Source organism: Juglans microcarpa x Juglans regia, chromosome 1S (assembly GCF_004785595.1).
Source record: "Juglans microcarpa x Juglans regia isolate MS1-56 chromosome 1S, Jm3101_v1.0, whole genome shotgun sequence".
Lineage (NCBI taxonomy): Eukaryota > Viridiplantae > Streptophyta > Magnoliopsida > Fagales > Juglandaceae > Juglans > Juglans microcarpa x Juglans regia.
The window spans coordinates 6,473,464-6,545,552 of NC_054595.1; the positions used below are offsets into that span (position 1 = coordinate 6,473,464).

Below are 72,089 nucleotides of genomic sequence, written 5' to 3' on the forward strand. Positions count from 1 at the left end.
ATAAGGATTTACGAGATTTTTAGTGAGCTTAGTTTCACCACCAGCAGATGGAGTTAGAGTTGAGGATATAGAAGTGGTTAGAGAGTTTGGAGATGCATTTCTAGAGGACCTTCTAGGGCTACCTCTAGATAGGGAAGTGGAGCTCTTGCTAGATCTCACCTTTGGAACTACGCCTATATACAAGGCACCTTACCGCATGGCTCCAATTGAGTTAGATGAGCTCAAGGATCAGTTACATGAGTTATTGGAGAAGGGTTTCATACGCCCAATCCCTTGGGGGGCTCTAGTACTCTTTGAGAAGAAGGATGGGTTCATACAATTACGCATCGATTACAGAGAGTTGAATAAGGTAACCATTAAGAACAGGTGCCCTCTACCACTGATAGATGACATATTTGATCAACTACAGGGAGCGCTGGTCTTTTCCAAGCTACATTGCAAGCGGGGTATCATCAGTTGAAGGTCAAGGAGGTAGATATTCAAGATACCTTTTTTTGGACATGGTACGGGCATTATGAGTTCCTTGTTATGCCATTCGGTTTAACTAATGCCCCTGTCACTTTCATGGACCTTATGAATCTAGGTGATGAGCTACGAAGTGAGGTTTTAGAATTAACGTTGTGAGATAAGTAGCTTGATCATAAAATTAAGATTAACACACTTTAGCTAGTTTAGATAGATTAGTTATTAAAGTCAATTCTTTGAAAGCTAACTTTTATGTACCATGCATTTGAGTTGACCGAAGTTTAATTGTTAGTATCTTTGTAACAAGTGTTAAGCATTTGAGATGATCGAAGTTTTTTCAACTCCTTTGAGCTAAGAGGTCCGTGATTTTGGATATGGTTTTTTAATCCAAGTGATATGCCAACTTGATGGAGAACACTCTTTCGTTAACAAGAATCCAGTTCCAACTCTCGTGTTAAAGTTCTTACTTTCTGTGAAAGCTCACCACAGATTTTTTTAACATGGTATCAAGGAATTCACTAAGATTTTTTAACAGTAACGTGGCATTCATTCTATAATAGGCAAGAGATGAGATACCTGTTTGGATGAGTGAGAGCTTCTTCTTTTTGACTTACCAATAAAAATATGAAGACCCATATACTTCACTTTGTTGGGAGTCATTTTCAAGTTTGGGTGGTTAATGGTGCTGGGAGGATTGAGAGGAGGAGATTATTCCGTCTCAACCCCAATGATGGAACGGGAGCGGCCACCCAGTGAACCCTTGCGAGAATCACAGTGCCATTTTTGGAGTAGGTGATCCGTCCCCCTTCCCCCTTTTCATGACTCTGATGGTTGGGTTGCAGGTTTAATTAATTAATTAATATATTCACTATAAAAAAATTTATTTATTTATAATCAATTATTTCATATCAAAATAATTATTTCTGTTGAGTCTGGTTCATCACAAATAATCATTATCATTATAAATAATCTGTCATAAGCAATGTTTTGAATATTGTACCAGACGTCGTACCGGTCAAGGCACTGGAACAAAATATTTCGATACCGATACTATTTCGTGTACCATTTCAAAATAGTCGATATATGAATAAATTATATTCTAAAATAATTATCTATATATGAATAAATTATATATAAATTATAAATAGTCTAGTCTGAATTAAAGGTAAAAAAATAAGCTTGTAGTTTAAAAAAATTAAAAAAAATTAAAAAGCCAAAATATCGGCCAATACAGACAAAAATACAGGCCGGTATTTGGGCTGGTACAAAATATATGTAATACCTATACCAGACCAATGACCGGTACGACATATTTGACCGAACCGATCAGTATGGTACGGTATTTAAAACAGTAGTCACAAATGCTCATTTTTCTATAAATTCCCCTCCCTCCAATCATTCCCCTTTCCCTCTTTTTTTTTATTTTTTATTTTCACTTATTTCTTTCATTTATTGAAATTAAGTTGGTTTTTTGTTTCATTAAATTTGTGTTCTTAAGGTTTTTTTTTGTGTTTCGTTATTTATTTAGTATTTCACTGCCTTAAAGTTCTATCTTTTTAAACTATTCTTATTTTATTTTAGTTTTCCTATTTAAGATTTTCGGGTGATTTTAATTTTTTCTTTGGATTTTTTTCTTTTTTCTTTTTAGTACTTAGCTTTTATAATAATTTTTGACTTTTTACGCCATTTGGTTTTAATTTTTATAAATGTTGTATTCTATAACATGTTATATGAAAAATGGAATGACTGCATTTGATTAAAACTAAAATTAAAATTGAAGTAAAAGGATAAATGTATTTATGAAAACACATAAATTATTTTGATATTTATCTTTTAAAAATTTTCAAACTTCAAGGGGTAAATTGAAACAGTTCATTACCGAAATTGAAACAAGTGAAGCTAAATTAGAAAAGAGACTTGCTAGGTACAGCGGAGAGAAAGAGATGGAGAGATGCCTCTGGTGTTGAGCACTTTGCGAGGATTGGCGGCAATGATGATGACCCTCCAGACCCAAGTGTACCAACTGCCACCCACCACCCACCATGTCTCAACCTTCAAACCCAAGGGATTTGGACCTCTCAACCGCTTCTCAACATGTACCTTCACCTTCACCTTCACCTTCCCCTTTTCATTCCCACTTCTTGTTGTTGTAGCCGCTTCTGCTAACTTAAGATCTCAAACCAACATTGTCAGTTCTCTGAATGGCAAGTTTGAGATCTTGGGTTCCGAAAAGAAACTTTCTTGCTAGCTTTTGTGTTTCGATTCTTGTCTTGGACCTGAACGTTCCTGCATTAACCGATGACAGTGATAACGTTGGGGGTGATGAAGTATCGCAGCTTTGTGGGACACATATGAGCTTCCTTCCTCCGCCGTACGGAAATTTATCGAATTTGGTCTGCAAGCCTATTTGGAATACCTTTATCTTGAGGGTAAGTTTGATTGTCTAAATGAATATCACCGACACCAAGTCAGTGTATGTTCATCAGCATAGTTAGGGTTTTGATGAAGTAATTAAGATACGAGTAATGCTGCAGTCGTGGAATGTACAAGTATCGTAAAGTTGTTTTGAAAATTAATGAGGTTTACTATTAAAAAAATATTATTTTTTTACGTAGATTTCATATTTATTTATTTTTTTTAAAAGTGATTACGCGGCGTTTGCATACTCACGACTGTAGCTATCATTTTTTTTTAAGATATTTACTTCTGTTTGTTGATCTTATGCATGATGCTTGCAATTTATAGTGTGAAGTTAACATAACAAATGCTTCGAGTGAACATTTCTTTCTCTTTTTCTTTTTCTTTTTCTTTTTCTTTTTCTTTTTCGGTGCCTAGTTTTGATAAAGAATTCATGATTCTGACTCTTGAATATTTGTTTATTCCGTGTGGATGAGGGGGAAAATCTCTGCCTTCTGTTCTGTTGATGAGTATGTCCCTTGTCATGCTAATATATTGACATGTTTTGTTGCAGTACTCCCAGAGTGAAGATCATGTTCTGAACATTATATTATCAGCTGTATACACCACTGGGTGGGTGGGAATGGGATTTTCCAAAGATGGAATGATGGTTGGTTCCAGTGCCATGGTTGGATGGATTAATACAAAGGGTCATGCAAGAATCAAGCAATACTATTTGCAAGGTTCCAAGCAAGGGCAAGTCATACCAGATAAAGGTGAATTGCCACTCACTGGTGTTCCTGCTTCTGTGGGGCTCAATGGGGAAATGATTTACTTGGCATTTCAGTTGAAATTTCAAACTCAACTTGCTCGCCAGCCCACTGTCTTGGCTTTTGGAAGCTCATATCCAAAGAACTCCCACCTATCCGAGCATGAGGATAAAACAACCATCATGGTTGACTTCTCGGCAGGTTGTTGTTCATTGTCATTTGGCTCTTTTTTATATCAAATGTTCCCTTTTGCTTTTTCACTTGGTAAACTCATATCTATAGAATTGTAGTGTTTCCATCATTCCTCCATTTGCAATCACTCTAAAAACAGGCAGTATGATGCAATGTCGAATGCCATAAAATGATAAATGTCTAGAGTATGTCTTTCTAATCCTAATTAATAGATTAGCAACTCACGGTTCGACAACATATATAATTGCTCCAGTCAAAGTGGCTCATTGTTCTTGACTTTCAAGTTCCTTTTGGCGCAACCAGTGACACCTACTGATTACTTATGTATTGCAGGGCACAGTCTGATATTGCTCTTTCACTTTCACAGGTTCAGTGTCCATTGCATCCACTGATACTGGCCAGATGAAGAAGAATCATGGGATATTGGGTATAATCGGATGGGGTCTGATCCTTCCTATTGGGGCACTTGTCCCCAGATACTTGAAGCATAAGGACCCTCTATGGTACTACCTTCATTCTGTTTTTCAATTTGTGGGGTTTTGCATTGGCCTTGCCGGCGTGGTACTTGGACAACGACTTTATAACATAATACAAGCCGATTTTCCAAAGCACAGAGGCATCGGAATCTTTGTTCTTGTACTCAGTATTCTTCAGGTTCATCATAGACTCTATTGTGTAATCGAGAAGTATATATTTGTAAATCTATTTATTGAGACATTGATATAGCACTGATGTGGAAGCCTTCCACTTATAAATGTGGTAGTTTTGTTCAACACCTCATGCTTGCAAATAATTCTTTGGGGCCACACCCCCTGGTGAAAAGTCAGGAATTTAACCAGTTCCGTATAGAAAAACTTTCAAATGTGCGGTGCACGGAACCAGGATTTACTTTGTAGGGATAGGTCCGAAGGGCCCTATCTTGGAGAGGTTCCCGACATAAAAAAAAATATATAGTAGTTTTGTTTAGTGTTATACCTGTACATATATCAACAATTTGCATATATACAACTTTCCCCCAATTTTTGTTTACCTGTGAAATAGAAGACGATATTCATTGAGAATTATTCTTCGATGTTCAGATTCTGGCATTCTTTCTACGGCCAAACAAGGAGGCCAAGATCCGCAAGTCATGGAATGTGTACCACCATTGGGTTGGGAGGATTGCCCTCTTCTTTGGAGCTTTGAACATTGTGTTGGGAATCCAAATTGGAGGTGCAGGGAGAGATTGGAAAATAGGCTACGGATTTCTTCTGGGTGTTATTATTGTTGCAGTCATTGTTCTGGAATCAATGGCATGGATGAGAAGGTCAGAGAAGACAACTACCATGGATCCATCCTTCCAAATCAATCCAGTTGAATAAATTACATTCAACTACTTTTATTATTCAAAGCCCACTTTACTGAAACAGGTTAATGGAGGATCTGAAATTATATATAGCTTGTACTGATTTGCATTTTTGGAAAAGCGTCAAAGCTTTTTGAATCTCAGTCGACTTCAATTTTCACAGCATCTTGTTCCAACTTGGGTTTTGATTCTACCCTTCTAACAAGTCCAGTGCTGATGCTAGAGACTTGCTTAAAGGGCAGGATTAAATTGATAATCTCAATGCCATCTTCCCCCTCAAGCTAACTAACAGAGTGATGGACCTCCTCTTCCTTTAGTAATGCTATTTTTCATCTTTAAGTTTTATCCTTCATAATCGCATGCTGGTGTAATTATGTAGTAGTTGCCACATGAAAAACCAGATTCCTGCTGCGAGAGTTAACTGTAATAGGATATTAGTAATGATCTCCCACCCCTTATGTATATTGTAAACCATGTTTAAGATATATGAAACGTGCTTAGTAGAAGATGAAATTGTGTAAAAGATTGTCTATTATTACTTAAAAAAATTGTTTTATTGTTGACACTTGTAACACGTTGAATATGGATTGATATATGAATTGATGATAAGGAATGGATACAAGTGAAGAAATAGGTTGCCTGCTTCAAGGGTAGGCTCCTCCAGAAGATTAGAGAGAGAGGAGAGAAGATGAACAGTAGAGAGAAGGAATCTTGTAAATTCATGCATAACCAACCCCTTTTGGTGCTACAGTAATATAGCGTTCCACTACTAACGGAAAGGAAATGCTTGTAAATGAAAGACAATACCCCTAATGGGCTCGCAAGCCCATGAAATAAACTCATAATCCATTAACTCAACTAACAGATCATAAGCCCATAGACTACTAACAGATTACTTATAAAGAAGCCTTTATTCCTTCTTGGCCCAAGGCCCACTGACCAAACCTTTACCTTCTGACTCAACACTTTTTTCTGACTCAACACTTCTACTTGTCTTCTTCTCAACTACGCCTATATCTTGTCTCTTCAACTCAGAACGATGTGTGACAAAGCCTCCCACTTTAGATCACCTTGCCCACAAGGTGAGGGAAGGATATCTTGATAGCCTCGTAAGCTTCCCAAGTCGCATCGTCCTCGCCCATCCCGTGCCACTGAACCAATATCTTGGTCTGAGGACTATTCCTCACCTTGCGAACCCTTTGGTCCAGCACCTTAACAGGTTCAGGCTTGAGGGCTCCGTCAGAATCCACTGGTGGTATGGTGGGGATCGCCACGATCTGTGTTCCGAGCTTCTTCTTCAGCTGAGAAACGTGAAAAACAGAGTGGATGGCCGCGGTTTCGGGCAACTGTAACCTATACGCGACTTCTACAACGCGATGGGTGATCTGAAATGGGCCATAGAATTGTGGCGCCAACTTCAGATTGCGACGACGAGCTACCGATGACTGCCGATACGGCTAGAGACGTAAGTAGACCCACTCTCCCATTGTAAAAGCTTGTTCCTTCCGTTTCAAATTAGCATATTTCTTCATGTGGTTCTGTGATTTTTGTAGATTGTGCTTTAATAATTGTAGCATTTGATCCCTAGCCCTTAGGTTTTCCTCCACCATTTCTATTTTAGCTACTCCGAAGGTGTAGTCCAACAACCTAGGGGGACAATAGTCGTAGAGGGCTTCGAATGGAGTCACACGGGTTTATGCCTGTTGACTAGTGTTGTACCAATACTCTGCTAGGGGAATCCAAAGGACCCAATCTTTGGGTCGATCTCCAGTAAAACACCTCAGGTAGTTTTCCAAAGTTTTATTGACAGCCTCGGACTGCCCATCTGTTTGAGGATGATAGGCAGTACTAAAAGATAGCTCCACCCCCTGAATTCTAAACAATTCTTGCCAAAACAGACTAGTGAATGTGTTGTCCCTATCAGATACAATTGACTGGGGCATCCCATGCAGCTTCAATATGTTCCAAGTAAATAACTGGACCATTGTTTTAGCTGTAAATGGATGAGCTAGAGGTGTGAAATGTGAGTATTTAGTGAGTCTATCCACCACCTCCTAGACACAATTTTGTCCCTGTGAAGAAGGTAAGCCTTCTATGAAATCCATTGAGATCTGTGACCATGGCTGAGAAGGAATAGGTAGTGGCTGCAACAAGCCACTAGGTTTGGACTAATCTGCCTTCACACTTTGGCACGTGTCACAACCCCTAATCAGATTTTTAACATTAGATTTCATACCCAGCCAATAAAAGTCCCTCCTAACCCTGTGCAAGGTCTTATCATAGCCTGAATGACCCCCCATAGGGCTAGTATGCAGCAGGTGCAACAACCTTTGCCTGAATGTTGGATCCTCACCAATTACTAGTATGTTCTTGTAAAATAACAACCCACTTCTCACTGAATAAGTAGCAGGTAAATCACCCTTTTGACACCTCAACAATAGGCCTTGCACCCTTGAGTCACTACCATACCCGTGTCTAATCTCCTCTAGCCAATCCAAAGTTGGTAAAGAAATAGTAGAAAGGACCACTTCTTCCTTACAATTCTCCCCTTCCACCCTCCTGGACAGTGCATCAGCCACTATATTGTCCTTTCCACTTTTATACTCTACTAACACATCGTAGTCCATCAACTTGGACACTCATTTTTGTTGCATGGGAGTGCTCACCTTCTACTCTAGCAAATATTTAAGGCTTTGGTAATCAGTCTTCACTACAAAAGGCTGTCCCAACAGATAGAGCCTCCATTTCTGCACTGCCATCACAAGAGCATATAACTCTTTTTCATAGGTAGATAAGGCTAACACCCTCCCCTTCAAGGACTTACTGTAGAACACTATTGGTCTGGTTTTTTGCATAAGAACAGCGTCAATAGCACTTCCCGACGCATCACACTCTATTGTAAAGGATAGGGAAAAATCTAGAAGCATTAACACCGAGGGTTGAGTTACTGCCCTCTTCAAGTTTTGGAATGCCCCTTAGCTTCTTCACCCCACACAAACTGATCCTTTTTCAATAAGTTGGTAAGAGGTGCTGCAAGGCTGCTATAGCCTTTAATAAATCGCCTATAGTACCCGGTGAGGCCAAGGAACCCTCTTAGAGCCTCTAGTGAGGTAGGAAATGGTCAATCTTTCACTGCTTGTAGCTTCTCTGGGTCTACCTTCACCCTATCTGCCGAAATTACATGCCCCAAGTAAGCCACTTCCAAAGTGGCGAATCTACACTTTAACATTTTTTCCAACAACCCATGATGTCTCAACACCTCTAGAGTAAGCCTTAGATGCTCTATGTGCTCTTGCAATGAACTGCTATATACCAAAATATCATCAAAAAAAAATCAACAGAAACTTTCTCAAGTATAGTTTAAAAATGTCGTTCATTAAACTCTGAAAAGTAGATGGTGCATTTTTTAGCCCAAAAGGCATAACAAGGTACTCATAGTGCCCCTTATGAGTCCTAAAAGCGGTCTTGTGGATATCTTCATATTTGACCCGTATTTGATGGTACTTCGAATGTAGATCAAGTTTAGAGAAAAATTTAGATCTGCTGAGTTCATCCAGTAGTTCCTCCACTACTGGAATTGGGAATTTATCATTCACAGTCACATTATTTAAAGCTCGATAATCCACACATTCTCCATGAACCATCCGCTTTTCTCACAAGTAACACGGGAGAGGAATAGGGACTGGTACTAGGCCTTATCACCCCTGTACTTAGCAATTCTTTGACAATCTTCTCAATCTCATCTTTTTGGAAGTAAGGGTATTGGTAAGATCTTACTGACAAAGGTTTAGTGTTTGGATAAAGTGTAATAACATGGTCTTGAGCTCGGGTTGGGGGTAACCTCTTAGGTTCACCAAAAATTTCTTTATACTGGTCAAGTAGCTGCTGTACAGCTTCGGGCACACTCCCAATTAACTTCTCTTCCTTGGCTTCGATCAACTGTAACAACACCCCCCTTTTTTCCTGCTCATGGTTCTGATTTATATTCCCTTCTTCAATTACAATAGAAGGGAATAACCCTTGCAAACAAACAGCCTGCTCATTATACTGGAATTGCATGGACAGCTCCTTGAAATTCCATAATATGGGCCCTAATTCCCTCAACCATTGTACTCCCAACACCATATCACATACCGCCAATACTAACACATAATAATCGATAGTGAAGGTATGGCCCTGCATTTTAATTCTAACAATAGTACACTTCCCCTCACAACCTACTAAATCACCATTGGACACCCTAACTCTTATTTTCTCCCCATTATTCACATTCAACCCTCCCTTTTTAACTACAGAGGGATCAAGAAAATTGTGTGCTGCTGCCAGTGTCTATCAGCACCACAATTTCCTGATTTCTCAACCTTCCTTTGATTCTCATAGTCTTATGACTTAAAGACCCTATCAATGCATTAAGGGAAATTTCTGGTTGGATTGTATTGGTGGTCAGATCAAGTATTTCATCATCTTTTTCATTTTCTTCTACTGGACAGGTCATATCCACGGATTTCTCGGTTACCTCCTCAATCAAAAATATCTTAGGCTGTTGACACTTATGTCCTAAGTTCCACTTAGAGTCACAGTAATAACAGAGCCCTTTTTCATCCACTTTCATTTGTTGTGGTCTGATTTTCTATATAGGGACAATGGCTTTAGAACCAAACCTAACATTGTTATTTGTTGCTGCAAGGGGTAATTTTAGAATTCCAGTGTCACAGTTGTGGTGGATTTTTTTTATGGATGCCTACGTTCTCCTCTTGAATCTTTGCAAGGCTATAAGCTGTTAACAGATTGTTTGGGTGAAACATCCTCAATGTTAGCCTTATCTCATCCCTTAGCCCGCCAAAAAAAAAACTTAGTTTATACCCTTCAGACAGCCCTCTAAGCCTATTAGACAGTGACTCAAAGTTTGATTTGTACTCTTTGACAGATCCAATTTGCTTCAGCCTAGTTAAGGCCTTCATGGGGTCATCATATGAAGATGGCCCAAACCTCACCAATAAGGCCTTAGTAAAATCCCCCCCACTCTCTTAGAACCCTTGACTCTTCAAGATCTTGGAACCAAACTAGAGCTTGGCTCTCCATATAGAAGGAGGCTAACTTCAGTTTATGTTGGGGCAAGGTGTTATAATATGAGAAAAAATAGTTGGTTTTGTATATCCATCCGTTTGGGTCATCACCACTAAGAGTTAAAAAGTCAAGCCTTACCGGACGCGGAGGGGATTCACCCCTTGTTCTACATATACCAGCTGCTGATCCTGACCTCTTGAAGATGATTCACCGCGAGTCCAGCCACTGCCATTGTTCTTCTGTTGTAGCTCCACAGTTAAGGCAGCCAGTTGCTGCACTACCGCTTCAAATTGCTTCTTGAGGGCCAGCACCTCAGTCTCCAACGTTTAAATTATGACTCAGTGAACTGTGTGAATGATTTCAACCCTTCTTGTAGTTGATTAAGTCGAGTGTCTGTCATTTTTCTTTTACTGCTTGTAATCACAGGTTACTTGGGAACTTTGTCTCTAAATACCACTTGTAACACGTTGAATATAGATTGATATATGAATTGATGATAAGGAATGGATACAGGTGAAGAAATAGGTTGCCTGTTTTCTAGGGGATGCTCCTCTAAGAAGATTAGAGAGAAAGGAGAGAAGATGAACAGTAGAGAGAGAAAATGAATCTTGTAAATTCATGTATAACCAACCCCTTTTGGTGCTACAATAATATAGCATTCCACTATTAACAAAAAGGAAATAGAACTAAAGCAACTGACTATCACTAAACAGTAAATGAAAGACAATACCCCTACTGGGCTCACAGGCCCATGAAATAAACTCATAATCCATTAACTCAACTAACAGATCATAAGCCCATAGACTACTAATAGATTACTTATAAAGAAGCCTTTATTCCTTCCTGGCCCAAGGCCACCGACCAAACATTCACCTACTGACTCAACACTTCTACTTCTCTTCTTCTCAACTACGCCTCTATCTTGTCTCTTCAACTTAGAACGATGTGTGACAACACTACAATGGAATAATTAGCGATAAACTTAAAGAAGAATTACTAAAAACTAAAAAGTGATACCAAATCAATGAGATAAATTTGGGATTTGAATCCTTATGGAGTTCTTATTCAAGCTCCAGGATTTAGAAGACATTATCCATCCATGGCTTGAAAAATAGTTCGATTCAAACGAATTCTACCAATCCAATTTAAATTGATAAAAAGAAATGATATTTTGAGTCTTAGAATCCAAAATTCACATAAATTATTTTTTAAAAAATATACTATTTTTTTTCAAAGAATATGCACATTACCCATCCTAAGATTACATCTCGCATTACTCATTGGTAAAAAGCTGAACCAATCTCAATAGATTTTTTGAATCACTCATAATATAGTTTGAACTAATCAATTCATACCTGTACTAGCTGATTCAGCACTTTTGAACACATTCCAACTTACTCAAAATTGGGCATCTTTTGAATTGTGTTTGAAAAATGAGTTTTTTCTTTCTTGTACGAAAATATGATAAAATTAAGAAAAATTATATTTTCAAACCGGTGTGTAGATTACACCATCCACATTACTTAAATGGTAAGATTACATATATAAGATTTAAAATTTAAAATTTATCTTTCAAATCAAATTATGTCATGCAAGCATTTTACTAGGTTTTTCTACATACCGGCTTGAGAATAGAATAACTCTAAAATTAAACATACATTAACTTTTTCCTCCTAATTTTCAATAAAAAGTAGGGAAAAAATTAACTTTAAATCATTTAGTTGGGAAAAAAAATTAGGAGATGAATGATTGGTTCGTATTTACCTTGTACCTTAATATACTAAACCCAACTTTAATCTACAAAACTAAAAATCTCCTATTTGCCAGCCTCCATAACGCGAAAAGGATATACACACAATATTAAGGATACACAATATTTTTCACAACATTTTACACAACCATGTTTTAAAATAAGAGATATTATTGTAAAATATCTCATAAAAGTAATATCATTTTACAAAAGAGTAATGATATATACACAACATAATGCACAACATATTACACAACAATGTTATAAAATGAGGATATTTTTGTAAAATGATGTTATTTTTATAAAGTGTTTTACAAATATACCCCTCATTTAAAACATAGTTGTATAAAGTGTTGTGAAAAATATTGTGTAAATCATTTTCCTTTACAAAAATACCCTTATTTAAAAGGTCTTGCTACGGAACCGTTTGTCCCCTGATTTTGACCGCTAATGCATTTTGTTTTCTTTTAAATATTAAAAAAAAAATGCACTAACAGTCAAAACTAAGGGACAACCTAGCATTTTCTTATTTTAAAACATCATTGTGGTTGTGAAATGTGTTGCATGATCACCGTCTAAAATTAGGCCTGAGGTATACAAGGTCACTGCTGCCACGGCTGATATAGAGAAAATGATATCGATACAACACATTTCACAACACATGTTTTAAAGTGGGGATATTTTTATAAAGTGATGTTACTTTTATAAAATATTTTACTAAAATACCCTTCATTTTAAAATATGATTATGTAATGTATTGTGAAAAGTGATGTGTGTTTATCATTTTTCAAATAATATAAGCAAAGGTAATATTCTACAAGCCACTCCAGACAAGTTGAGCGACTCAGGAGCATTACAGTGAAAGATATTACCGAGTTTATGCTTTTCTACTAGCACAAGGCAACTGTGATCGTATTTGCATATTGTAATTCAATAATCAACACAAAAGCAACAGCAAATATGGGGCCAATAAAAACACCTACCATTTCAGTCAATTACGGGTCTTCACTTAACGTATCCAAAGCCAAGATGCTTTATAATCTCAGCTCTTCTGACCAAGGCTAGGATGCTGCCAGAGCTGAGAAATCATGAAAAATATGAACAATTACACGAGCGCACCCACACCCACTTATGATCATCTGGGTGCTCAAATGTGTGCTCATATCACTAACAACGTGAACTGTGGCACAACCTTTTATCAAGCTCTCTTGAGTCAAATGAGAAGCAATTCCTTGATCAAGAAATGAATTCCTTTTTTGTTACAAGTGACCAGGAAATGATCAAATGTGCAAATATGAGGGAAATGTGATATGCAGCAATTCGCTATAAATTGGTAAGTGCAGCTACCCACTTTGGCTTTTGCAAATCAAATAAGGTGGTGAAGGGGAAAATGGAGAAAAGAAGATACCCTTCAATGTTTCTAAGTAAAAAAACTTTAACATCACACAGCAATTTAATCAGAGGAATAAAAATAGATCATCAAATACCATATTTATAGGACTCAAAAGTTGTTCTGACAGAGAAAGCAAAAGAGACGGAGCTAGCAAACATGAGACAGTGGAAGGATCAGCATTAAGGTTGATCAATGCAGGAAGCACATGGGCAGCCGACAGATGTTCAAAGTCCGGCAATAGATGTATGATGTCGGGAGAAGTCTAGGTTAGCACTCAACTCTAAAATGCAACCCACGCCTTTTCATACAACCCGTTGCCGCGCTTAAGCACGGCATAATTGTTGTAGAAGAGGTTGCGAAAGTCGCAATGCTATAACTATAACAAGGACAGGGGCCCCTTCCTTTCCCCTAACTTCACACATTGTCACTGCCAACATATTCTTCCTGCTCATACCTTTTACTTTTTCAACATCATATCCACAACTTGAAATAGTACATAATTAAAACAAAAAAGAAGAAAGAATCAACTAGGAAAAAAACAAAACATAAATATAGATTTGAAACAATCAAAAATTAAATGAGATGTTTATTTATCAAAACGTTGAATACGGCTTGTGAAAGTCGTGAAACAAGGAATTTTTGGGGACAAATAACATCTTAATTTACCTTAAAACTAGCAAGAATATCATCAGAGATTTAAACTTCAAATCCCTCCATAACAATAATAAAAAGCAATGGCAGCCGAGAATAATACCAAAATATTGAAGTACCAGACGCTATACTGCAAACATAAAGCAATAACAGTTCAGTTCAGAAAAACCGAATATAAAGCAATGCCAGTCAACAGTAACCCACAGATTAGTTCAGAAAATATGAATCTACAGATGCTGGTGCGCAGATACCACAAGATTGAGAGTTAAGCAACTAAAAGGGAAGGTTAAAGGGAAGGCATTGGTGATGCGACTGTTTGTGTGATGAAGCTTCGTCTGAATAGTGGATTTGAAACCATTTTCAAACCCGTTTCATGAGTACTGCGTTTGGAGGCCCGCCGGGATCCGAAAATAGTTTTCGGACGGGCCGGTTTCATGTTGCAAAATCCGACCAAAAAGAGAAACGCAAAACCATATGAGAGTTGATAGATCCAAATCCGATTTCCGGAGAAGAGAAAGAAGGAATCAACGTGGCCTGGAAAAGATTGTCGGAGTTAATAGAGGCGTCGGCGTGGAGAAGAAATCATAGGAAGAAACTGGGGGCGCGGGGAAAGAGAAGTGAGAAACGAAAAGGGTGTAGGTTTACGCGCACGAGCAGTTCTATTTGTAAACCGTACAGATGGGCTGGGCCAGTTTAAGAGACGGGCCAGTCCATTCCACGACCGTATTTAAAAAGGGCGCAGCAGTCTCACGAGCTTTTAGTTTTTTTTTTTTTTTTTTTTTTTTTTTAAAGAAACTTCGATTCATTGAAATTAAACAATACATAATTTGTCAATAGAGATGATAGGAAGAACCTCGAGAGGTCTCTCCTCCGTCCATATATGTTCAAAGTCTAAAAACAATGGCAGTTGAATAAGAGCAACCAACTTGGCTACCGTGACAAAACTATCTTGATGTCTTCAATTATTTGTCATGTCCAAGAGGAATCTACTCTAGTAACATTAATAGAATCCACCACAGCCTTAGCATCCCCTTCCAGTACCACCTGCCTAAATCCCAACTCATGACATAAATTAACAGTTCTCAACAAAGTGTAACTCTCAGCAACATAAACAAATCTGACAAACTTCTTTGGAACAGCAAGCACAACCTCCACATCTCTCCCCTGTAATCTCTAATTACAATACCAATCCTCATCCTCTCCCCCACTTTGCATAAAACATGAATGATTCCTCCTCTCTTTGTAAATTGAACAAATTGAATTCTCCACAATCTGTTTCTTAAACAGATTTTCTTGGTAGGTAAGATGCCATTGAAAGCTTTCTACACTAGTTGTTTGACCTTACTTGTGCTTACTAAGTTCCACAATTTCCTCCATTGTTCCTCATCCTGGACACATCTTAAGGACTTCCCATCCATTTGTTTTTTTTCACCAAATCAGCATAATAAGCACTTTTCACAAAAAAAATCCCCTTCTCTAATAAACTCCATATAATTTTATCTTTAGATCCTCTTCTCTAAAAACTGCATCAATCACTTCTTTTTTTCAAGGCTTGTTCTCCTCATCAATTAAAGCATCTACTGTGGCATTAGACTCAAGCTTGTTTTGGGAGTCTGGATCTGATAAGTATAGGGACTAGGCACCTATTTGTCCCTCCAAACTCTAATACTCTTTCCATTCCCAACCCTCTAAATATATCCATCCTTAACCAAATCCATGACTAACCATATGCTACTCCAAATATGAGATGGACAATAGCCTAACTTGGCATCCACTAGCTGACCATCTTTAAAATATTTTTCTTTATATATACGCGCCACCAAAGAAGAGGGCTCCTAAATGATTCTCTGCCCTTGTTTAGCATGTAGAGCTCTATTAAAACAGTTAAGATCATGAAAGCGTAGCCCTCCCTTGCTTTTTGTTGTACCAAGCCTATCCCAACGTTTCCAATGTATACATTTCCTATCTTTTTATGATTCCACCAAAACCTTGCAAACATGGCTTCAATTTCTTTAAGGACCTTCCTACCACAGTAGATAAACCCAAAAACTTATTATAGTTGTCACAAGTAAGCCCTTTAGCATGTTGAGAAATAAACACCTTTGCAGCCGCTTTAGTATTTGAGCTAAAGAGAATAGAGATCTTTTGCTTATTAAGGGTTTGTCCTAAGGCATCTTCATATTGCTTTAGAATATGAAGGATATTAAGCCATTCCTTTTGTTTTGATCTCAATCGTCAGCAAATAAAATATGGTTGATCCTTATACCTCCCTTGAGATTGCAACTCACGAGCTTGCTCCTACAAATTTTTTTTCTTTTTTTTTTTTTTTTTGAATTGCCTTAAACTTATTATTAGTGCAACTATATTTTTTTTTTCTTTGAAACATTTTTTAAACACCTTTTAAAAAATTTTAAACACATTTTTTTTCTAGTATGAAAGAGTAAGGCTATAATTTGGTGCTGAGTTCATATCAGTTTATCTCAAACCAATCATTGATGAGACTCGCTATTTTTTTTAACTTTCTATAAAAAGTTAAATATATCTCAGCCTACTTCAAATATTCAAACACATATCTCAACCTAATTCATATATTCAAACACATCTCAACAAAATCTACAAAACATTATTATTTACATATCAACTCAATACCTAGACACAACCTAAATTTTTTCACGAGTCACAAGTATGCATTTTTTTTTTTTTCAAAACAATTGTATGGGGTTTACTCTCTTGTATAAATTATTTTTTCTAGGCGAATAAGGTTTCCGATGGATGACATAAGTAGAAAAAGGCTTAGGAGAACTCTCTCTCTCTCTCTCTCTCTCTCTCTCTCTCTCTCTCTCTCTCTCTCTCTCTCTCTCTCTCTCTCTCTCTCTCTCTCTCTCTCTCGTAAAAAGTCTCCAGATTTGAGTTTTGCCGGAAGAGGTGGCCTTCTCTTTCTCCATCTTCTTCCCTCCTTTCTCCATCTACCCACTTTGTCTATCAAAATAGTTCTCTTTTCTTCATTTTTTGTTGTTTCCTTCAAGGTCAAAAAAGACAGATCTATAATTTTTTATCAACTATTGAGAGATACGCGCAACACAAGAAGACTCTCAGGTCGTAAATCTTTCAGATGATAGTGACGGTTTTACAAAAATCACCGTGCGTGGTTCTCACTTGCCACCCGTTCCGACAATTTTTCTTGCCACACGTGCCAGATCACCAGAATCGCCATCATCAGATCTGACTTTTGTGGCTGAAAAGAGACAAGTGTGGTGCATTCACACGCCATCACAAATTCTGAAATCTACCGGAGTTGGTCCAAACTGTAATCCATTTTTTTTTTTTTGCATATATCTTACTGCTTCTCTTACTGTTTTCTTTATCGTTTATTATAAAAAAAAAAATCATCTATTGGACGTTTGTGTGTAGATCTTTAAAGAGTATCAGCAGTAGTGAAGATCATACCAGTCACAAAAGGAAATAGTGTATTGCTGGAGCTCCAAATGTATTAATTGGTTTATGAGGTAATGGTTGATATGGGGATATCCCTGCATGTATCTGGTCATGAATATAAGTTTTTCTAATGAATGAATAATGACATTTTCCTTTAAAAAAAAGGTTTCCATGCTCATATTCGAAAATTTTTATGAATTTATTGAAAAAAGTAAAAGATTAGCTTTCAATCCAAATATTTTTTAAAAAAGAAAAGCAAAGTTTCGTATGTTTAAAAGTAAATCGTCTAAATATTTGCCTTGGTTTCCACTATCAACAAATATATATCTTTATATATATATATATATATATATATATCAAACAAATTTCACAATAAAAAAATAATTAAAAAAAAAAAAAACTCTGCACAAACTTTTCTTCCAAACATGTTTCCTTATCTCAAAAAGTTTCTGAATGATTTCAAAATATTTTTTTAAAAAAAGAATTCAATTCTAAACTATTCAAAAGTGATCATATGAGGGAGATGTTGTACTTGGAAGTTAGAATTGCTAATTTCTTTCTTTCTTTATTTTCAAGAACAAAATACACATGTATTAAAGAAAGGATAGTGTTAGAGCCATCGGGAGTGACGCCCGACATTATCAGAAGGCTATTTTTTATGTATTTTTTTAATCTCTTTAAACACTTTTAAAAAAAATCGCATCATTTTCAAATACTTACTTAATCATTAAATAAAAAGAATAAAATAAAAAAATGAATATGTAAGAATCATCGAGAGAATATGTCGATGAATTTAGTGTTTTTGTGACATACCAGTTTTGGTTTTAGGGTATATAAGTAAATTTTTTCTAGTAAATTTATATTTTTAGAATTTATATTTTTATGATTATAGTTTTATCAGAATTTATATGTACTTTATCTTTATATTTTCTATTATAGTTGCGATTTATGATTTGTTAGAGTTTTGTTTTAATAAGGATTTTTAAAGTGTATCAGATTATGTACTACGGTTTTGTTTTGAAATTTAAAGTTTAAAATTTTTCTTCTAGTCACCGAACCTCATCACTTTGTTAGCCTCTATTGAGAACTTCAAACCACCCAACCCGTGTGTTTCTCTCGGTGATTTTGTTTGTTTTGCTAGCGTCCTAGTGGAACACCAACTCTAGTGCCGTGTATTCCTCTACTCATGCACGTCTATGCTCTTCTAGGGTTTCTCTAATTTCTCTATCACCTACCATTATAAATATCGCTTACCCCGTACGAGAGGAGTATCTCGTGAGCCACTCCAAAGCATCAGCTTCTGAAACACCTAGAGTACCAAAACACTGCCGTTTAAGCCTTAGATTCTTCCAACCGCCGCCGACCACCATAGGACATCAGAGCACCACCCGTGGAACCAGAAACTGCCGACCAGCTCAGCCCCAGCACACCCACTCCCTTCCGGTAAGATCTCGACCGCCGCAGCCTTGTTTTTGTTTCGGTAGTTCTCGGCTCAGTCTCTCTCTCTCTCTAAACTCTCTCTCTCTTTCTCTCACTCGGTGCCGCACCATCGTAGGAACCTCCAGTCGCGCCGCCGACCACTCCCAGCCACCAGAACTGCCGTCGAGTTAGCCCCTCTCCCTCGGTGAGCTCCTCCATCGCAGACCCTTTCTCTCTACTCTGTGTTTTTGGTTGCCATGTACTCGGGTTCTTGAAGAACCCGTGGGTTTCTTTTTGATGGGCCTTGGGCCTTAGGCCCGTATGGGGTTGGGATGGGCTTATTTTTCCTGTTTGGGCTCATGTAGTACAGTATTATATTTATTGGGCCAGAGTTTTGACTTTTTGCAGATTATAATAATGTTTAATTGAATTTGATCTTATTTTATTTCAATAATTATTTTAGTGAAATTTATTGAGTTTAATATTACTAGTTGAGTTATTAAATAAATGTAGTTAATTAAAGGTTTATTTTTTTTAATAAAAAAATGTTTAAAGAATTAGAAATATGTTTTAAAGTATAATGTTAAGTCTAATGTTTGAGTTAAATTTCCTTTGTCAATTTAGTAAGATTTTAATAAAATTTCTATGTTAAGAATTTAGTGGAATTGGTTAAGTTTCTTATAAGATTTAATAATTATGTTGAGAAATGAAACTTAGTTTAAGAATTTAAGTTTTTGTGAATTATTTTAAAATAGCTCGAGTATTTCTACTAAATTATAAATTAGTATTTTAAGTAATATAAATACTATGAATTATTGATTTTAGTGTTAAACAAATATTGGTTTGACTATATTTTAGAATTTCGAATTTAGTTAAGTAAGATATTAGTATTTATTTATTTCCAAACATTTTAGTGATAGTTATTTATTGAATATAGGTCTCAAGTTACGAAGTTTTATTCAAGAAGAAACGCATCGAGGTAAGTAAATTTGATCATAAATTAGGATCATCACAATTAGCTTATATGTATGTATTATCCAAGCCAGTTCATTGACAGCCACTATTTATGAACCGCTCATGTCATGTGCAAGCATGTCATCTAGCATAGCATACGACCATGTCATTCCGCATCATGTTTAAATTCAGAATTTATGATTATGTATGTAGTATATCATGCATCTCATGTGTATAAGACACGTAAGCCATCTTAATTTTAAGTGTAAGATAAGTTCAGATCAGTTAATAAGATGGTCATTCAGATGCATGGTACCAATGCAGTTCAGTTCAGGGTGGATGTGCAAGCCACGAACTCAGTCGTGGTCCACCATAATATGTCAGAATACTATCAGCGGCTCCCCTTGCGGCCGCGGGATGTGGGGCCGGTGCACAACCTTGCACACAGGGTTAAGTGTGTTGGCCAGTCAGATAAATCAGTTAAATCAGTCAGAACAGTTCGTTAATTCAGTTAAGATAGTCATACATAGCTTAAGCATCAGCATGAACAGTCATGAATTTTTTTTAAGCTCAGTATGAAAGTTGTTATGAAAATCTTATGTTCATTACGTTTACGTTGTGATAAATTTCTTACTGAGTCATCGACTCATTTTAGTTTATTTTCATGTTTTTAACCACCCAGGTGAAGATGATGATTACGAGCAGGCAGGCCAGGAGTAGAAGGAGCATTTATTTTTTTTTAGTTCAGACTTTCTAAAATAAATATGTTTTTATGACATGAATTTATTTCAGTTTATTTCATTTAATATTTTGGAAGACAGTTTTATTAGACATTTTTTCGCATAATAAAAGTTCAGTTTTTTTAAATTATGAAATTATGGGATCTATTACCGGATTATTTTTATGGAAAATACGTGGCACTCCTAGCCTACGGGAAGGGGGTGTTACAGTTTTCCTTAAAGAAAACTAAGGTGCGATTTCTTTCCTAATAGAAACCTAAAATATCAACTCTCTCAACGCAAACGGCCTCCCCATTGTCTTGATCCCCCTCCCCCTCCCCTTCCCCGCTCTTCCGTGTGATTGCACTTGTCTCCATACCTCTAACCTCCATTTTTAATTTCCCTAGCTCATCCTCCTTTCTCTTCTTTGTTTTGAATCAAGCTTTTCTAGGTATATTCCCTCTCACAATCCACCACCAACCCACCCGACCATCACCACTAAATTAAGAGAAATGTTTTAGTTACAAAAAATCTCACAAAAATAAATTTACAAACTAACGTATCTTAATAAAGTACGTTAAATATATTTTATCATCAAAATATTTTTATAATCTAATATATCACGTCAATCCACGTCAATTCGTAAGTTCACCTTTATGAAATCAATTTGTAACTGTAGGACTTCTCTTAAATTAAAATCCATTCACCTACCGAAATTAGCTGAAAATAAGGCGCGCATGAGCTACACACCATATTAATTATAGTCGGTTTTGCTCCTCAGCCATCCCCCTCACCATCTCACTATTTTCTCTTTCTATATAACAGTCTTTTCCTTAATTTTCTTTTCCTTAATTTGCTTTTTGGATTTTTTTTTTGTTTGTTTTTCAGGAACTCTGAAGCTTAGATGATTATGATCTCTACACCAAGTCATTATCGGAAACTGGCCACGGGCAAGTTCGGGGAAATTATTGACACCTTAGTACTCTATAGCTAGCCACCTTGATGATGCACATTGATGATGCATTGGTTGATGCTCGTAACGTTGGGGATTTTGTCGGTAAGGGCTTGCATACACAAAAGGTGAATTTGCAATTATTTGATTACGACCCTTCACGGTATGATGATCTTGTCCATTTCATTTGAAATTCGTAGTATATATATTGAGTGTAAAATAATGTGTAATTTAGTAATTTCGTGTTTATGTTGATAAAGAAAATGATTAATGCTGTTATATAAAATGGGTCACACATATTAAGAATCAATACTATCTGATACTATCCGAAAAAAAACCCACTTGAATAACTAAGGTGTACGATTAGAGACACTTTCAGCATCCACCACCTCTAGCGGTGTCATCGTAGTTCACACAGCTGTGCAAATTGTAAATAAGTCGTCATTTAAGATGGGACCCTTTTTTGCATGATATGAGTGGGGACCAAGTTTTTTATCCCAAAACTTGATTTCTTTTTCACTTTAGCTCTGTGATTGTTGTAATGGAGTGTTTGTTGAGAAACCTTACCACCTCCTCATGTATCTTGCTTTTCACTTTTTAATGAAATATTTGCTTGAGTAGGGGAAAAAAAGAAGAAAAAAAAAAAGCATACGATTACATTCGTCTTACTTAAATTTTGCAAGGTGCTTGTATGAAGGACTGAGGGGGCTCCAATTCATGCTCAAAATTTAGTTTTATGAATTTGTAACTACCTAAATGTGGCGCTTTAATTCTGTTGTTTAACATTTAGCATGTATAATTTTACTGTATTAATTTTCTTTGATGGAAGTTTTTTACCTGAATAAGCAATTTTTTTTTTTTTTTTGGATAGATCTGAATAAGCAATGTTAAGTATCGTTATAAGGTGTATATGTTTCGTGATTTCATCAGTTCTCTTTGAAAATATAAATCCCCCGATAAAAATAAAGAGAATTTCTATTTGCAATCTCTAAATAGAGATTATATGTGCAGACTATTTATTAAATGAGAAAAAATATCATTTTAGAAAGGATATTTTTGTAATTTTAAAAAATTTTAAAGATAAAATTGTCTAGACTTGCATTGCAGTCCTCAAATGAAGACTATACATAACATTGCTCAAAAATAAAATAAAATTTTCAACTAGATTATAGATTACTCTAACTTTTTAGAACAGAGTGAAATTTGTATGGCCTTAAATTATATAAATTATATCTCCCTTATTTTACAGCTCAGGTTTTTCATAAAAAATGATTTTTACAATATTCAAATAGATAAATCTCGCATAATCCTTTATATAAATAAAGTAGATTCTATCTTAAAAAAGTATAAAATAAATTATTCTTTATTAGTAGAACTCATTTTTTTATAAATAAATTATACGAAATTTATCTATTTAAGATTTGTACTTAAGATTACTCGGTCTCATTAATGGTACGAATGCCAACGAGAGACCACGTTAAAAAGAAGAGTCGGGCTAGTAGTCCACTCAATCTGACCGCTAGGCCAAATTTAACATTTTATTTTTTTCAATTTTTCAATTTACATTTTTTATCATTTTAAAATATTTTAAAAAAATATATAAATATACAAATAGTCATTTCATTAACTATTAAGTAAAAAAAATTTAAAAAAATAAAGTACATAAAGTGTCAAAATGAGAGGATAAAATGAGTGAATAAAGTAATATTTTTCTGAAAAAAAAATGGCCACATTTGTTTTACGAAGCATCAATCGAGAAAAAGCTCCTTCCTAAGTAGCATCACATCAATAAAAATAAGAAAATCTTCATTTTAAAATCCCAAATTATCACCTAATTTTCAAATTGAAGCCCAAACTAAAAAAAAAAAAAAAAAAAACTTTATATTGGGTACCCTAAACTACTAAACTACAGATTCCGGACCACCAAAAAAATGGTCTAAAACACCCTCACTACAAATTAAAAAACTAGGATTAAGGTAACTTCAAATTCTCATCCGAACATGAAACCTTGTGTGAGAGAGAGAGAGAGAGAGAGAGACATATATCAAATAAGCTCTACAACATTTATTATTTATTTAATATTGTCTAAAATATTTATATAGACAATAACAAATATCCTCAAGTTTGGACAAGAGCTTGAAGGGATCCTTTTCTAAAAAACGGACCTAATTGTCTTTCATTTACTTAAATAAATAAGTAGTAAATGATGATAAATTTAATGAAAGATTGACCTAATTGTTCTCAAATGGATGTAAGAGTATTGGCATGCTAGGCCGTAAAAAACTTTGTTAATCAAACTTAAAGAAATTGGATTAGGCAGAATAATCTAAAAACCAAAGTTACAAGTGCTTCAACAATCTTGCTTGTGCACATTAACTTAGCCATCATTTTTTTATATTACTTTCTTCTTATTTTTTATATATTGTTTTTTTCGTATAATTTGAGGATGATGTCAATTTTATTTAATTTAATGTATTTTGATATTTTGTGTTTTTTGGATGTATTTTGATGCATAGGTTGTTTTTAAAAATAATGAAGATGAAAATGAAGCCAATTTGATGGATTTAATATATAGGTGCATTAAAAGAATATATTAAAAAATATTAATATTTTTATATTATAGAGAGAAATATGACTAATATATAGGTTTCTTTTTATTATTCTGAATAGATTAGCTAACATGTAAAAGGTGGCATTTTCAGTCAAAAATTACCTAAAATCAATGCTAATGCTCTAAAAATGACAAGTTTGTAGGAGAGGTGCTAGAGGTTGGATCGGGTTAGAGTAATGCTACATATAGTTATGGAGTGTGTAAGCGCTATATAATCATTTTAAAGAAGAGTAAAATCCCCTAATAAAAAATTAATTTTTTTCATGTGAGTCTCATATTTACTTACTTTTTTAAAAATATTACACGGTATTTACGCACTCTACGATTACAAATATTATTTCTCATAGATAAATAATTTGGCTAAGCACAGTGATAGACTTACTGCTTCATTCTTCCACACGTACATTTAGCCACATAAAAATATCCAATTTCATACATACATTTATTGCATAAAAAACCAGACTATATATCTCAAATTCTTTTATGATTTTTCTCAATTGGATTGGAACTTGGAGCAACACTAAAGTTACTAGCCAATTGGGCTGTATACCAACTTGATTTCTATAGAGGGTTTAAGTATCACTGGATCTATATCATCAGGTGTCGAAGAGGGCATTTTAATTGCCGCGAAGAGAAGGATAGAGGATTTTTTTTTTTTTTTTCAATTCCTATATTTTGAGGGATTTGAGAAGAATTACAGGAGCTGCTGAGAGATTCTAATAGAAACGACTTGTCCATCGGCTCCTGCTCTCATGGCGTGGTATTTGATGTGAAGTCCTGCTTCCGAAAAAGAATTTAAGTAAAAACCAAAATCATGGGAAATTTGTGGTTCTTGTTAGTTAGAAGAAACCCCAGGATTAGTTGGTTTATAAATGTATAGAGTAGTTCCCGGGTTGGTGAGGGCAGAAGTAAAAGGACTGCTTAATATCAGTCAAATCAAATATGTAAGTGAGCTTTGAAGAAGGGGAGGTTTCTTTACCTTCGTTTTCTTGTAAATTGGTGTTGACTGCAACTGCATGGAGGGTGATCGTAGCCTTCGGCTGCCAATCATTGGGTTTTCCAGCCCATGACTTGAGATCAAAGACCGCTGCCAGTTCATTTCCAAATTAGTACTGTATTTTCTTACTTTTTCGACGATGTAAATCAATCATTTTACAACTAAGCAATGTGCTTCATCAAAAATAAATATATATATATATATATTTTTTTTAATTTTAATCATTTGATTTGAATTTCAAATTTCATATAACCACCTTAAATTTATAATATAGCTCTTTACGTATAAACGGATTCGCAAATCAATTTATGCACTAATGCTAACGTAAATTATTTTATCAAATATTTATTTTCAAATCTGAAGCGTTTCATTAAAAACTATATTTTCACTTTAGTATTAGTGCGCGTGTTGGTGCACAAATCCACTTATAACCAGATTTTTCTTTTATAATATACTCCGTAAAAAAGTATTGTTTATAATTACTCGAGAAAAAAAAAATAAGTTGCTGAAATTATCCATTAATCCCAGTGTCACCCACAAATATCAGCACCATTACAGGTAATCCGTGAATCTCTGGAGAAGGACACGTCAGCATTCGATTACACGTTGTTTTTGCCACAACTGTGTCATTTGGGAAAAAAAAAAATGTACTACTACCCCCCTCTTAACATCATTAGTTTTAAGATCGGACACTGTTTACAGGTGATTCAGGTTATGGTACGTAAGCCAAAGTTTTTTTTTTGGACTGAATAATGATAACAGTGACTTTAATTAACTTGGTATGGGTTATCAAAAATTACCTCCGGATGTGCGGTCCTCGAGGTGTTTGACGTCAAAAATGGCTCCAGAAGCTCCATCAACTCGCTCTTTGACATCATGAGATCCAATAAGCTCATATTCCCAGCTTCCATTTTGAAACCCTTCGCAGAGGAACAGCTCTATATGCCTTGCATCTAATGTCTGCATTGTTCCTACACAAATAAAGTTGTGTTTCAATAATATGAGAGAAAGACAAGCATGCTGCCCGCAAGGGACAGCAGTTTATGTGGCACATCGTTCTACCAAAATAAGGTGATGTGTTTGCAAATTTCGCAGCTTGTCCCTTGGTTGATAAGCTTGACTTCGTTATGAGATTCATGGGACCAGTCATAGGATCCATGTCATCACTGTTAATAACAATTTATGCACATATTCTCAAAGGCCTTATTTTTGTGCAATATTGGTGCTTAAAACTAAAGAGAAATACTCTAACTACAAAGATATTACACAAAAGTAATCCCACAAACTGACGTGGATTGATATGGTTCGTTAAATTATAAAGTTACTTTTATTGTAAAGTAAATCTAACAGATAAGATAAAACCACGTCAGTTTGTGGGATTGTTTGCAAAACTAAATATATATTCGCATATCTCAATCATATCCTGTGTCTGCTAATCCCATTAAGCAATTAAATCGAAAAGGAACTCTGTACTACTTTCGTATTAATTAATGCACTCTTGTTGCTTACCATCGCATGTATTGAGGTCACAGACAGGGCATCGGACAAGCTGGAGATCTGAAAACATCAGCCCGGTTAAATGACAAGGTTAACTGAAGGGATGAAATTTTAGCATTAGACTCTACAAAAAGAAATAGAAGTACCAGCTATCCAGATCCCGGATTTCACATTGTCTAACAAACAACAGTCATAAGACTGCAACATCCTCTCTGTAGCATCATCTTTTGGGATTTTGGCTGGCAAATTGAGCCTGTCCGTGAGCAGTGCCACTGAAGATTCGAGAAAAAAAGCACCAATACGCATCCAGTCTGATTTTCTCGTCAAATAAAATACAGAGTGAATGTATCCACTAGTCAGCTAATGTAGGAAAACTAATTATTTCAAGTATATATAAATGATTCGAGTATACATACTTTCTAGTTAGAAAAATCCTACGTGCAAACCCGTTTAGTTAACTGACACACCAAACACACCACTACTATCACATTGAGTAAAAAGTACTTGTATTTTAATTTCCTTTTTTAATGAAGTCCCAGCATCAGCATAAAGAAAACAGAGACGTCCAAAGGAGTTGAAATAGGAATAATTTGGCCGATGGTCCGAATAAGAATAGTTGAAGGATAAGATTGACCAAAATAGCAGTAATGGTACCTCTCGCTAAGAAAGAAAACGGAACTCACCAATATGCTTCCCCTGCTGGCGGAACGTGTAAGAGTGACTTCCATCTGCCCAAAAACCATTTATACATCAATCAAACTCAATCGGATGGTAATTAGACTACGTATCCCGACCTATCATGCACACAAGCTATGTATGATCTTACTTTTTTTTTTATCTTTAAAGAACAAGTTACAAGCTATGTATGATCCTTACCAAAGGATGAAGTGTAAATTTTGAACCACTTGAATGCCACGTGGTCAGGAGCCTGGACCTGTAGATCACGCAGGCAAACGAACTTCCATATGCTATCTTCCATGATCATACGGTGGAACCATTTGCTCGTTAAGGCGAGCATCACCAAAGACCTTCCGTCCATAAACTTCGCGATCTCCGACCATACGTCTTCTTCGAACCTTTTTGAACGAATAACATTGAGATTCGTTGACAAAGATAAAATAAATTAAGGGAAAAAATAAAGAAGAAATTGAGGAGTTAAAAAGAAACAAAAGAAAAATGTGCCATCCTAAAACTGTTATTTCAATTTTCCGGGGGATCTACTGTAACTATAAAAGTAAAGCTTGAGGTTTGAAATTTTTTGAGATATTATTTTGCTTTTCCAGTTTCCTTACAATGAAAATGGAAAAGTTCACGTAAAACAAAAGTGATCAAACGAACACACCAATTGTTCAGTTTCGGTTCAACTCGGACCACTTTCTCAGAAGTTAGTGTGAATTCAAATCTAGTTCGAGTTCCAAATGAAATTAAACATTATTCTGGTTTGCTTACCGAAAAAATGCAGGATAAGCTCCAATATTACTGAAAATTGCAAAATACTTCCAAAGTTCTAATCGTAATTTATTTTCCTCCGGTCTCTTAGGTACCAAACAGATGACCAGGAATCAGAATGAACCACATCGAGCGTTAATGAAATTAGACAGACAAAATCATATAGAAACAGAGCTCTGTACCTTTTGTTTGGCAAAGTTCCTAGATTCATGCTTTAGAATCGGATCTATCATCCAGAGTAGAACCTAGTTTTTAAGTCATAGGTCGGTACCTTATAGACCTTTTAAGCAACAGTTAATTCAGAATCGGACTCAAATAGCTGTTCGAATGTGTTACTGAAAACAGATTAATTTTCGCATTGAGTTCTTTGTATCAACACAAAATCACAATAAGCTCTAATATCTTTTTTTATTGATTTCAAGCTCAGAGAAACTCTGCAGAACCAGAATCTTCAACGAGATTTTGAAATTCGAATCAAATTTTCAAATAACACCTTCGTTCACTCGTTCCTCACTGAAGCGCAAATTAGTGCGCAGATACGCACGAATGAATATATATATATATATATATATATATATATATATATATATACACACACACATCTTATTGAAAGAAATTAAGAGCTCAGTTAGAGATTCTCCACAAAATCAAGTCGCAGAGAGAGAGAGAGAGAGAGAGAGAGAGAGAGAGATAACCAGGAGAAAGAGGAGTGAGCAGTGAGAAAAGGTGGACGAGGAGAGCTGCAAGAGCAGATCGGCTTGGTTCGTCGCAAGCGCTTCTCCACTCGGTCAGGCTGCAGAACAGCACTTTGAAGTCGCTTTCCCATCGTTGCTTGCTAGGAAGCACAGAGGCCAAACTAGACGAGTCTTTTTTATGTCGAGACTGAAGCTCTCTCTCACACACAAAGTGACACACACTGGACTGACTGAAGCTATTTTATAGGCGCGCGAAAAATGCAGCAGATTTTAAATATTTGGGCCCCGAAGTTCCCTTTTTTGGCGGTTGAGGCCGTTGGGCCATGTTCAGTTGGGTTTAGCCATCAAGTAGAGCTAAAATAAAATAATCTAAAAGTCCGTTTGGCAATCTCAAATATTATATTTCCTCGGCAAATATAAAATATTTTCAATTTCAAATTTTACATTTTTTTATCTAATTATTACAATTTTTTCAAACTTCAAAAAAAAAATTATATTCAAATAATTTTTAAACTATATAATATTTTTATTTAACTTTTTTTCTCATTTCCCAAAATCCAATAAAAACCTTAATTCAAATCATTTCTCTATTATTCACAAATATACTGAGATATTCTAAATATCCAAATAGATTCTAAATATCACATTTTGCATTATACAAATACATGACATTTCTACTCAAAACAATAAGTTCTACTACATACAGTTATTTTGAGATACTCCTTACACACTCTACTGATGTGATTAATTGTCACTTTTTTTAAAATATAAAATAACTATGTCCCGAAAACTCTATGTGCAGTCACTTTTATATACTTCTTGCGTACTCTATTAGTGTGATTGGTTGCGTGATTTTTTTTTTAATATAAAATAACCGTTTTAGCCAATCACATCATTGCCTCATGATAATAAGACATTTTAAGTGATTTTGTAAATCAATCAATTAAATAAAACAACCATTAATTAAAAAATGACAGATCAATCAAAATGACCGAAAATGACAAAATATAAGATCATCTTCTAATTAAATGAAGAGGATCTTATTCCAAGAACATCTAGCCTGGCTACAAAGCATTTTAATCTGTAGTTTGTAGTGGTCCCTGTCGAATTGGAAACAATAATGTATAATTGAAGTTGAGATTACACTGTACCTGGAAATTGCAATTATTTACATTTTATTGCAACTGAATGATACTAATACAAATGGGGGTTAAAAATTACATTTGCAAGCCCACTGGTATAAAAGAATGAATCCTCATCGATATTTGGAGATCGGTCAGCTCCTTGGGAGACAAAATGGGGAAAAAGAATGTGCAACTTAATTCATGAATTTTCTACAATTGGGAGCTCCACAAAGGCAAGGAACTTTCAATTCATCACGCTCATCCGGATCGAACAAGTAATCATACCTGAAACAGAACCATCGGATAAAATGTTTACTCCACATCCACCCAAAACTGAATACTAAAAGCATAAACAAGCTTATAATAATGACAGTAAACTGAATAAATCGCACGTTAGTTCTTCACCGGCAGAAACGTTAGTCTTTGCAATAAGAACTATCCTGCTCTCCTCGTCACCCAAACTCATGATCCTCGCATAACAGTTGGGCATGCACTGCAGCAACACAGAAATTTGATATTAAGCATCATATCATATTGCATGTATAGAAATTTTACTTGTTTTCTTTTCATTTCTCTTCTTTTTCTCCCTTGGGGAAGATGGGGAAAGGACGGATTGAACCAATAGACAAAGAATGAGCAGCTTCAATGAGAAGGAATTGAACAAATGCAGCTTCGAGTTTAGTATTCCAAATTCATAAGGCTGAAGTCGGATCATTACATGCAGGAAGGAACTGGATTCTCAAACAATCAAATCAAACCAAGCCAAACCAACTGTGTAGTCTATGACCATTGTAACCTTAACAAGTGCTGCTCTATGATTCTGCCAGAGTAAAATACACGGGCATGTCACTGTACCATACAAGGACACATACCATATAAGGGCATGTCATCTCATCTCATCTCAATATCCTAACAACACAAACACAAACACTTTTCAATTTCAAATATTCAACTTTTTCATCTAATTATTACAACTAAGGCTGCAAACGAACTGAGTCGAGTCGAATTCGAACTAGGGATCGTGAGCTCGATTAACATGTATATCTGCTTGAACTGAACTCGACTCGAGCTCAAAAAGTATTAGAGATTTCTGATCGAGCTTGGCTTGCCTAACATATATTAAGATCGAGCTTGGCTCGAACTCGAATATAAAAAATAAACGAGCTCATACGAGCTCGAGCGAGTCCATACAGAGTCGAGCTACTCGACTCTGTTTGGACTTCACGACTTGAATACTTGTTTCAAGTTTCATAGCATGGGTTCAATGGTGGAGGGAGACACCGACAGCAACACACACGGATGCAGAGGGGAGAGAGAGCTGCGGGGAGATGGAAGAGGGCGAGGTGCAGCAGCAGTGGCACAAGGTGGACAGCGATGCAAAGGAGGTGCAGCGGCGTGCGGATTCTCTACAACGGGAAGAAGAAAGAAAGAAGAAAGAAGAAAGAAGAAAGAAGAAAAAAGAAAAAAGATGAAAAAAGACGAAAAAAGGCAGAAGACGAAAGAAGAAAGAAGAAAACGGGAGGGAGGGGGACGGCACATAAAATAAGAGAAATAAGAAGGGGCTCTAGGGTTTCTATCATGGTCAAAATGCATAGTTTAATCAAAAGGGGCTGGGCCATTACTTGAAATGTGTTGGGCATCAACTTCACACACACACGGTCCAAAAGAAATAAAACACTATAAATCAACTACAAAAAGCCCAAACTCCAAAGACAAATAAAATAATAAAAAAAAAGACATTAAAATAAAATACACCATAACCTTAGCAATTAAATAAATAAAATAATACCTATAGAAATATTACGAGTATTGTGACGAGCCCATAACGAATAAAGTCGAATTTATACGAATTTTGTTTAAGTCAAGATTACACGAGTTTAGCTCGTTTAATATTCAGACCAATATTAGTGATCGCGAACAACTCATTTATCAAATGAACCAAATCCGAATTGAGTTTATACGAGTCGAGCCCAAGCTGTTCACGAGTAGCTCTGTTCGTTTGCAGCCCAAATTACAACTTTCCCAAACTTTCAAACCAAACAAAAAATAATAATAATTCAACTTTTTCAAATCTCAAAACAAAAATAATATTAAAAAATCATATTCTAACAATATTTTAACTTTATAATATTTTTATTCAAATTTTTCTCTTTTCTTCCAAAACTCCATAAAATATCTTAAATCAAACTATTTCATTATTATTCACAAATCATCTCATCTTATCTCACTAACCAAACAAGGCCTGAGCCAAGCCATGGGCCCATGAGCCTATGAAACACCCATTGAGCAAAAAGTTACGAGCTTGCACATGCAGAGCATGAGATTTTTGTTCAACTCCAGCAAAATCCCATATGCCAATATAAGAACTTACCGAGTGGTTGATTAGACGTGCTATATTCCCTTTATCTGTAGCATCAATTACTACTTCCTCACTGATCTTGAAAAGCTGCATAAAATGTTTCGTTGTACTTCAATAAACATTTTTAAAGAAACACATGCAACTGAAAAAAGAACATACAAAATTAACCTGCCTAAAAGTAGGAAGGATTTGTATACAAATAAATATTAGCATACCTAAAACACCAGCAATTGTCAAGTCATATATCAAAATGGATTTGACAGTCACTCTATTCTACACAGGGTTTATATGAACAAAGTCCGTAGATATTAGGAAGTAAACACACTCCAACTTAAACTTAGTTCAAATTTTGAATAGGTTACTTCTGTACCACAACACCTTTACCTGCTTACTAACTCTGAGTAAAATATGTAGTTGAAATTTTTTATTGGCATCGGGTGTCCGAAAACAAAGTACTGACTAATCCAATGAGCACAAGCCCTCGGCAAGGAATTTCCTGCAAGTGCACCTTGGGTAATTCAAGGGAAAGTTCCCCCAATCCGATGATCCCTAAAAATTGCTTGCATCCAATGGAAAAAATTCGGGGAAAAAATTAAAGCTGTGCATTGATTATCTAAGCCTAACTAAAGAAAGCAAGGGTGTGAACCATTATTCCCTGGCTGTATTTTAAATATCACACCGCTCAATATGGGCATAAGATGTCTAATGATATATACAATTGCCAAGACAGCCCACACACACCAAAACAGACAAAAATAAAGGGACATGAACAAAACACTCACGTAACAATCTTTGCCTTCTAATCCATACTTTGCCTCCCTCAGATCTGCAACACTGCGCCTCACCTGCTCACCACGATACTCAACCACCTGGAGACACATACCTAGCATCAGTTGTATCACTTTCAAAACTGAAAAATAATGTACCACAAGTTGTCACTGAATAATCCCTCTCAAGTGATACCCTTAAGAGAAATGCTTGGCCTACACAAAAATCTTAACTTAATACTTTAAAGAGTAGAGAAAAGCAGACAGAACACTATTATGTCAACCACACAAGTAAACAGAGAGAATAAACTAAGTTCAGATGCTAATCGCCCCCCCTCCTGAACCTCTCCAAAAATCCTCAACCCCCCCCCCCCCCCCACCCAAAAAAGAAAAAACCCACTCCTCTTAAGGGGAGTTTGGATGGTGAGTTGAGATGAGATGAAAGTTGAATAAAATATTGTTAGAATATTATTTTTGTTTTAGGATTTAAAAATGTTGAATTGTTTATTGTATTTTGTTTAGGAATTTGATAAAGTTGTAATAATTAGATGAGATGAGATGAGTTGAAATGCTTTCTGAATCCAAACAAGGCCTAAGAAATCTGGTCACCAATTCCTATTTCCCCCTTCTTCTTTCCTTTTTCCTCTTCTTCCTCTCTAGATTCTCTTTTTCTTCAAGTCATTAAAGCCTAGATCTAGGGTTCTTGGTCCAAGTCGCTACAAGGCCCCCACCACTGGAAGCGTCGCCACACCGTCGTCCACCCTTGACCATCAGTGACCACCACTGACCAGCATGAGGGCGCCACACACTGCCCAACTACCTCTGATTCTGGCCTCTTTTTTTCAACCACTTTGGGCGAGACATTGATTTGGCATACAGACCTTGTTAGACTATTTTCATACCTTTTCTTTACCTCTTTTTCTTGAATTGTTTTCAAGGACTTTCAATCTCAAATCTGCACCCAACCGCTGGTTTTGTTTTGGTCAAAAGATTAATCTAACTGCGTCTGATACACACGCAATTGGCAACCACAACAGCAAAGATGATTATCAGCTTTAATCTCTAACCACACCTGCCATCATATCTGTTTTAAGTTTAGCTTCAACGCTTAGACTAACAAAACAAACTGAACAAACAATCCAATATTTTAGCTTTCAAGATCCAACAAGGTAGAAAAGCAAAACAGCATACCATAAGACTGAACAAATTGCATTTAGAAAAGAGAAGTCCCCTTCCCCTTCGTGTCCCCACCAATCTCAAAATGTTTGCACCTCTTAATCGGGTGCTGAGAAACATGCTTGCAACCCTGGCACTTCAAACTGAGCACAATCTTCTTGGCAGTCTTGGCCTTTTTGTGGAAGACAGGTTTGTTCTGTCCTCCATAACAAGATTGCTTGCAGTCATATTGGGCACTTTCCCTGAGCAGCAAGACTATCCTTGCTCTTCTAGTACTGTGTAACCTTATGCAGGGTGTGCTTCCTGCACTCCTTGCTCTTACGGTATGTTTTCTTTGTCTTAGGTACGTTCACCATACTGCTGCTTACTGCCACACACAGACCCCACCGAGAGTCTCCTAGAGAGTCTCCTAGTGTCTCCACCAAACCAACCACCTCCACATTCAACCGATGCATGGAACATGCACGACACTTTCTTGCCAAGAGATCATACACCTTATGATTATTTTGACTAAAGAAACCTCCATATGGTCCCTTATCCAAAAACACGGGAAAAGAGATTCTCATCAACTTTGTAAACACAAATAGCTCTAATGCAAATGCTGATGAATTCTCTTTCAACTGAAAAAAACCGCCTTCATAGGATCCTTCTCTTAAACACAAGTCAATAGATTAAAAGATAAAAAACGTTAGATTCCATTTCCTTATTTGTTTTTATTAACTGCACTTTAATGTCTATTTTGTGTTTATTGTGGTCCCCCAACCCTCCCATTGTACTTATAATTTGTATTAGTTCTATTTTGCACATCAAAAGAAAAAAAAAAAAAAAAAAAAAAACACACACACAAAAGCAAGAGTAGAAAATTACAACGCTGTCTGTTATATATTTACCATAAAGTCTTTGGAAAGTTGGGCATCCTAAAGAAAAACTCTTGATATCAGAAATTGTGTGAATGGCATAAGAAATACACATGCATAGATACATTAATACAGATACACATCTAGTACCATTTCTCCTCCTTGAATGTTCCTACGCGCAAAGAGACCCCATCCATGTATACCAGATTTGCCAAAGCCAACCCGATGATTTTCGGTTCTCTGAAGCAACAAATAAATTTAATAAGAAATGTTAGAACCAAAAAATTGCAAGTAGACTAACCATCGCATATGAAGAAACAAAATTTACCTGCAAGTGGTAAAGTCGTTCCTTCAAGGAAGTGAAAATCTTGGGACCTTCTAATTCCTGTTAAAAGACAACAGAAGAAAAAAGAGAGAGAGAGAGAACAGAAGTATGTAAATGTACATTAATCCATCATGTTATCCACGGAAAACAGCCAAATAAGTTTATCCCCTTCTAAAAAAAGCCTAAAATCTGAAAGGTAACAGAAGATTAAAATTAAAATACAATAACATACATTATTTGTGCTCAAGCTATTTATTGCATGTAAAGAATGATGGCTTGGTCCCATTGGTCTGTGGAATAACGGCTGCCCTTCAGCCCTCTGGTAATCAAAAATAAAAATAGACACGAAACCAAGTGACAAAATTGATTATGTTTTTTGTTGGCAACAAGCTAAGCACAAAAGAACAACAAAAGCAAAGCTTGGAGACTCCACCTTAACGACCAAAGAAATCCAGTATTTGCCATATGATTGGAAAGTGAAGCAACTATTTTTCTTTTCTTTTTTTTTATAAGTACAAGTGGAAAAACTATTATTCTGATGAAACAATAAATTAAAGACAAATACAAGTTTCCTCCATAAGTTACCTTGTTCTTTAATCTTTTGAAAACGCGGCATTTTGCTGCAGAGAGTGGCTCAAACTCATCACTCTCTAAGTTTGAGGACTCAAGAAGTTCAGTTTTCTTTCGTGAAACCAGCCTTGAACCCCTGAAGCACCCCTTCTGGTTCTGCAGCAGGCTTCTGGCAGAAAAAACTCCTGAAGGAGTATGAACAGCTACAACAGAATCAGGGTTTGGGACCCTGCAAATAAAAATGGCATCAACAAGGTTTGGACCAATAAATATGGTGCATGGGGGTGTAACTGGAACAAGGCTACTCAACAAGTAGCTTAAACTTGGCTCAATTAAACACGATTCATGCTCAATTCATTATTAAATGAACAGTTCGTAAACACAAAATTATGATTAATTACCAAACGACACAGCCTGTATAAAACTCAAACCCACTTGCTAATATTTGTGACCAAGCTCACATAAAGATTCAATCAACTTGTAAGCTCGCTCTTCTATATTGTAATACACATGCACGCACATGTATACATGAACAAAAAATGTTGTATAAATCTAAGTATTAGTTGTATATAGTATATTAGTATTAAAAGTAACTGTATATTTAAAAAATATATAAATTAAAATATATATACAAGTGTGTGAGTATAAGTTATATATAAGTTATACTAATAAGATTAGTGAGTGCAGTATTGGACAGTAGTTTGGTTGTAGTTGATTGTAAGTTTGTGTTTCTATTTTGAAGTTGTAATTTTGTATTAGTATAATTCTGATAGTTGACTAATAAATCAAGAATAATGCAATTTTGATTCATTTTATAATTTATTTTATAATCTTTTTTTAGAATAAGAAATAAGAATTTTTTTTTTAAAAAAAAATATTGAATCAAGCCATGCTGAACTCAATTGAGAATTTCAGTTCGATTTCATCTCGAACTTCAGGATAAGTCAAACAATATTTGAGAGCTAGGCTCTTATTCAAGCCAAGCTCGATCCTAGTTTCAATACTTCTGAGCCGAGCTTGGGCAACCAAAACTCTCTCAAACTTGACTCGAATACAGCCTTAGGCCATGTTTGGGAAGTGAGATGAGTTGAAAACATCTCATCTCATCTCAAACTTTCTCATAATTTCCTTCCTAAACATTAGTCAAACACAAAACACTTTTCAACTTCAAATCTTCAACTTCATCTAATCATTACAATTTTTCCAAACTTCCAAACAAAACACAAAAAACAATACAACTTTTTCAAATTTCAAAACAAAAATAATATTAAAAAATAATATTCTAATAATTTTTTTAACTTTATAATATTTTTATTCAACTTTTTCTCTCATTTTTCAAAACCCAATAAAATATCTTAATTCAAACCATTTCACTACTATTCACAAAACATTTTACTACTATTCATAGAATTCTCATCTCATCACATCTCATTACACAAGCATGCCCTAGTGTCCATGATGAAATAGAACAAAAAAATATTTTAATGCTGAGGACAACTAAAATAAAATGAGGAATCAAAAGATAGGTAGAAATCAAACCTGTGAACTGCACAATATATCAACTTTTTAGTCATTTGTATCCCATTCTTTTCCCAGCTGTGCAACTGAGAGTTGAACACATAATGTTAACATGATTATCAACACTGTTCAATTTACTCAAAAACTTACACAAAAATAACTTCAAAATAAAAGCATCATTCAAACAAGCAAGCGTAAAAAAGATATAGACAGTTCAATTGAAGAATAATAGAATATTATGAAATTAGTGTTTATGAATAAATGATCTGTTAACTATAAGAGCTTTGAAAACATACTTCCATGCAATAACCTGCTCTGTATGCACACATCACATGAAAATAAGTAGCACACTTGCAGCACTGTGTGCAGGAACCATGACTCTGCTTGCAGATTATGCATCGCTGTAGTCCACAAAAAGAAGAACAATCAAACCACAAGACTTTCCAAAGCCTTCTGCCAGCCATCAAGGTATGAAACTACGAAGATTCACAAGAGACATGCTCGTAAAAGATTTTGCAATTAAAGAGCCAGAATTCAAAAGTGTAGAAAATCATTATAAACACCATTTAACCTTCAAAAATGAATTGGACGGAATTCTAAGGATTCCAACAGCAGGCTCCATTTTCTCATGATTTAAGAAACCAACTTCAGGCCGGAACCAAGCACATGTGACATGAGCCCACAGCGAGTCAACATCGGTTGGCTTCAGAGCACCACCTGAAGAAGCAGTTTCAGATTTAATAAGAACATATAATTGGTGCAACTACATAGCAGCCTTTGAAGATAGTCAACTTTAGTGAGTAAATAGATAAGTACTTTCATGTACCTACGCTCAGAATTCATCCTTAAAATTTATACGTAGTCTGAAAAATTGTATGATAGCCAAGTGGCAAAAGAAAATCCTTGTCAATTTTATAGAGGGGGTTCCCAGGCTATGTACTTATTGTGAACCATCTATATTACACTGTAGTGAACCAAATAAATAATGGGGAAATTCAAATAAAAGCTGCAGTTACTTGTTCTGGGGTAGGGATGTAAGGTTTTCCATCTGGACCCAAAATAAGGACTGGACCGAGCAGTTTCATTCGGTCCGGAACGGGCTGATTAAGGAACCAGTCGGTCTTGGTCCAAGAAAGTAAGGAAATTCGATCCAGTCTCGGGGTGGGGTTTTTTTACCCCAGACCAGACCAACCAAATTTAATATATAAATTTTTAAATATTTTTTTCTATGATATTTTATAATTTTTTTAAGTAGTTATATAAATTGAAAGCAAGTAATTATATAATTTTCTTCTAACTAATTATAAGTAATTATGTAATTGTCTTCTAACCTCATTATTTATGCTTTGATTATATTAAATATTAAAGGTTAAGAATTTTAAGACAAGGTATTAACTATTAATTATTGATAATACACATACTATTAACATTATTAATTTGTCATACACAATTCAAATACTTAATTAGTTAAGTATATACTTAGTGAGACAACTTAAGCCCCGTTTGGTTTCACAGATGGTCTCAACCTATCTCATCCCATCTCATCTCAACATCCAAACACCATTCAAATACAAACACTTTTCAATATCAAATTTTTAACTTTTTCATCTAATCATTACCAACTTTCTCAAATTTCCAAACAAAATACAAAAAAAATTTCAAATTTTTCAAACCTCAAAACAAAAATAATATTAAAAATTTATATTCTAACAATATTTTAACTTCATAATATTTTATTCAACTTCTTTTCCAAAACCCTATAAAACATCTTAACTCAAATCATTTCACTACTAGTCACAAACTATCTCACTACTATTCATATATTTTTCATCTCATCTCATCTGTGTAATCAAGCAAGGCCAAATCATTCACTTAATTAATATTTTTCTTATTTTATATAACTTTTTGTCAAAAACTTGAAAAAAAAAAAAAAAAAAAAAGCGACCCGAACCGAAACACCCTAATAAGACCGACCAGGCCAGTCCGGTCTGGACTTTTGGTGGACCAAAAGAATCGGTCCAGTCCAAAATTCTCCTCCAAGACCGACCGGACCGGACCAATTACACCCCTATTCTGGGTAGACCAAGAATATTTGCTGGACACCACAGGAAGAATAACATATCCTTGCACTTTGATAGAGAACATTATTTAAAAAAAGAGTAGAGGCATTATAATATGAGCATATATAATTTATTGATAGGTCGACTAAAAAAGGTTCAAGACACTGATCCCAATGGCGTACCTTCTACAGGACAAAGGCAACACTCTCTCTTGATGTTAGGTGATTCACATACTCTACAAACCCATGAAGTAAAATCCTGAACAGATTTTGTCCCATAGCATTCTTGGTGGATGGCTATTTGGCATCTGTACACCAAAAAGAAAGTAAAAGAAAAACTTTCAGCACTCAAATGCATAAGATGCAACAGTCTTCTACCACCAAAATATTTTGATGTCAGCACGTACAAAACAAAAAGATGGCATAAAAGCATAATTAGTTACAGAAATACCTGTTGCAGATAATGATTTTGTTATCATCCCAATCTTCAACCCATCTACATACAGCACACCTTTCCGTCGTCCATTTTGCATGAACGGGCTCATACGTCTCTGTAGCAATTAAAACAAGTAATTTTCCTTCCCAGTCAGAATTGTCCACTGAAAGAGCTTAATGGCACAGACACAGCACCAACACAAACAATGCACGACAACAGAACAGTCTTCAACATGTTTTTTTTTTTTTTTTTTTTTTGATCGGTAAATAAATTTTTATTGATCAAAAGAGAGACAAAAAACGCCCAAGTATACGGGACATATACATGAGCAAGTTTATGTCTAGTTTAGAGATACAAGGACAGTCTTCAACATGTAAAGAGCTCACTGAAGTCATATTTTACCTTGCAAAAAAGTGAGTAACTGCTGCTTATCAAACTTCAGAGGATCCATACCATGTGCATTATACTCTGAAATCTGAAAGCATCTCAATAGAAACCATATTCATAAAGATATTGAAGGCATCACAATTATGCTAGAGTATCACAAATCTATATCTACTAAATTGAGATCAACTCCATCAGTTAATAGATTAACATCATGTCTTCAATTCAAAGTCACTATAAAAGTTCACTATCAGCACAACCTAGCATAAACCAGATACATACTGCTTAATCAATAAGAAAAGGTTCTATTTGAGATAACTAAAAACTACTTGTAAAAATAAAATAATTAAGTAGAGCTTTACAAAAAACTTAGCATGACGGCATACTTACGGTCCTATTTGGTTTCTCCAAGGTAATTTTGAAATCAGCATTTTTTTTATAGGCAAAAACAGAAACTAAGTTTCTTTTGACATTGCTCCCAATTAGGTTCAGGAAACCAAGAAAATCTAACAAATTGCAGAAATATATAATACAAACATAACAAGAAAGTATTTAGAACCAAAGCACAAAAACTCATACATTCCAGAGTATTTAACTAGAAGGCAAAAAGATCAATTCATCCAACACAAACCACAAAATTGGATCAGGTAAATACTTTGCTTTTCTAACAGCCATTGAGAAGATACTACCAAAACATAGGGACATCAAAATCTAAGACAAAAAGGCCATCATACTTTAAATGAATTCGAATTATCTTAAACAAGAAAGCTACTTTCATACACTAGAATACTTGCAAGAACTTAAATATAGAAAAATGAAAAAACAATATAATATTTCAAAACAATAGTAATTGATACCGACCCATTTTTCCAGTGGCAGCATTGTATCCTTCACTTTCACACTATACTTCCACTTTTTGGCTCTGCAACCTGTGTGTCGTTCCCATTCACTGGGCGTTTGCTTCTTCGACCCGCACAAACCACATTTACACATTACTCTAAGACAAAAAGGAAACAAAGCAGCTGAATGGAATTGTTCACCAAAACAAAAAGAATTCCAGATAAAAGATAAAGAGAACTCCGATTCAGATTTCACTACAAGTCTCACATTAGTAGTCAAATTTCGATAAAAATCCAGCATGGAATGAACTATTAACATATGATAACTAAAATTAATACTTGAAGGCATGCAGAGATTGGAACAAATGCTTTGGAAAAAAGTGGTCCTAGCCAATGCGGAAAACCATTCCAATCTACATATTCTATTTATAAGGAATTCAAGGCTTACAAATGAAGGCTTCGAATATATGTTCCTTCCATGCCATTGCACACCACAGTTACAACCTCAGGCAAAACAGTTTGTCCACTATTCTCTACAGAACTGCTTCAAAATTGTGCAACATTAGGCATATTGATTATAACCTCCAAAGACGGTCAATAAAGTCAAATATGCAATTTCCCCGGAAATGAACTAGAGAAAAGATAAAACATGGATAATGCAGACATACTTCACTTTTGGCTGGCCTTTTCCTGTAGCTGATAATTCATAGTTGGACTTCTCTTTGCAATCCGGGCAATAGTAGTCAATGTGCTCCAGATCCTTTAAACCATAAGCAAACCAGTAATCCTTCAATTCCTCACTAGCTTGGGTAGATAAACATACCAAAGGAACAGATATAAAATAAAAAATAAAAATATGGTTAGCACCTTGAATAGTTCACTGGAAATATTGTCGCAGTCCGCATGCACCCAAACATTACAACCATCACAACACACCTGATCCAAAGAGTTACGTCCATCAATCTCTCAAACATTAATTTTTTAAGGACAAATAATAAACCCAATCCTGTTTTGCTAAGAATCTTACCCAATTCCCTCCATCTGAATGGTGCCAAATCTTCTTGCAAATGCCACAATATTGTCTAGATTTTCGTAGCTGTAAAAATGTAGACATTCACATCACCTAGAAAACAAGAAGCTGCAATGACGTTCTCCGAGATATGGTTCTAGCATTAATAACAAACCTTAGCACAATGTTTACACAAAAGCAGGGTCTCACAAGTTGGACCCTTCATTTTCTTCATGGTTTTGGATGGCAGAAACAAACCACAGCCATCACATGGTATTGGATCCTTACAGTGTTCATCCTGCATACACAACTAAGTCTTTGAATGAACCCTTTTACAGAACAGACCAGATTCTATTAAGCATTTCACTGTTGTTTAGATAGGGTACTAAGCATTTCTCCATTTTTTTTATCGGTAACCAAAATCTTTTATGGAATCATAAGAATAGGCATTAAGCATTTCTCCGTTGAAGTAGCAACTCAAAACTTTTTGTAATAAAGAATAATAAAAATTTGGAACCATAATTGGATTAAAGGATATAAATCTGTTTCACAACTTCCCAACAGACACTACAACTTTCATAAAAAACAAGTTCTAGCAAGGCAATATTGCTAGCTCTGTAGAACAATATCTTGCACAGTTTTCTCATATTTCCACACACTATTCATTACTTTTCACTACTATTTAATATTCTATTATTAATTTTTCATTACTTTTTCACTACTATTCAACTCTTCTTAACACTTATCACTACCCAAACCTACCCTAAGAACCAAAAAGGCCACATTATTACTTTCAAATATTCACGGTATCTCAATTGCAACCAAAAAACACTCAAGTGGCTAAGAAGCATAGACTCAGCCAGCCAAGCAGTCCAACTCCAATTAAAAATTAAATTAAAAAAACACAAAGCCATGCAGATCAGAAGAAGAGCAAGAAAATCGGCTCTGAGGAAACTTGCCTGATTCCCAGAACATTGCTGGTCCAGTTTTGAGTCAGTAGCCTCTTGCATTTCCTTAGGATTTGCTATTTCCCCAGCCCCAAGGTTTGTGTCCAGAATACCGTTTTCAGCCAACAGTGCTTCCTCCAATGCCCTCTGAAAATCACTCAGCTTGCTCTTGTACAATTGGGTCTGCCCCTTATATCTGAACAAAGTAGAATTCAAGCATGAGCTCAATTAACCAAAGTCAACTACTCGAAACATCATTCAAAGGCAAGTTAGCTACATACCTATCCATGAATTCCACGAAGGGAAATAACATTCCCTGCTTCACCCACGCATAATCCTGCCCACCACAATTCTCTTAGAACACAAAATACACAAAAATATCATCACCAGATAGGAAGAGAGAGGACTTTACCCTTTGTGTTCCATTCTTCGAATACCCGAAAAACATTACACACATAGCACCAGGAACACAGCAACTCAAGACCGTTTCTGGAGCTTGCGATATGGGATCGATCACTACCGCCGGCCAAGTCGGGTATCTCCTCCCACACTTTGCCCAAACTATATCTCCCAAAGCAAAGTCCTCGGGCTTATAAACTTCTTTCCTCTTTCCAGCATTCCCTTTCGCCAGTCGCTCAATTCCGGTAAAACTATACTTGGGTTTATAACCGTCACTTCTTGTCAACGCTGGAGAGTTCAAACCAAAACTCTTTGCCGTGGAGCTACTCGAATTCAAATACTTCCTACGATAGAAATTCTTATAACCCACATAACCAGCTTTCCCTTCCCGTTCCTTCTCAGAGTTTGGACAAGGCTTCAAGTTCTTGAACCTAGACTTATCCTCCTCGCTCCTTTTAATAAATTCCATATCTTTTACTTCCATTTCGTCTCCTTCTAAGCTCGAATCCTTGCTATTGAATTTCGACTCCCCGGTCTTCCATACGTCAACAACGGAGTCATACAACTTCGAAGGCAACATCTGCACCCGCCCTCGTGACGATTTTAACAGCGGCGGCCGAAATCGCTCCGAGCACTGTTGAATCTCTCCTTTTCCATTCAATTGCTTCGAGTTCAACTCAAACTCTCCGCCCCAATACGATCCTTCGCTTTCGCTCCGCCATAAATAACCTGAACCATTGCTGAAATCTTTAACCTCACCGCTACCGACTGAGAGATACCCATTGGGTTTCCTTCTCTTGGGGTTAACCGAGCACGCACGGTCGTCGTCTTCTTCTTCCCAATCGGAATCTTCGAGCTTGCACCGCTTCAAATTCGGCATTTCAGGTTTCATAGTTCGTTTGATAATCATCTTCCCAACCGTTCGAGTCGGCGAATTCAAACTATGAAACCAAACCCTAACTTCACATCAAACACCAAAACCATAATCCAAAACAACAGAACCGAATTCAGAATCTCCACGTATTATTTGCTCCGCGATTTTAGTTTTTGAATTAGCAATGGCTCTCACAAATACAGTCCCCAATTTAAATATAAACCCTATATTTCGAGCAGAACCCTGATCAGGCAGCCAGAGGGAAGAAGGCAGATACAATTCTTTTTTCTTTTTTTTTTTCTAAAAGATACAATTCAAACTTTCATGAAACTTCTTAAAGCGCCGAGAAAAAAAAAAATTAAAACAAAAATCAAGACGAAAGAATTCAAACCGGTTAGTAATAGAGGGTATGAATTATGTGAAGAAAAACCAATAAATTTTGGAGAAACCAGTTCGATATTATAGAAAGAGGAAGCCTGAAAGGTGCCCAGCATCGTCCCGTCTAAACAATGCCATACAACAAAAAAGTATAAAATAAAAATAAAAATTTATATATAGACACACTTCTTATTATAACCGATTATTAATATAATTATTATTTTTTATACCAAAGAAGGAAAGAGGATGTAGTCTACGTACAATTTAGTTTTTGGCTCTTCGCTGAAAACAAAAACAAAAAAAAAAAATTATTTTGGCTCCAAAGTACCAAGACTGCGGAATCCGACTTTTGGGAGCGCGAAATGAAACGTTTTGATGGGTAGGATAGAGTTTCTGTGCACCGTCTATGATTCCGGATGGGCTTGTATTAGATGTTTGGATGATGAAAATATTAAAAAAATAATAGTTGAATATTAAATAATAGTAAAAAATAGATAAAAATTAATAATAAAATAAAAAATGGTAGAGTGTTTGATAGTACTCTCATTAGCCAAACCTTATAGAATGAATGTTCTATAATACAATTTTTTTTAAAAATATGAAGAAATTTGTTTAAAAATGACTTATAATGGATATTGTATTTCATTTTCTATTTTGCTACAGTGATCTCGCTACATCTAGATGATACTATTCACCGATGTAAAATATTCTTAATTCATTTCTCTCTCCTTGTCTAATTTTTTCCATTTCTTCAAAATCTTTTATCTTCATTTTAGACCATTTATCTCTCTTTTTCCCACACTTTCTTTTTTGTTTGGCATCAAAGACTTTGGGTTTCTCTCAAATAACACCCATAGACACCGAGTTTTGCTCAAATAATGATTTTTAGTTTCTGTTCCTTTCGAATAACAATTTCATATCTTCAAGTGAACTATTTTCTGAATGCAAACAAAATATCTTCTTTTTATTTTTTAAAATAATTTATATTTTGATTTAACGTATAAATTTAGATTAATTTAAAATAGAACATAATTATATGATATTATATATATAAGGAGATATTGCAAATATCAAAATATATGAGGATATCATTAGTAGTTAGAGAAAATATTTGAAATAAATAAAAAAATATTAAAAAGTATAATATTTAAATTATATGAAGAAAAAATAGATAAACTGGTGTATAGTATATTATAAAAGTGAGTATGTAAAATAGAAAAAGTAAGTTTTGATGATGTATTTTAAAGGATAAAATGAAGAATTCATTGTGAGTGCTTTTACTGTTTATTACATGAAGGGCTGGGTTTAGCATTGGACCGAAACAGGGTTAGCTTCGTCTGTGGTTCCGGTCCTGATGTCGGATTTATATCTATCTGAGTTTTCTCCCTTTGGAGCATTGGCATTGCCTAGCCAAATGTGCATAGCCAAATTTTGGAAGTAGTTCAAAAGTGATCTGGATTGGAGTAATCAAAATTTCAATACTCCACTTTTGAGTTACAGTAAATCTATATATTTTTCCAAATTTAGCCAACCACTATTCACTTTCAATGGCTACTATTAAGTAATTAGGTTAATGAAAAAAATAGTTTTGAGATAAAACAAAAAAAAAAAAAAAAAAACCTTAATAGATTACTGATAATTACAATAAGTTATAACAAGTGCACAAATACAAGGAATAGCAACATCAACATCAATCATTTCTATATTAAGCTACAAAGCCTTCTTAGCTAAAACATGTGCAACCTAATTTGCCTCCCTCTTGACATGTCAAAGTTACCATTCAGTCCCTTCTAGCAAGCTTATGATATCTGCAATGAGAGCATTCTAACCCCTCACACTGTCATGCTGATGAAGAATGGCATTAACTACTTGAGAGGAATCCCCTTCTAACAAACAGTTACTAAAGCTCAATTCCTTGCACAACTTAACTGCTTCCCATAGCCTCCTTGCCTTAGCCAAAGTAGAATCAGAACAATAATTCAGGGGTTTCATCAAGCTCAACAGCACAGCACCATCCCAATCCTTTAACACAATACCTATTCCAATCTTATGTACCTCTTTCTGGATTGTCACATGCCAATTGAGCTTTACCTAATCCCTTTGAGGTAACTCCCACCGAGTGATACAAGGTAAAGCTGGTCCAGTTGTGTTTGAAATGGTCTCCATGGCATGTTGACAGGCATTGTAGTCATTGACTGCATACTGAAACAATGATAATGGATGCTGAAATTTGCCTTAATGAATGAAATAATTCCTTCTAGTCCATAAGGCTCGAGCTATGTATGCAAAATAGGCCAGATCCATCCATTTCAAACTTTCCAACACCTGTTTAAAAGTTTGTGCAAAATCAAGCTGAACAATAAACAGTTTTTGCAAACTTTTTTAGCCAAGCAACCAAATGTCCATAGTAGCATGGCATGACCATAGTATATGGCCAGTAGATTCATTCTCTCTTAAACAAATAGGATACAACGGGTCATCAATAACACCCCTCTTCTGAAGATTCATTTTTTTGGGAAGAAAATCAATACAAGCTCTCCATAAAAAGTTATTAACTGAATTGGCTATAGGTAATGACCAAAGTTGTTTCCAACACCTCACAGAATCCCCTTTGGTTGAAGTTTCACCATTTCTTTCCAACTTCATTACCATATACATGATATATAGGCACTCCTAACAGAAAAATAATAGCCTCTGCCGATAGACAAATATCCTGACTATTAGATTTAGTTTTCCTGTTTGTTTTTTAAGGAAAACTAGAAGATAAATCAGTACCTTTTAATGCAAACTTCCTTTTGCGAGTCCTCACAGTCTTCACAGATTCAACAGTCCTCTTCTTATCCCCATTTCTAATCTACCTCTTCCATTTTAGTAAAGAATTGCATGAGGCTTCATATTAGTCTTTCACATCATAGGAGGTAATGCATCAGTAGTAAAAGCCATCACCTCTGTAGATTTTGATAAATCTGTGCTTGATCCACTTGCTTTATTGAACACATTACCAGTTGCAGTCTTATTGGATTGCTTCATTGGAACAGTTATGTCGGTTTCCTCAGAGATGCCTCTATCCTCAATAGCTTGACACATGGACATAACTCCCTTCCCAACCAATCCCATACCATTATTATTGTAATTGCCAAATAACTGCTCAGTACAGATCTGTAGAAATTGTATGCTTGCCCCCCATCCATGGAGGAATCCATCTGTTGAGGAAAAATTGGCACAAACCTATTGAGTCTCATATATGAGACTGCCCCTGATGCTCTCAACCAACTTCCATATTGCATGTTATTTGCCATTGCCTCAAGACCAGCAATAACTTTTCGAGGGCATCCCATAGTAGCATGAGAAAGCATACCACAATGGAAGCAAATCCTTGGAATCCTTTCATACTTGAATTGTATAAAAATTCTTCTACCATTAATATTAAGCATCTTACCACGTATCAAAGGATTAGTAAAATCAACCATAGTAAGCACACGTAAATACCTTCCCCACCTAGTTCCCATGTCATCCACTTCAACATGAAGCACTTGTCCAATTGAACCACCAACTTGGAATCCAACTTCATAGTTCATACAACCAAAAGGCAAGTTATGCAGTTGAACCCAAAAATAAGTATACTTAAAAACCAGATCAGATGAAGGGGTAAGGCCATCAAATTATTTAAAATAGACAAGACATTGATCAAACAGCCATGGATGCCCATCCTAAACATGATGGAGTGCAATTTCAGAAGCAAATTCCAGTAGGAATAGGTTCAAACCCACCTCTATAAAATTCACTACTGAATCGAGTTTCCATACTTTCAACATGGTAGATTTGAAGGCCTTTCAATTGATTCTTTTATCTGAAATAATTTTGCCAACCAGACAAAACTTGCCCCACTCCAAAGTAGCATGCAGATCATCATTCCTTACAACCACATCCCTAGTCTCCTCTTCTGTTAGAGAGTTTATCCCATAATTCAATTATATCATCTTCCATTAGAGGACAATTAGATCACCACAACACTTGAGAATCCCAAAGCACCAATAACCGGTTTATTGCAAGCCAATAAAACAAAGAACAATAGCATGAAGCAAGTTGTCGCCTTCACTTTGCAGGAAGGAAGCTACTTTCACCTCTAAATGAGAGAAAGATAGAATTCTCGGTCTCTAATTTTAAGTAAAAATTAAATTATTAATTAATATATGAAGTGTATTTTCAAAATATAAAAAAAAATTATTATTAAAATATCTAATATTATATTATTATTTTAACTTTTAGATGGATAGTCTAATGTGGATTAACCTCTCCAAAGGTTTTGGCTTTAGTCAAAACCTTTACTTTTAGTCAAATTTTGGACTTGGAAATGGTCTATTGCCAATGCTCTTAGTCTGTGTTTGGAAGATTTATCTCAACTCATTTCAAATTAATCATTAATATGACTTACTACTTTTTCACTTTCTCATAAAAAAGTTACTCATATCAACCTACTTCATATATTTTAACTTAAAAAGTTAAACTCATCTCAACTTAAAAAAGTTAAATACATCGCAATAAGACTCACAAAATATTACTATTCATAATTTTATTTAATTTATCTTAACATTCAAACACAACCTTAAACTGTTCAAGTGTTGCATGCATTTTGGTGCACGTGTGAATCATGAGCTATAATTGGCTTTTTGCTTGGAATTGTGATTTGTTTGTTACTTGCCTGTTCGAATGTAAGGATGTATAAGGATAGGCATGGGTCCATCAATCATGCGTACATGAAAAAATGTTTAAAGAAAAATAAATTTATAAATCTTTTACATAGAAGGTAATCATGCAAAATTGCAACTATTTTAATGAAGTGGTTAAATTATATTAATTAATTTTAAAATATTTGTAAGTGTACGTGTCTTCCTCTTCACCCTAGCCCTTTCTTTTATTTTCTTTTTAAAATTAAGGATGCATTAAAATAAACAAAGATATAAAAGGAGGGGCTAGGGTGCCCCACAATAATTGCAATATTTGGGAGGAGATGAGGTAAAATGAAAAAGAACATAACAATGAACCATAGGTTTGGGCCTATGTTCCATGGCTAAGTCAAGGATAGGACCGCCATAGACGGTTTGCACTGATACAAGTGGGTCAATTGATTATGGTTGTAAACCACAATTGGTAGAAAGATGCTGCAATTGTCTATTTTAGTGTATTTTGCAAGAAAACTCCACTTCTATTAGCTCCATATTCTCATTTGGAGAAAGCAGGAGTAAGACTGTTCATTCGAGTTGGGTTTTTTCCCGGGTCGGTTCGGAACCTAGATTCCGGTTTCGGAGCCCATGTTTCGGTTCTGGCCCGGTTCGAAACCCGAATTCAGGTTCCGATTTTAGGTTTCGGGCCAGATCAAATCCGGGTTGGAACCCGCATTACAAAACCCAGATTAATCCAGGTCAGATCCGGTTATGAAACTTGGGTTCCGGATTTAACATCCGGTACCTGGGTTATATATAAAAACAAACCCTCATTCTTCTGTGCGATGTCCTCTCTCTCTCGCTCAAAGTCCAGCTCCAAACCCTCGTCCCTGACTCCCTAGCTCTCCATCTCTCTCTCTTGCCCAAAGTGTCAAACGGAAACCCTAGCTCTCGATCTCTCTTCTCTTGCCCAAAGTCCAAACCGAAACCCTAGCTCTCTCTCTCTTTAGTCTCTTGCCCGTAATAAAGGGAATAAGCCTTCTCTCTTCTTTTCTCATCTATGTCTAACTTCTTTCTCTCTCGACTGAGCGCCGAAACCACAACCATCACTGCTAGTGCTATCAGAGGCCATCGTCCACAAAAGACAGAAGCCTTTTTGCTACTCTCGGTATGTTCCTCTCTCTCTTTGTTTGAGCTTTAGATCTCTTCTCTTAGGGGGAGGTTTCTTTCGTTTCTAGAGTGTGTTGGTGACTAGTAGAGTTGCCATTTGGCTAGATCTGCTCTTTTCTTCTTGGGTTTTATTTCGTCTCCCAGATCTATAACTCGTTATGTTCTGGTAGTGCTTGAGTAGTGTTTTGGTTGGCCAGATCTACCAGTTACTCAAAACCCTCACTCTCTCTCTCTATGTGTTGAACCTTTATAACTCATGGATTGTTTGGGACATTGGTGTGTGGTGGTATTTGTTTGATTTTTGTTTAGCTTAGATTCTTTGTTGTTATTATTTTGTTAGTTGTGATTGGTGGTGAATAGGGTTTTATAGACTTGTTTTGCTTGACTATTTCAGAGAAAAGCAATAGGGTATTGGTGGCCTAACAATGATGTTTAGCTCATTCTTCTTTTTTCTAATCTCAATATTACTTGGCCTAAAATGCATTTTAATTTTGCTTACCCAAAAAAGCTTATATGAAATAACATGATTTTTGCTACCTGAACTCTTTTCTACCATTATGCTCTGTCTAGAGTTGTTCATTCCAGAACTTCTTGGCCTGTTTCTGTCCTTGCTAGCCATAATAACTCAGGGTTATGTTAAAATTCAAGTATGTTACAAAAAGTTCACTTTTGTGTTTTCCACCAAGTCACTAATTCCATTGTAGTTGTAGATCCTTTTAGATTTACCCATATATCTGATTTTTATCATTTAGTACTTACTGTATTGTTTGGCTTGATATATAAAAGAACCGGTGCAACCTATTAGTCAAATGGTGGGTTTCCACTCATTTTTGTGGAAAATGTTCTTTGCGAAGCATGATGACTACAAGCTGGTAGATGGAACACTATTCTTTTTGGTGAAATGGTCTGGTTTTTATGTAGTAATCTTGGGAAGGGAACACAATTATTTGATTCATTTGCTTTACTTATATATAAAAAAAAAAGACTACAAAGTAGATGGAATGAAATATTTCTTTTGTTACTGAACCCTTATTGACTTGAAAAACCGGTATGAAGCATGTGATGAAGAAAGTAACCCAATTGAAGCTTTTAAAACAGTAGCAGATCTCATGGCCATAATTGAAGAGCAATGGTGGATAATCATAATTAATTGCCTTCTAAATTGAAAAATTAAATAAATATAAGAAAAAAAATTAGAGTCTTGGGAAGTTCTATGTTGAAATAAAGAATAAATTTTATTATTATATGCATTTGCTTGAATTATGCATTTGTTAGTTGAAGTTTTTTATTTTTTAGATTTGGTTTCATACTTTTATTCATTGAAAACTATTGAGTTCAACTCATATAAAATGTTAGATTCTTGCCAAACATTATTGCTGCACCTAATCAATTGTACTTATAAAACATTATTGCCAAACACTAGCACATCCATTTGCAAGTATACAATGGATTATTTTGGGTGATATTGAATCTGATATGCATCTTTTCTATGACTGCCCTTTAGATAGCTAGGACTGTTTGGGTGCATTTCTTGACATTATTTTATGTATTGAAAGTTTGAGGTGCTGCAATCTTTATACATAAAACCATCAATTTTTATATTCATTTTCTATACTCTTTTAATATTCTATTTGAATATAATATGCAAAACTAGTTAATGAGCTTTTTGATTTCTTGGCTGCAGGAATTGACAATGGACTATTATTTGGTGTGAGATTAAATCACTGATGGGAAGACTGTGCTGCTATTTTGTAACTCATTTATTGTAATTTTGTGTTTGATATTGTAATTTATAAATACCATTAGTGTAATATGTAGTGGATTGCATTGTGATGCATGCATAGATAAATATTGGATCTGATTTTTAAAAAAAAATCAGGGTACAACTCGGATTTTCGGGTTACAAAAACCCGGATCCACCTAGGTTTTGGCCCTAGTCTGACTCGGACTAACCCGGTCCGAGTTTCGGCCTGGGTTTAAAACCCGAGTTTCGGTCTGGGTATACCTGGGTTCCTAGGTCGGAACTCAGATTAACACCCCTAAGCAAGAGCATGGTTAGATAACTATAGCCAAAAAAAAAAAAAAAGATCACCGAATGCAAAAAAAATGCACCGACCGTTGTATTAGCACATGGGCCATGCACAATGAATCCGAGGCCAATGAATCCATTAGAGTCGCACGTGTAGACGTTGGAGGCGCAGATTTGCAATAGAATTTGAGGTAACAAGTGGCTTGGGCAGCACGTGAGCCACATGCACTAGTCAGACGACAGCAATTCTTGTCCCGTCTTGTAGATCAGCGCCTAGGGAGTGTGGTGGTGCAATGCTTGTACGAGATTGGTAGCCGAAAGGCAATAGATTGAACATTTTTCGACCTAGTAGAGAGAGAGAGAAAAAAAAAAGAATCAAGAAAAGAATTCTATGACCATATAAGGGAGAAAGAGATAAGGAAAGTAGAGGGGGAGGAGGGAGGAGCAGCTCCTCCATTCCCTAAGCCAGATGAAAAGTTTCTAAAGAGAATGAGAAGAAAAGTTTTAGAAAGAGGGGGAGCTATTACAACTTTGTGGGAGTCACCCTCTCACTAGAATTCATTAGAAGATGTGGAGATAGGGTAACTATCACTATCATTACAATGTGAAAATAGCAACAAAGAACGTCTTTGCAAGGCTATAGTATGGACATAAGTGTTGGTATGGAAGAGATGATTAATGAAGGTTTTTTTTTCCAAGTCCTGAATAATGCAATGTGTCAAAAGCATTATATACCACATGGATTACTACTTTTTTTTTTTTTTAATTCTATAAGGAGATATAACAAAGTTGGTAATACTCTTAGCATCACTCTCTAGTAGATGATAATAATTAAAATAGTTGCGATAACAAATTCTATTCTGAAGCAGCTTCAGTACCCCCACACCGCACACCCCTGATAAGTGCAAATTAGATTTGTTGATCCATATCACAATTCACTCATTTAAAAATAAAAGAAAAAACCAAAAAGCTTTTGACTTGCAGACTCCCTCTCCCGACTCTGTTCCCTCCTCCCCCTGTTCCTTTATCCGAGTCTGAAGCTCTCAGCCTCTAGTCCGAGTTTGAAGGTCTCTCTCCCTCTTCACGTTTGAAGCTCCATCATTTGTGTTGTTAAAGAGCAGTGTTTTTTGTTGTTAGAAATTGTGACTTGGGAGTGCGAGGGCTAATAGATATTTGGCATAGAATTTGATCTGTGATTTAAGATTATTAGGGCTGCTATTTGGCTTGATCTATGGTGATTTTGCTTATTTTTAGAATTGATTCAAACTTTGTTTATAATTTTCATTTAGATGAAATCACCAATTTTTTTGGTATGGTTTGAAATCACTTCAAAAGACCTTGCAAACTAACAAAAATTGCGGAATGAAATTTTATGCTTGTTCAAAGAATAACATGTGTTCGCTTAAAAATATCATCTGTAAGTGCACAGAATCGTAATAAGTAGTAAAGTGTTTTAAAGAAAATGATTATCGTACCTATAGAGAATAATTATACTATTAAGTATTGAAATTAACTAAATTAATTATTATTTGAAAAACTGAAATTTGAAAAATGGTTTATCTAAATTAAACTGAAGAAAAGAACATTAAAATTAAGATTTTAAAAATCATAAGAATAGATCTAGAGTATTTGACTTCACCTAACAAATCCCACTCAGTTTATTCTTCCTTGTTATAGAATCCCAATTATCCAAAATTAATAATAAAAATCTTTTAACTATTCAATATTTTCTCTCGAATAATACCAAAAATATTTCTAACTAATAACTCTATATCTCTATGCGAATTTAACTAATTGAAGACTCATTAAGTTTTTTGGATTTTTCTTGAAAATCACACTAGTCGAGGTAAAGCATCTTTGCTTACACTCAAATAATGGTGTTTAATCCTAGATCTTTAATCACAAATCACCTCTCGGTCTCATTGTGATTCAATTGATCGAATAATAGTTAGTTAGAAAATTGCAAGTATTAAGAACAATGAATAAACACTCAATCATGGAAATATTGAAAATAAAATAACTTGAAATATAAACTGTGTGTTCAGTGCTAGGCTACATCAAAGCTCTAGAAAATAAAATTATTTCATAATTAAAAAAAATAAAACCGGTGTTCTTTGTTGAAGTCGGATGATGAAACATTCGTTTCTCGCCTCTGCCCTCCAGTTACAACTTCTTGAAAGAACACTTCAATAATAAAAATTTGAACTCTAAACTCAAACCCAGACTCTAAAACATAAAAAAACTCTCAACTCTGATTCAGAACTTGACCCCCTATTCATCCCACAAGTCAAGATTAAATAGATATCAAAATTTAAATTTGGAAACAAGATAACTGTGACTACAATCTAGCATAAAAATATGTAAAATAATTTCTAAAAATAGATGTTAACATAAAAGGAAATTATCCAAGAATAATGGGATTATCTAAAATGGAAGATTCAATGACATGCGGTTTGTATTGAGGGGTTCGGGAGGATTTGGTCACCAATAGATTGATTTTGAAACTCGGATTTGGTGGTCAGCAGTAGATTGATTTTGGTCGGGAAGAATTATCCCACCAAGTAGATACTGTATGTGCTAAATATAACTAGCGTGGAGGTCACAAAGAGCACACGACCCTCTCCTCACCTACCAAGATGTAAGTCTTCTCGCCTTTGGGCAAGAAAGATCTCTTTGCTGCCCACGGGACAACGCTCCTCGCCAAAATCTCATCGGCTCTCTTCAAATCTCGCTGCCTCTCATTGGTCTGGATCCGTAGTTTTTTTTATGTATCAAAAAACTCTCCTTTTGCACAAACCTTCTCATTCCTTCAAATCCAAGAAAATAAATAAAAATAGGTAGAAATAAAATAAAATTAATAGTATTGAAGGGAACATGATATTTTTCATAAATAAAAGAGTGATAAAAATCACATAAAAATAACACTTATCAAATACCCTCAAACTTAAACTTTGCTCGCCCTTGAGCAAAGAGGAAAGAAAGACAATTAAAACAAGTAATGGTTTGATTCACAAAATTTATTGCCTCAAAGATTGTCTAAGTCTATTATTCAAAGGAATCATTCAAAATTAATCAAGTCTAAAAGTTAATTCAAAACCCAATTCCACCGCATTATTCATCCCATATTTATGCATACCCATCATTCTCACTTCATCATTAGCTTCCGGATAGTTTTATGCAGACAAGTAAATCAATAATGGATTTCTAAAAACTCCATATGCTTGCTTTTCAAATCACTCTCTACTAATGTAGAACAAAAACTATCACCAAGGATCAATGAGTCTTTATTAAGCTTGTAATGTAAGGCTAGGTTAAGGGCTACAAAGACAAGGTAGGATTCAAACAAAGCAAGAAAACTTAAGTTCGAATACTAACAGAATAAATAGAACATTCTTACAAATATCTCTTCTCAATCATTGTAAATCTTACAACATACATATCTTTATTGTACTTTCAAGTATCTCTCTCTTTACCCCTTTATTCGGTAGGTCAGACATCTTTTTTTTTTTTCTTTCTTTTTGTTTTGTGTGGAAATATTTCACACTTTTTTGACTGCCTTTTTGGATGACTCTCGTCGGCCTTTTCTTGTTGGCCACACAGTAGATAAGTTGACTTTTCACACCCTCAAACTTATGATTTTGATAATATTGCTATAATTACTTTACTTGTAGACCTTCTACCTCTCTTACTCTTGTGAGTTTGTTACTTTGTGTAAACCTAGTTCTCTTGAAATGTGAGGAAATCAGTGTTTAAGCTCAATTAGGATAGAGAATATGAGGTTTATAAGAAAGAGAAATATAAGGCCAAAATATATTTCAATAAAACTCAAAGGGGTGACTAGAGATAAAGAAAACAAATAGGTAAGCTTGAAAGGCTCAATCGATCTGAATAATGCCTTAATCATTTCTCCAGTAATATTTTGTCTAGGATTTCGCTTGGAGTATAATCAAACAAGTTCTAGAATAAGTTGAAATTATATAAATTCACAAAATTCATATAAAATTTCTCTAGATACTCAAAACAATTAATAATCATAGGAAGCATTCATTGAACATAGCAAATATCAAATTAAGTAAGATCAAGTAAAGATTTGACAATTAGACTTAAACATTGAGAATTTTTCCTAAAAATTATAATAAATTTCAATCATATTCTTATCATAGGTTTTTTATTCATCAAACCATATTGTTTTTATCATTATTATTATTATTATTATTATTATTATTATTATTATTATTATTATTATTATTATTATTATTATCTTTTAGAAAATAATATCATTTTCCCCCAAACTTAAATATCACATTGTCTTCAATGAGAAAAATGGCAAAGAATGAAAGAAGGTAAGAGATGCTCCCCTGATTTTGTCTAGTTCTATCATTTGAATATTTTCCTTGAAGGTGCAGCCGTGTACTTCTTAGAGATCTCCTCGCCTTTTTGTTTCTGCAAAATGAAAGAAAAGGAATAATATTAAGCAAAAAAAATAAATAATAATAAAAAACTTGGGTTGCCTCTCAAAAGCGCTTTATTTAAAGTCTATAGTTAGACATTGTCCTCTCATCATTTATTACTAGCGAGATTGATGGAATACTTTTTCAAGTTAAAGTTTCCATCTATATAGGGTTTTAATCTTTGTCCATTTACTTTAAATGTATCTTTTGTCTCATGATGGATTTCAACCGCCCCATAAGAAAAACACATATCACCACAAACGGTCCCGACCACCGAGAGCGCAACTTTCCTAGGAAGAGTCGAAGTCTTGAGTTAAATAATAGAACTTTCTGCCCAACTTCAAATTTCCTTATCAGAATATGCTTATCGTGCCATATTTTGGTTTTATCTTTGTAAATCCAAGTATCCTCATAAGCATCATTGCGGAACTCATCCATCTCGTTGATATGCAGTATTCTCTTCTCATCAACCGCTTGTAAATCAGAGTTCAGTATCCTTATTGCCCAATAGGCTTTGTGTTCTAGCTCCACAGGTAAATGGCAAGCTTTTCCATAAACGAGCCGATAAGGTGACACCTCGATCGGTGTTTTGAATGTCGTCCAATAGGCCCATAGCGCATCATCTAACATTCTCGCCCAATCTGTCCGTGAGACACTCAAGGTCTTCTCCAGTATGCGCTTCAGTTCGCGATTAGATACCTTGACCTGGCCTCTCGTTTGAGGATGGTATCGTGTCGCCACATGATGGGTAGCTCCATACTTAGTCAGTAGCGCTTCAAATTGGCGATTGCAAAAATGCTTTTCGCCATCACTGATTATGGCCCTCGGAGTGCCAAATCGAGAAAAGATGTTCTTCTGCAGGAAATTCACCATGACCCTCGCATCATTGGTTGGCAAGGCGACCACTTCCACCCATTTGGAGACATAATCTACAGCCACCAAAATAAATTTATTAGAATATGAGGATGGAAAATGACCTATGAAATCTATACCTCAAACATCAAATAATTCAATCACCAAAATATTGTTTAAAGGCATCTCATATTTCCTAGAAATGTTGCCAACCCTTTGACAACGATCACATAAAGTAACAAAATTAAAAGAGTTTTTAAAAATAGTTGGCCAATAAAAGTCACATTGTAAAATTTTTACTGCTATTTTTGCTCCACCAAAGTGGCCTCCTGCTTCCCAAGAGTGGCAATGTCTGATCCGTGCAGTGCTGGTATGGTAAAGGTTCCTCCCAAAAATAGTACTTCAAGTCAGAGAATAACTTCTTCTTTTGTTGATATGTCATCTCGATCGGGAGGATTTTAGACACCAAATAATTTACCATATTGGTATACCATGGAACAACTTGTATAGTCATTAATTGCTCGTCTGGGAAGGTCTCATTAATTGGAAACTTCTCCTCGCCAGCTACCTTTTTAAGCTCAATGGGAGATAAGTGGTCGGCCACTACATTGTCGGTACCTTTTTTATCTCTTATTTCCAAATCAAACTCTTATAGTACAGAATCCATCGTAACAGTCTTAGTTTAGCATCCTTCTTCAATAGCAAGTATTTAAGAGCTGAGTAATCAGTATAGACGACCACCTTCGAACCTATCAAATAAGAACAAAATTTGTCAAAGGCAAACACAACTACTAACAATTGTTTTTTAGTAGTAGCATAATTTAGTTGAGCTTCTGTTAAGGTCCGACTTGCATTATAAATAACATGAAAAATTTTATCTTTTCTCTACCCCAAAACAGCTCCTTAATCGCTAGCATCACACATTAATTTAAAAGGTAAAGTCTAATCCGGTAATACAATGATAGGTGCTGAAATTAATTTCATTTTCAATGTTTCAAAAGCATGCAAGCATTCAGCAAAAAATTCAAACCGAGTATTTTTAATCAATAGAGTGTAGAGATGTTTAGTAATTTGGGAAAAATCCTTGATAAACCGACGATAGAACCCTGCGTGACCCAAGAAACTCCTCACGCCTTTCACATTAGTCAGTGTGGGAGTTTGTCAATAACTTCTATTTTTGCTCGGTCAACCTCAATTCCCTTATTGAGGTGGCCGAGCACTATTCCCTCATCGACCATGAAGTGACATTTTTTCCAATTTAAAACAAAATTTGTCTTATTGCATCTCTGCAAAATCAAAGATAAATTATATAAACAGTTATAAAAAATGTGACCAAAAATCGAGAAGTCATCTATGAAGATTTTTAAAAATTTTTCCATCGTGTCCAAGAAAATGGACATCATGCATCTTTGAAAAGTGGTTGACGCATTGCAAAGACCAAATTGCATGCACCTATATGCAAAAGTGTCGTAAGGACAGGTGAAAGTAGTATTCTCTTGATCCTCAGGTGCAATGGCTATTTGATTGTACCCGAAATATCCATGTAGAAAACAGTAGTAGGCATGGCCGACAAGTTTTTCTAGCATTTGATCAATAAACGGTAAGGGAAAATGGTCTTTCCGAGTTGCATCATTCAGTCTTCGATAGTCAACGCATACTCGCAATCCCCTGACCGTCCTTGTCGGTATGAGTTCATTATTGTTATTTTTTATCATGATTATCCCTCCTTTCTTTGGATCGACTTGCATTGGACTTACCCATGCACTTTATGAGATTGGATAAATGATCCCAACATCTAAAAGTTTCAGTACCTCTTTATGCACCACTTCTTGCATTGATGGATTCAATCTCCTCTGGGGTTGGACGATCGGTTTAAAATTATTGTCTATTAAAATCTTGTGCATACAAATTGAATGACTAATTCCTTTGATGTTCGAGATGGTCCAATCCAAAGCCATTTTGTGCTCCCTCAAGGCTCTCAGCAACTTCTCATCCTCTACATCAATCAATAAACTGTTAATAATAACTGGAACAGTATAGTCCTGTTCCAAGAAAGCATATCTTAAATTTGATGGAAGTGGCTTGAGTTAAGACTTGGGTGATGTCGGCAGAGATGAGTGTAGCTCTTCCACTTTCGGTTTTATTGAAGGAGAAAAGAATGGTATAGCTTCCAAATATTTCTCGCACTTCCTAACCTCTTCATCTTTGGATTCAATAGATGTAGAGTGATAAGACATATCTCAAGTGGTAGTTTTGAATTCAGCTCCATAAGTCTCGTCGTCCTTGACCATGTCTCAGTCGATTATTTGAAAGCAAGAATGTACCTCAGAAAGGAATTCCATAGATTTAAATACATCAAAAGTGACCTGCTCCTCGTCGAGCCGCAAAATGAGTTTTCCTTTCTAGACACCAATTAAAGTTCTCTCCGTTACTAGGAAAAGGTCGGCCCAGTATCAAAGGGATCTCTTCGTCCTCCTCCATATCAAGTACAATGAAGTCAGGGGCGAAGATGAACTAATCAACTTTCACCAGTACATCCTCAATGAGTCATCTCGGGTATTTGATAGATCTATCCGCCAAATGTAGAGAGATGGTGGTAGGCTTTATTTCTCCAAAACCCAGTTTCCTAAAAATAGAGAGAGACATTAGATTAATACTTGCCCCTAAGTCACACAAAACTTTTTCAAAATAGGAATTTCCTATAATGCAAGGGATCGTGAAACTTTCTGGATCTTTCAACTTAGGCGACAGCTTCTTTTGTAAAATTGCACTGCTCTCCTCAATCAGCATCACAGTCTCATGCTCTTCCAACTTTCGCTTGTTTGATAATATATCCTTCAAAAATTTTGCATATGTAGGCATTTGCTCTAAGGCTTTAATGAGAGGAATATTAATATGCAATTGATTAAATATACTCAGAAATTTAGAGAACTGATTATCAATTTTATTTTTCTTTAATCTTCGCGGAAAAGGAATTGGTGGATCATAAATTGAAGGAGAATAAGTTTCAGAAGTAAACTCCCTGAATTTCTTAGATTTTGCATCCCCTTTATTCTCTCTAGTCTTCTCAGCTTGTTGGTCGGTCGCCTCACCATCGATTTGTTTCACATCGTCCTCGGTCTCCACATTTTCAGCTTCTGCATCTCGCTCGGTACTTACTTTTTGTGACTAGTCATATGTCCGACCACTTCACAATATTATTGCTTTCACATGCTCCTTCGGATTGTTCACAATGTTGCATGGTAAGGTCACTACTGTCTTCTCGGTAAGCATATTGGAGAGCTGATCGATTTGCACCTCAAGATTGCGGATGGATGCTGTGTTGTTTTGGATCACCATATCAGTCTTTTGCATGTACTACATGAACATATCCTCAAGTGCCGGCTTCTTTTCTTACTGTGGAAACTGTTGATGTGGTCTAATCGGCCCTTGGTTATTGCTCCATGAAGATTTAGGGTGATTTCTCCATCCGAGATTCAACGTGTTTAAATAAGGATTGTTTTGACATTGGAAATTGGAAACGTAGTAGGCTTGTTCTTGACTCAGTTGGACAAAAGGATTCCCCACTTGACAATCTACACTTGCTATTTGCGCCGCTAGTGTGGTAATAGAATCAAGTAAAAAAACTCCATCCGTCTTTCTTGACATTGCTCTCTCTGTAGACCATTGATAATTGTTGGATGTCAATTCTTCCAGAAGTCCATATGCGGCTTCATGGGTCTTACTCATTAATGCTTCTCTAGTGGCGGCATCAACTATAGATCGATTTGTGGGTCCCAAACCATTGTAGAATGTCTGTAGTTGAAGCCAGGCGGAGAGGTCATGATGTGGACACTTGCACAATAAATCTTTGTATCTCTCCCACACCTCATACAATGATTCACCCTCAAATTGGGCTAATGTAGTAATATCATTCCATAATTTCGTTGTCTTGGCCGGAGGGAAATACTTTGCTAAAATTTTTTGTGCTAACTTCTCCCAGGTGGTGATGATGCTGGACGACAGAGAATTCAACCAAGTTTTTGCTTTTTTTCTAAGTGAAGAAAGAAAAAGTCTCAATCAGATTGCATCATCTGTCACTACCTTGTGTTTAAAAGTATCGCAAATTTTTAGAAAATTTGCAATATGGACATTAGGATCCTCTTGTGATAGCCCCCCAAACTAGACAGTTTGTTGGATCATTTGAATGATGGCCAGCTTGATCTCAAAGTTATTGGCTTGTATAGCTAGTCGCCTTATACTGGACGTCGCGCCATTGACCGAGGGCATCACATAGTCTCTTAACGCCTTGTGCTCTTGGTTGGCCATATCAACTTTATAGGCGATGACCTCTTTCTTTTTCTCTTTATTGATTAGACGTCAAGTCATTTCAATCTCAGGATCGAAAAGCATATACTCTAACAATTTAGATCGGCGCATGCACTTCTGATTCCTAAAAAAAAAATCAAACTAAGATCAAATTAAGTCATTTTTTTTAATAAAATAAAATTCAAAGTGGTAAAAATCTAACTGGTATCAATATCAATAACAAGTAACTATTTCCCGACAACGGCGTTAAAAACTTGTTTGCTTAAAAATATAATCTGCAAGTGCACAGAATTGTAACAAGTAGAAAAGTGTTTTAAAGAAAACGGTTATTGTACCCACAGGGAATAATTATATTATTGAGTATTGAAATTGACTAAATTAATTACTATTTGGAAAACCGAAATTTGAAGAATGGTTTATCTAAATTAAACTGATGAAAAAAATATTAAAATTAAGATTTTAAAAATCATGAGAAAAGATCTAGAGCGTTTAACTTTACCTAGCAAATCCCACACAATTTATTATTCCTTGTTATAGAATTCCAATTATTCCAAATTGATGATAAAAATCCCTTAACTATTTAATATTTTCTCTCAAACAATACCAAAAATATCTCAAACTAATAACTTCATATCTCTATGTAAATTTAACTAATTAGAGACTCATTAAGTTTTTTAAATTTTTCTTAAAAATCACACTAGTCGCGGTAAAGCATCTATGCTTTCGCTCAACTAATGGTGTTTAATCCTAGAGATTTAATCACAAATCACATGTTGGTCTCATTGTGATTCAATTGATCGAATAATAGTTAGCTAGAAAATTGCAAGTATTAAGAACAATGAATAAACACTCAATCATGAAAATATTGAAAATAAAATAATTTAGAATATAAACTGTGTGTTTAGTACTAGGCTACATCAAAGCTCTAGAAAATAGAATTAGTTTATAATTAAAAATAAATAAAACCGGTGCTTTTTGTTGAAGTCAGTTGATGAAGCATTCAGCTCTCGCCCTTGCCCTCCAGTTCTGCCTTCTTGAAAAAACACTTCAATAATAAAAATTTGAACTCTAAACTCAAGTAGTTTCTCTCTTTTCTCCTCAAATTTCCCACAAGTTTGTGAATCATATAGACAACTTTGAATGGAGATCTTCATGCTGCACTGAGTTGAGAGTGGGATCCTAGTTTTTTTGGAAGTTTTCTAATAATGTGCTAGAGATATTATCTATGCCAAGTATCTGGAAATATAATAGCAATTACATTTTTTTCATTATCCGATCTTGATATGTTATGATCGCTTTAGGAGCTTGACCATTCATGGACTTCAATCATGTTCAAAGTAACCATAAAAGCATACTAACGTCTTTGCTTGAAACAAAGTGAACCTCTAATAGTATTGACTGCCTGTGATGGTTTTCACCCACAAGGGAAAAAAAGGCATACCGTATCTATTTGTTAGATATATTGTATCGAATGTGATAACATCTCCAAAGTACTCTTATGACACTTAACGGTGTGCATCAGGCCAAAACACATTTTTAGCCCATATCCATAACAAATACATATCCATATCCATAACAAATATAAAACTAACATTTCCCACATTCTATCAAAATATGAATGCTTCGACGTCTCATTTACTAAGCCTTAAGTGTATGATTTTGTTAATAAAATTTCAACAATTCTTCTCCGCAAATTGAAGATTCTCATACCAACTACATTAGGGGTAACAATTCGTGTTCACGAGTCGTGTTTGCATAATATCACGTCATGAGTATTAGATTATATGGGTCAACCCAAACATGACTCATTTAATAACGGCTCAGATCCTAAAATCCTAACACTAATCATATAAATAATGAGTGACATGACACAACTTACATAACCCATTTAATAATTAGATTTTATTGGGGTACCCTGAATATGACATGTTTAACTCATGTCATATTAATGGGTTGAATTGACCTTTATATTTATTTTGATCCAATTAATATAATTTCATATATAAGACATAAATAACTATATAAATTATTCAAAATTACAACTAGCCTCATGATAAAATATTTTATGATCAATATCCAAATCAATAATATATATGAACATTAATATTTTCATAAAATAATTAAGTATTCAAATACTAATGTTAATATTACATCCTAACAACACTAAAGGCATATAAAACTAAAGAGTTATAAAATTTAAAAATAGAATTTATTCGTGTTATATGGGTTAATTACGGGTTTCACAGATTGACCCATAATTGACTTGTTTATTAATCGTATCTTATTAGGTTCCGTATTAAGCCAAATTTATTTATATCAAACTCAAACATGCTTATTTCATGTCGCATTTATGCTGGGTTCACAAGCCATGTCATATATTTTCACCCTAGCCTTGCATCAACAATAAGATTTTTGGAATTTTTGTTCTTTCGAATAAATATTGTGTCATTTAACTTAAGCATCATTTAACTATATTCATTTGAATGTTTGTTACATCTGAAAATTCTGACTTTTATGGACTTACGGTATGATTGTGAGCAATTTCAACATTGGTCAAAACGCACAACCCATTCACCAAACGAGCATTTTCCTTGGCTTTACAATCCGTTTTAATTGTTTGACATGGCCTCAAGATAACACTATGGCTAGGTTTATATTTGCCACCACGCATACATCCAATTATGACATATTACTCCTGTATGCCTCTCATTCATTACACAACTTGCTTACTTGGCATATTATTTGTAATACGTACAAAGCTCTTAGTGCTAAAAGTCGTACTAGATTTTGATTCATCAATTTGTTCCTCATCAACCATGTGATTGCCCTCATTATCATTATTCCCTTTGAGTCATTAACATCAATTTGTATTCTCCATGCAGTGTTATTATCCTCTATAATTGAGGTAGTAAGTTATACAAAATGGTTCATATTAGCATGTTATCTATATTGGTTATGGGGAAAAAATAGAGTTTAAAGTGTAATACCATTATCAATATTATCACGATGATCATTTGTGAAGCCCTTAGCCCCCACTTAGAATTTGATGGAACTTGAAGCGTCGAACATGCAACACAAGGTTAGACACTCACATTCATAACCGTTAACGATGCAATGCACCTAGCATGCATCTAGCAATATGCAGTATTCGCAACGGATAATTTTGTTTGAGTAATACACAATGTACCAAAATGCTAAACCTAAACTTTATCACTTGTCCATAACTATTCACATAAACCAAAACTACATAAACTATTTAGACGCTAAGTTAAACCATACATAAACAAAAGTAGGGCCCTAAAACATGGGCCCTCTCAGACCTCAAAAAAGAAGTACTTAATACAGATTGTAAGATCCCAGTCCTCATCTTGCACTTCCCATAACTTTCACAATCTTACCTAATAACATCGAATTGACTTCCATGAAGTGATTATCTAATAGGAAGCGATTCTCAAGGGTGAGAACCTTTTCACAAAAAGATAGCCTTATGGCTTAGGATTTCCCTCCAAAATTCCCTCAATACCCATCACTAGCAGTATAGTAATATTCATGTAGTAGTCTATCAAACTCATGATACTCGATTCTGGCCACACCAACTTTAGCCTAGTCTAGTTTGGTTCCATTGATCCCCATCACATCTTCTATCATTCCGGGGGATTGGTAGTTAGAACTACCAGGAGAGATTTGCTTACAAATCTCAACAAGTAAGCTATCAAAATGCTAACAGTATACATATGCATGTATGACAGTAAAATGACATGGATGCATCATGACATAAATATGAATATTTATGACACGACTTGACAAATAGCATGACATGTGCTTGACTTGGAAAATAACGTGACATGACTTGACTTAACTTAACTGAACTTGACATGAACTGAAATTGACATGAACTAAAATGGATATGAACATATACATGTTTGATTAAAAGTGAACTATGGATGCTACACGGATCTCCTTGAGCCATGTGCTCATGTCGATACCACATCACATCACACTCATTTGCACCAGCTGTGAGTATGTCATTATAATTGAAATGATAAAGGCTGGCACCACCGATGTTTGGTGCCTAATTTCGTTCCAAAAACCAGTTATTTAAGTCCCATTTGAAACCAGTTGATATTTACCTTGTCAACCCAAAAAATTCGACACCAATTTAAACACTCCAACGTGGACAATAGAGTTTCACTGGGATAACACTTCATCCTAACATATGGGGTCATGATAAAAATAAAGACTCAAACTACTAATAATGCATGCATAATAGTAAAATGACATGGATGTCGTGACATGAACATGAATATTCATGATGTGACTTGACAAATAGCATGACATGTGCTTGAGTTGAAAAATAACGTCACATGACTCAACTTAACTAAAATTGATATGAACATATACATGTTTGATTAAAAGTGAACTATGGATGCTATACGGGTCCTTTTTGAGCCCTGTGCTCCTGTCGATACCACATCACACTCATTTGTGCCAACTGTGAGTACATCATGATAATTGAAATTATAAATGAGGTTGGCACCATCGATGTTGGGTGCCTGATTTCATTCAGAAACTAGTTATTTAGGTCTCATTCAAAACCTGTTAATCTTTATCTTATCAACCCAAAAAATTTCACACCAATTTAAGCATTCTAGCGTAGACAATGGAGTTTCACTGGAATAACACTCCATCTTAAAATTTGGGATCGTGACAAAAATAAAGACTCAAACTAACTTGAAAATATTATTTCCATGACATAGTCTATGCATGTGACATGGCATGTCATGTACAAAATGTACATGTCACAGATGAGATGGCATAACATGGTATGTAACATATAAGTATGTACTTGCAATAAATGACACAACACGGCATAGTAAAAAATTTATAATAATCATGAGTGACAGCAATATGACAATAATAAACTTACCACTGCACATATATAAATACACTGGAAATAAGTTAGAGGCTAACTTATAGTGATTGCGCGTGATGTAAGAAGTAGCATGAAATAGCGTGAACTGAAATGATATATTTATAAAAGTTAGAATATCACACTAAACAGTTTAATATACAAATTTCTGATTTATGGTTAAATTGTAAATTTAGCTCTCTACTTGTAAGAAATTACAAGTTTGCCTATAAATTAAGGATTTTGCATATTTACTCCAAATCTTATCAAAATTTATATTTTTCATGTAAATTCTATCTTAAATCCAAATATCTTTTTAGAAAAATTTAAAACACAACACAATTATTTGAACTGTACCTTGGTCGAAACATATACATAGGCAAAACTTGTTTTTTGTTACAATTCATCCAAACTTCAAACTTTCATGCTTAAACCGATTTTTGTAACACTTAAAAAAAAATCATATCCTACATTTAAAAAAAAAAATACAGAATCACTTCATCAACAAAAGTGCCAAAACATCAAGTTTAAGTCAAAGAGAACCAACTCTTGACTTTTTGGTCTAATGATTTCCAAATCAACTTTAAGGACTCCAAAAGGCCCTAATTAGACGCTTAACATGTTCATCATTCAACACTAAGTGCTAGCATACTTGATCAAACAACAAAAATCACAAAAATACAAGCTACAAAGTCGGTTTGCACTTAGACATCAAAACCGAGTACACCATGCTTATGGTCTTAGATCAAAATCGCTAAATCCTTGATTTTCATAAATAAAACCTCAAAAAATAAAACTATATACCTCATATTCAAGTTATAATTTGATTCTAACATTAAAGCTAGAACCACATGGCCAAAGTTTAATCAAAACACAAAACCAAACCGAGAGCCTCTAGTTTGAGTCCTAAACAAACATAGACTCCTAACACATAGATAAAAGCCTTAAGAACATCATGTGGGACTATCAAGACCATTAGATCAACTTTCCATAACCAAACATCACCACTTTACAAAAAAATAAACTGTTTTGTACCGCCCATTTTCTAACATTTTGAAATCTTGCAAAACTATTTTCTAAAAATATAAACATGTTGTAAATCTAAACCTAATTTGTGTATTAACATGTTAACACTTAAATAGCAAGATATATCCAAGATTGTACAAAAGCTTCATCAAAATACCAAAATTTCACATAAACATAAAAAATATCGCCTAGTGTGACCTTTACATATTCAAACCAAACTTTCACTAATCAAAACTCCATGAACAATTAACCAAACTATACCAACAGAAACTAGGATCAAAGGGGAACAAAATACATGACAGATTTTCTTGAGAATTAACTTACAAAAGGCTCAAAAAATTAGAGCAAGAATTGCTAGAAAAACTGTTTGAAGCTCTCGCTCAGTTTCTCTCTAGAAAGTGAAGAGAAAACTGTCTAAGTTTGGAGGGAAAGCAAGAGGCATGCAAGGGGTAATAAATTAGTGGCAAAGTTAAGTCACTTTGATGGGGAGGTTGCTTGTGAAAGTGGAGGAGAAAGAGCTGAAGTGAGAGAAAAATATGCTGCAGCCAATTGGGTAATGTGAGGTTGTTTTGACTTGCCATCAAGTGACTTTTGAGGTTAGCCATTGAGTGGCATATCAACCCTTGTCTTGGCCTTGGGAGGGAGAAGAAACTTCCTCAAGAAGCCTCCCTCGAGGGTAGTTTTCGGTTGGCCAAAAATGAGCCTAACTGATGGGCTCCAACTTGGGGTTTCAATGGGCTTCCTTTGGGGTTTCGGTCAAGGGTGAGCGCAAATCAGATTTTTTTTCCTTAGTATAATGTGATTAAAAAGATTTAATAGAGTGGTCAAGAGTGTATAAAATAGAATTTGAGTGATTAATAATATGTGGAAGTGATTAATCCAAGTGATTAAATACTTAATCAAAACTGGGCCACATTAGGGTTTGAATCAAGGTTTAGGGTTGCAGCTATCATGAAGGTTTTAGGATTTCAATTGAAATCCAATGGTTTGAGAATTCACTAGGGTTGAAACCCTCTTTTTGTTTATCAAAAGTATTTTGGGTGGTCGGAATGGTGTTTGCAGAGGTGGTCACATGGCTTGAATTGTCTTCATTCCATCACACTTAACTCTCTAAGTGACAAGTGTCCTATTACTACTCCATTGAGTGGTTAGGAATGTGCCAAATGTCCATCTAAGAAGTAATCCTAGTGATTCTAAGTAGATTTGGACATTCCACATACCGATTTGACAATCATTTAAACTCAGTGCCACTTGGCACTATTTTGGGTTACTATTACCTAAAAAATTATGAAAATTATTATTACACCATAAAATCTTAAATAATCATACGAGTTTAGTTGTGCAATTCATTTTGTAAAATTTGACTCCTAATGGCATGATTAAATAAAAAGGCACTCTCGACTACTATTCATCCGAAAAGCAAAAAACGTATTATTGTATCATAAAATCCTAAATATTTATTTGAGACTAATGATGCAATTAATTTTACCAAATTATACTCCTAAGTGCCTTAAACAAATAAAAAGGCAACATTGTCATCATAGTAGGTCACGATTCGACTATGATGGCAAACTAAAATCTACTTAGTCACTTGATTTGTGTAATCTTTTCGGAATTTCACGACATCTTTAAAGTTTAAAGAAATTCATCCACTAAGTTTCTTGCAGGTCGTTATATCCTCCCCTCATAGAAAAAAGATTTCGTCCTCGAAATCTATACGTGCACATAATGTGACTATTACCATACAAAAGAAGAATATAACACTCACAAAGCCTACTGTCCAAATTGAACAAGTTCTAGGCTAACCATCTAAGACACTGAATCATTGCCTACGTGAACTCACTACTTTTTTTGCTACTTAAAGAGTTATTCACCACATATATTTACATTCATGAGATCCTGTTGCTCCTTAACACACACACACACACACTCTCTCTCTCTCTCTCTCTCCCTCCCTCCCTCCAATCAACATTTTGTACTGGAATCAATTCACGATGTAGATTGAGCTGTACTGATATACTCTTTGAATCTAAAACTTTAGGTGGTTGATCTCTAAACTCCTCCGTAGAAAAATACACGCGATACACTTCAGATGTCCTTGTAATTCAATTGAAAAATTTGTCCATACGTAACCGAATTCATTTTTTCCTATCACCTCAAGGAATCCTATCTCTCTTGGACTAGCTTACCCCTTCATAACCAAAACAAATCATTCCTTTTCTTATGTGGTACCATGATGGTCATTCAGTTACTAATCTAAATTCAAGGCTTTCTCTATTATGATTGGCGTAGTTTTTATATCTGACATTAGCTACCTCTTATTTTGACTCTAATCGAAAGGATATGTTCCTCTGTTTATGTAAAACCTCATAACAAAGCTTTTACTCCCTCCCTATAATTGTCTTCAATAGAACTGTGACCTATGTTTCTACTAATACAATGCATTGCCAAAGACCATTTAATGGCGGCCAAGAAACTACTATCATAAGCAAATCCTACTAAGGCCAAAAGTTTCTCCCAAATTACCCAACCTTTTTTTCTGTTCAAAACTTAGTCAAATCATCAACATTGGATAATTCATTTCGTCTATTCATCCTTAGAATAAAAATAAACTCCATTACGCGAAATACTATTTAATCAACCTTCAATGTCTTCTTCTCGTTTCTAAAAGGCATTCTATTTCTCCACGAGTACAAGCAACAGTATTCCTAACTAGAATTGTTGCTCTTACCTCCTGCGTAACAATTTGGTTTACGAACTGAAGACTTGACAAAGCTGCAGTCACTAAAAACAGTGACATGCTTGAAACCAACAACGTACAAGCTACAAACCTTGATGGCTTAGCATTGCCTAATGTTAACCATAATAGTACTACTACTAATCTTAGTTAAACTGAATTTAGCTAACCTCAAAGATTCAAAAGTCTAGAGAGATACTAGGGATGGTTCCAGCTTCTTCTATTCCTGGGGCGTCAACATCTACCTTTCCAACATATACTTAAGCTGGTACTTGAGGTCGTGGCTTTGGTTTGGAATCTTCATTAGGAATGGTCCCATTTCTCAGAGCTCTTTTGGGACAATTTTTATCAGGGGATCTAGTTGACCAAACTCGAAACAAAGTCCTAAGGAAAGTTTGCACTTACCTTCATAGTTTCTACCGTACATTCCACATATTGGGTATGTGGTTGGCATTTGACCCTTGTTGGTGGCATCTTGCTACTTTTAGACTTGAAAGGGCAGTATTTGATCGGATGACCAAGTTGGCCACACCCGAAACAAGTCCTACTAGCGAATCTACATTCACCTCCATGTTTTCTGCCACTCTCTATATAGGTAGCATAATTGGCATATGTTCCTCAATCTTGGCGTCCTTTCCCCCGCTCGTTCCAGTTATCACTCTTCTATTATTTGAGCTTCCACCGGCAACATATGGGCTAGCCCTATTTCTTTTTTAGCTGGTAAGGGTAGCTAAGCCTCTATACATGGCTTTTGCAATAATTGTCACATTAACCATTTCCTGAAAATCTTTTATTTGAAGACGGGTCACCATGAGGCAAATCCTTGGCTGTAAATTGCCTTGAAACTTTAGTGCCTGCATATTCTTTGTGCCAGTCAGATAAGGCGCAAATCCTTCGATTCCATGAATTGGATAGCGTCTTGTTCCATCGTCACTTCCCTTGCACCAGAGACTTGAATTCTAGTGCTTTGTCATATAATCGATTCTAGGGATATGATTCATCTATAGCCTTGAATTTGATTAGATTCATCTTCCAAACTTGTGCTTAATATAAGATATCACCTAGTATTGAAGGCCTGTCGATCTGACACCTTCAAATCTTATAAAGCATTGTTTCCTAGTTTCTCTCATTCTAAAAATGCAGATTCAATCAAAACTCAATTTT

General features: G+C 35.3%; 3 protein-coding genes, 1 long non-coding RNA gene, 1 other non-coding gene and 1 pseudogene across 11 annotated transcripts; 2 read left to right on the forward strand and 4 right to left on the reverse strand.

The window, feature by feature from the left end:
- The first annotated feature begins 2,285 nt into the window (after positions 1 to 2,285).
- Positions 2,286 to 5,675, forward strand: LOC121246564 (cytochrome b561 and DOMON domain-containing protein At3g61750-like). Its single transcript, XM_041144739.1, has 4 exons — positions 2,286 to 2,894; positions 3,437 to 3,833; positions 4,192 to 4,478; positions 4,904 to 5,675. The coding sequence occupies exons 1-4, from the start codon at positions 2,667 to 2,669 to the stop codon at positions 5,183 to 5,185; spliced, it is 1,194 nt and encodes a 397-aa protein (XP_041000673.1). The 5' UTR covers positions 2,286 to 2,666; the 3' UTR covers positions 5,186 to 5,675.
- Positions 5,159 to 13,438, reverse strand: LOC121246565. Of its 2 annotated transcripts, none has more exons than XR_005937136.1 (2): positions 12,970 to 13,438; positions 5,159 to 5,577 (listed from the first exon to the last, which is right to left on the reverse strand). It is a non-coding gene; the product is annotated as an uncharacterized LOC121246565 (long non-coding RNA). The 2 variants fall into 2 exon arrangements; XR_005937135.1 differs by having other exon boundaries at positions 5,159 to 5,590.
- An 11,367-nt stretch (positions 13,439 to 24,805) lies between these two features.
- LOC121247258 (probable F-box protein At3g61730) lies at positions 24,806 to 28,889 on the reverse strand. Its single transcript, XM_041145634.1, has 8 exons — positions 28,759 to 28,889; positions 27,491 to 27,690; positions 27,298 to 27,342; positions 26,761 to 26,925; positions 26,627 to 26,674; positions 25,918 to 26,088; positions 25,100 to 25,207; positions 24,806 to 24,897 (listed from the first exon to the last, which is right to left on the reverse strand). Exons 1-8 carry the CDS (start codon positions 28,887 to 28,889, stop codon positions 24,815 to 24,817), a joined length of 951 nt encoding a protein of 316 aa, XP_041001568.1. The 3' UTR covers positions 24,806 to 24,814.
- An 890-nt stretch (positions 28,890 to 29,779) lies between these two features.
- Positions 29,780 to 44,974, reverse strand: LOC121246238 (histone-lysine N-methyltransferase ATX3-like). Of its 6 annotated transcripts, none has more exons than XM_041144325.1 (23): positions 43,541 to 44,947; positions 43,410 to 43,465; positions 43,141 to 43,324; positions 42,357 to 42,479; positions 42,200 to 42,268; positions 42,040 to 42,108; positions 41,841 to 41,932; positions 41,621 to 41,716; positions 41,195 to 41,330; positions 40,352 to 40,424; positions 39,965 to 40,064; positions 39,697 to 39,821; positions 38,026 to 38,171; positions 37,751 to 37,855; positions 37,476 to 37,540; positions 35,952 to 36,165; positions 35,599 to 35,685; positions 35,370 to 35,426; positions 35,192 to 35,281; positions 33,024 to 33,110; positions 32,254 to 32,328; positions 30,275 to 30,375; positions 29,780 to 30,167 (listed from the first exon to the last, which is right to left on the reverse strand). In XM_041144325.1, exons 1-23 carry the CDS (start codon positions 44,435 to 44,437, stop codon positions 30,077 to 30,079), a joined length of 3,138 nt encoding a protein of 1,045 aa, XP_041000259.1. In that variant the 5' UTR covers positions 44,438 to 44,947; the 3' UTR covers positions 29,780 to 30,076. The 6 variants fall into 6 exon arrangements, 4 of the variants coding, with proteins under 4 accessions (XP_041000259.1, XP_041000260.1, XP_041000261.1 ...); XM_041144326.1 differs by having other exon boundaries at positions 41,621 to 41,713; positions 43,541 to 44,946; XR_005937087.1 differs by lacking the exon at positions 29,780 to 30,167 and adding an exon at positions 32,626 to 32,737 and having other exon boundaries at positions 30,311 to 30,375; positions 43,541 to 44,972.
- Positions 34,099 to 34,954, reverse strand: LOC121246240 (annotated as a pseudogene).
- Positions 44,975 to 61,762: 16,788 nt separating the features above from the next.
- Positions 61,763 to 61,869, forward strand: LOC121247971. The gene has a single exon (XR_005937370.1). It is a non-coding gene; the product is annotated as a small nucleolar RNA R71 (small nucleolar RNA).
- Positions 61,870 to 72,089: the final 10,220 nt, after the last annotated feature.

Excerpts from the sequence above, each read along its gene's own strand:
- LOC121246564 (XM_041144739.1), top strand. The coding sequence starts at position 2,667 with ATGGCAAGTTTGAGATCTTGGGTTCCGAAAAGAAACTTTCTTGCTAGC. Across the intron at positions 2,895-3,436 it reads GGAATACCTTTATCTTGAGG|TACTCCCAGAGTGAAGATCA; the intron begins GTAAGTTTGATT and ends GTTTTGTTGCAG. Across the intron at positions 4,479-4,903 it reads TTGTACTCAGTATTCTTCAG|ATTCTGGCATTCTTTCTACG; the intron begins GTTCATCATAGA and ends TTCGATGTTCAG.
- LOC121247258 (XM_041145634.1), bottom strand. The coding sequence starts at position 28,889 with ATGGGAAAGCGACTTCAAAGTGCTGTTCTGCAGCCTGACCGAGTGGAG. Across the intron at positions 26,926-27,297 it reads CCAGCAGGGGAAGCATATTG|ACTGGATGCGTATTGGTGCT; the intron begins GTGAGTTCCGTT and ends CGAGAAAATCAG. Across the intron at positions 26,089-26,626 it reads TGACCTCAATACATGCGATG|GAACAATGCAGACATTAGAT; the intron begins GTAAGCAACAAG and ends TTATTTGTGTAG.
- LOC121246238 (XM_041144325.1), bottom strand. The coding sequence starts at position 44,437 with ATGATTATCAAACGAACTATGAAACCTGAAATGCCGAATTTGAAGCGG. Across the intron at positions 42,109-42,199 it reads ATTCAGATGGAGGGAATTGG|GTGTGTTGTGATGGTTGTAA; the intron begins GTAAGATTCTTA and ends TCTTTGGATCAG. Across the intron at positions 35,427-35,598 it reads ATAGCTTGAGCACAAATAAT|GAATTAGAAGGTCCCAAGAT; the intron begins GTATGTTATTGT and ends GTCTTTTAACAG.